This window comes from Aquarana catesbeiana, linkage group LG04, assembly GCF_042186555.1.
Source record: "Aquarana catesbeiana isolate 2022-GZ linkage group LG04, ASM4218655v1, whole genome shotgun sequence".
Taxonomy (NCBI): domain Eukaryota; kingdom Metazoa; phylum Chordata; class Amphibia; order Anura; family Ranidae; genus Aquarana; species Aquarana catesbeiana.
In genome coordinates this window covers 153,656,807-153,728,895 of record NC_133327.1, presented here as the reverse complement: position 1 = coordinate 153,728,895, position 72,089 = coordinate 153,656,807, and positions in this window count along the sequence as shown.

Sequence of the window (72,089 nt, the reverse complement as noted above, 5' to 3'; positions counted from 1 at the left end):
TTTAAAACTTTTGCACAGAGATTATCTCAAACTGATTAGCCAGCCAGAAATCACTAAGTTCAAGACCAGCTTAAATGTACTGATTCATTCTTTTCTATGCTAAACAAATAGCCTGGGGTGTTTAAAATCGGCTCATGTACCTCAGAGCAAAGTATAATTTTATTTTTCTGAGAAAAGTAGTGTGTGCCTATTGTATTGTTGAGCTCTTCTAGATGTGATATCACCATCTGCTACTATAAAATAAAGCCATACAGGAAACAAAATCAGCAAAATATATTTCATAAAGCGGTATCTATAACACAAGAAACAATGCATTTCGCTAATAGATGATCTGCTTTGATTGAAACATAACCACATTAACCATATTAACTACTTTTATTAAGTATTGTAGTTCTACACACATTTTATTTAGGCATGTTCATTATTAAGGGCCAATTCACATTTAGGCATTGCATTTTACTGAGCGTTACTGCAATGCACATTATCGCACAAAATTCACTGTGGTGCATTGCAGTGGCATTCATTTAAAATGGTACCACAAGGCACTATTGTGGTAGTGGGCAATGCAGCTGCACTGTAGTGAACTACATTGCAAGAAAATAGTATATTTTTGCATACATTAAGAATGTTTGATTGCCCATTCAAAATTAATTGGATGCCTTATCGCATCGCATGTCAATGCAGGAAAAAAACACAATGGACTTTAGATATTCAGTCCACCCAAAAGTAATATTTTAGTTGCAAGTGGAGCCTGTCAGTATATACAGTATGTATATATATATATATATATATATATATATATACAGTATATATAGGGCTCAAAATTTCAAGTCCTGAGCTACTAGCCAGGCCTCAAGGGTTACTCACCACCAGTTGCCCCGCCCAACCCCTACCTTGCCATGCCCCTAATTCTGCCCCTAATCACGCCCTCATAAATTATCTCATGAAATGACACTTAAATGTTTTATACAGAATTAGTTGCAAAAATAAATATTTACAACAACTTTATCAGTTCCCCTCAGCACAGCCTCACCAGTGCCCATCAATGCAGCGTGACCTGTGCCCATCATTACAGTGTGACCTGTGCCCATCATTGCAGCCTCACCGTGCCCATCATTGCAGCCTCACCGTACCCCCATTGCAGCCTCACCGTGCCTCCATTGCAGCCTAGCCTTGCCCAACATTGCAGCCTCACCGTGCCCCCATTGCAGCCTCACTGTGCCCCCATTGCAGCCTCACTGTCCCCAACGTTGCAGCCTAATTGTGCCCAACATTGCAGCCTCACCGTGCCCCCATTGCAGCCTCACCGTGCCCCTTGCAGCCTCACTGTGCCAACATTGCAGCCTCACAGTGCGTCCATTGCAGACTCACTGTGCCCCATTGCATTGCAGCTGCACTGTGCCAACATTGCAGCCTCCCTGTGCCCCCATTGCAGACTCACTGTGCCCCCATTGCAGCCTCACCATGCCCCCATTGCAGACTCACTGTGCCCAATATTGCAGCCTCGCCAGGGAGGAGGAAGAGAGAGCGTGGCCGGATCATGACTGGAGGAAGAGGAGAGCCACGGGATCACAGAGCACGAATAGCATGCTGTTACAGCTTATATGAACTTGCTTCCACTCTGCTCGTCGTCACACACAGCCCTGTCTCCTCCTAACCCCACGCCTGTGATAGACAGAACACATCCCAGCATTGGACCGGCATTCTGTCTATCACAGGCGCAGGGTTAGGAGGAGGCGGGGCTGTGTGTGACTGCGAGCAGAGCGGAGGCAATTTCAGTGTAAGCTGTAACAGTGTGCAATACCTCTTGGTGACCCCATGGCTCTCCTCTTCCTCCATGCTCTCCTCTACCGGGGCAATCACTGGGGGAACAGCTCCCAATCAACCCCACCCGCGGTGCTTGCTCCCCCCCCCCCACTCCCAGCTCACAAGATTTCATTTTCCACTCGCAAAATGCGAGTAGGTGAGAGGAAAATTTGAGGGCTATATATATATATATATATATATATATATATATATATATATATATATTACAATATGCCAGAGATGGTTCCTGGATGTAAGGTACGTGACCTCAAAATCCAGTGGATCAGAGAGACCTTGGGTGAAAAAGAGCCTCCAACCCTAACTACAGGAATCTTGGTCCTGTAAAGATAACCTGCCTGCAAGAGAGGGCTGAAAAGGGCAGGAAACAGCCGGCAGGTGTCCATGAGATGTGGTGAGAAGCAGGACACAATAGTAAGAGGGCTGTGGGCTGTTTATCTTCTGAGACACTGCCTGGGCTCCTGTGACATACTCCTGAACTTCCAAAGCAGTGGGGAACTTTAAACCTGGTGGCAGGACAGGCTTATGCTGGTGGTGAGCTGAAACTTTGTGCTGTACCAAACGTTTTTGTTTGGTCTCTGCTGAAAAAATGCAAATTTTTGTTTGCCTGTTTTGAAGAGATAGAAATGGTTTACTTTTACAAAGACAACTGTGTGTATATATATATATATATATATATATATATTTATATATATATATATATTGAAGTGGAGTGGGAGAACCTCACAATGGGAACAAGAATTTGTTTTGACAGGCATGTGGGCAGAGCTGGTGCAAGGATTTTTGGCACCCTAGGCGAAACCTCATTTTGCCACCCCCATTGGCTCCACCCCCTTTGCCCTGTCCATGTGATAGGAGGTGGCGCTATACAGGAAGCATCAGCTTTGCTTCCTCTAGTGCTGGCTCCAGTGCTGCACTGCGCCTCTAATTACACTACCGGTCAGACGGAGCAGCTGCCCGAGACTGTGTTAGTTACATGCTGCAGCCTGCAGAGCATGCAGGTGCGGAGGGAAACCAGTGGCCAGGCGCCCCTAGGCAGCAGTGCGCCCTAGGCAGTTGCCTAGTTTGCCTAGTGGTAGCAGGTGAGTGGCCCCAAACTCAGTCTGAGATGAGATTATCATTGTCCTGCTTCTTCTTTCACTGTTCAATCATAAGCTGGAGCAGGTTAAAGTGTTATAAAACCCAGGACCCTGCATTCACTATATCTGGTCTCCCACAGTACAGTACACAGAACATGGAAATGCAATTATTTTAGTAAATATAAACTGCTAAATACCTTTTCTCATCAGCAGTTAGAGCAGCCTTGTGATTTCTATCAGCGTCCAGCAGAGAACTGGTTAAAGCTTGTAGGAGGAGTTTTCATTCTCCCCTGATTATCCTATGAGGCTGCAGGACCTCTGACCCTCTGTCTGTGCAGTGTTGATTGGCCCTGTGCCGATCACATGCACTCTCCCAAGAAAAAAAAAACTCTATAGCAATACACTCCAAACTGAGCATGTGCAGAGTGCCCCCAAGGCTCTGTTCTATCAGAAGATGGGTTGGGGACAGTGGAAGAAGGGGAGGATCAGAGAAGACAGGATTAAACAGCCTCTTTACACAATGCAGAGGATTGACCCCTTAGCTTCCACAGTAAGTATAACAAGCATGCTTTACTGCATATACAGACTGATTTTACTGTTGTGGGTTTAGTAACACTTTAAGAATGATCTGAGGTCAAAGGAAGTGGATTGAATGATGTTGGCCTTCAGACTGAGGACACCTATTGGCAGAAAAAAGTACTGGGGGGGGGGCATCTTTTGATTAAGGCTGAATATTGCAGCAAAAGCAGTTTTTTTTTTTTCTTTTAATAGGCTATCCCTTCTTTTGGTATTTTTTGCTGAAGTTCTGCTGTTACTACAAATCTGACTAAGTCTGAGCCAGAGTCTTACCAAAGTTACCACGAGATAGAAGATATTGACAAGTGAGTTAACTTTCTAGCATCTACTGTACTAAAATGGAAATATCCTTTTTAGGTAAACTGAGCCTTTAATGTCACTAAATGAAACCTAAAGCACAGTGAAAATGCTGAAATATCATGTAATGTTCACGGTAACATGCTATCTTATAGCCTATACAGAGCAGAAAGTTAGGTATCACATTTATATCTGTAGCATTTTTCATAAACTCTAATTGTATATCTGGGAGTTTTCACTGTGAAGCTGAAATCTACAGCCAGCTGCTCTCTCCTTGTAGCCTTCCCAAAACATGAAAAAACAAGGATTTACATTTTCCTGTTGGGGCTCCCTGGGTTTACCTGGCTGCATGTTCACAGACTGCAATATAAATAACAAGCTCTCTGCTTCCTTACAGCCCTCTTGCCTTTAGTTGCCCTTTTTGACAATAAAGTGACTATGTTCTGAAAATTAAAACAAAATTGCACCAGCAGTTTTTGCTGAAATGAGGAAATAATTGATCCCCTGCTGGCTCTTCATTGCTTTCTGAGTAAGGTGCTGTTACATTTCAGTCCAGAACTTGTAGCTTTCAATGCTGATCTATGGAAAGTATACTGCAGCACCAGTTTAATTCATTGTTATGAATGCAGCACCCCTCCTGCATTGGGTAGAGGAGCAGAATCACCTCCAGCAGGGAGAAGGCTAGCATTTATCTCACGTGGATCCATGGCTGAAATGGAGAGTGTAACATGACAAGGAAGGGTGACAGTCACTTTAGTCTTTAGTCTTTTTTAAGTTTTATTGCTCCAGCTTCACAGGGAAAGTGAGTTAGGGTTAGGACTTCATTAGCAACAAGGGTTTCCAAGCTCAATCAGTACAGAGGAGTGCCAGGATCCACTGCGAGTTGACACCGATCCCCATCCAGAAGACATCCATCAAGCTTTTCCACCTTGGAAAGCATACCCTCCTCAACCAGGCAGGGCAGCTTAAAGAATCCTGTGCGAGGTCCCATAGGACTCAGGTCTGCACAGCACAAACACTTTGCACACATCCTCCCCAGACCAACGCCTGGGGAAAAAGAACTCAGTAGGCCACTCCCCAAGCTTTTATAGCCTCCCCCAGCATGCATCACTGCAGGAAACTATGAGTGGTAGTCAGAAGGGACATAAAGACTTAATAGCACAAAATGTGCTACCATCCCAGAACTATGGTCCTAATTCCTAATACCTGGGGCAGCAATAGGGTGCTGCAGCAGTTCTAGAACATAGAGGAGAAGCCAAATGACAGGCTACAAATTGTCCCAGGCAAACTACTACCTAGGGAAAGGTTAATTTACCAGACACCCCCCAAATTCAGGGTAGCTACATGAATTAGGTTAGGGGGTTAGGGAAGGCCAGCTATAGGGTCAAGGGTTAATTTGTTAATGCAGATCTATACTTAAGATGTAAACTTTGGCTGACTTATGGGGATTTGTTAAAACAGTTTAATGTGATGAAACAATCAATAAAAAATCGACCTTTAACATTTAATTTTCAATTATGAGCAACAGAGAGCATCCTTACTTAAGAGAGTGCCTAGACACACTTCTTTCTTCAAGTCTGCCAGTACTTTGATATCAGCAGAGCTATATCAAGCCCACCCAGGGTCTAGAAACAAGGCAGGGTCTAGAAACAGTAAGAACTGCCTAATGATAACTTGAACTTCCACTAGTATGGCAGCTGTCTTGCAGCCACACAGCCCTGAAGAATGGATGAAGACATGGTCCTAGGCAGTACAGCACTTGAAAATTACCTCCTATAGTTTTTATATAATTCCTAACTGACTTACCTCCACTGTTTGACACATAAGATTACCAAGGCAAGATCCACTCTAGCCCTTTGCCATTGGCGGGAGTTGGTCCTTTAGGTGGGCCCTAATGCTGGAGGCCAGTAGGAGGGGCTCTGACTCATTCAATTACTGTGATTGACTGCACAGTAATGATGTAATTGGTAACCTGTCCTTCCAGCTATTAATCATTTGTAGTTGACTGTGAACTATTGGTGACAGCTTGGTCATAGTTGTGGGAGTGTCAATTGGGCGTGCCCCAAAACAACACAGAAAGGCATATATGCACAGGGGTTAGGTATATCTGGGTATATGGCATTTTTAGGAGGAAGTCAGCAGTTACAGCCACAGTTTTCTCTCATGGCGGTTTATTCTAAGCATTAGTGTTAAATTAACTTTTATTAACTTAGTGACTTTTTTCTTTCCATATTTTTTTTATTCACTTGCAATTTCACTTTGAACCTGCTAGGAATTTCAACCACTCCAAGAGGAATTGATTGTCAGCACGGCCACAGTTCCCCTTCCCTCCTGCCATGTCATGGCCCTCTCCTCTTCTGGGAATGTTTAATTATTTTGTGCTGGCCCAGCTCCTCTTTCCCTCCCCTCATCTACCTACCTAATCTTTCATAGAGCTGCCATGGGAGGAGCAAAGAGGCTACTCTGAGTGAAAGATCTGGAGACTTTTGGATGTCTACACATGGAAATTTTTAGCAGGCAAATAACATACATAAAATATATTAAATGCACATATAATCTTATGTGAAGATTATTGTTGAAATAAATGGTCTGGTGACGGGGTTTCTTTGAGGTTAAATGTTAAAAAAAAAGATGAAATTCATTTTGTACTAGTAAACCTGTTTATAGTGTATCTGATTCCCAGGAACACCCCTGCTAAAGGTGGACTAATTAGCAGCCATTCAGTGTGACAGACACAGGCTGCAATATGATTATGCTTCTACAGGCTTGCTGCACAGCAGGTACAAAGTTATAAAACAGGCCTTTTAATCTCAGCAGTCTGGCATATTTCTCCCTTCTAGCTAAAAGCAGAAAAAAATATGTTTTCAGTAGTGTACTGTAACACATGAGTAAATCAGCTTTATAAGCCACTTTAATTGTCAAAATGAAAGGTTATATTGTGGACTTTTGGTGTTCAGAAAAGAGTAGAGTGAAATTTATTAAACAGAAGCTGTGGATTTTAAGAAAACCCATACTGAGAAAGCACACAGTCCTTTACAAATGTTAGTTGCCTGACTACCATGCTGATCAAAAGCCTTCAATCATTTTTGCATCACTAAAATAAAAATAAATATGTGATTAGGTGAGTGAGTAAGTGAGTTCTGACTTTGCTCCGACTTCCTCTTTTGCATGCTTGTTTGGAGGCAGTGACTCAAAGCACTGTAGCCAAAAAATCTCAGGCAACTAGCATTTTTATAACAGGTCTGCAATAGAATCCTACATTTTCAAAACAGGTGTACTTTAAAGCAGAACTAAACTTGTTGATTTAACTGTTTCCCAAAACAAGTTCAATGAGAGCATGCCTGGTCACAGTTGCCAGTGTGGTTGTCAACTCTTAAACCAGAACTCTAGGAATTCAACTACTTTGTAAAAAGTACAGGCTTACTGTAAGTTCGGTCCAAGAAGGTGCATGTCACCTCCTGAACCTATTTCTTCATCTAACAGTTTTATATTGCTCCCGGAAAACAGCTATCACTATAGTTCCGGGAGCTTTAGTCCTGGACCTTCTGGTCTTAACTCCCTCAGCAACAGAGTCCATACAGCTGCTACGTACCCCTTCTCCCCCTTCACCCTCCTCCTGCCCAGTCACAGAAGCCTTTGTACTATGTGAAAATTATTCACAAAGGCTTCTGTGAATGGGCAAAAGTGGGGAGGAGCAGGCATAGCTGCTGTGTGTGTGCTTCTTTCCTCTCAGAGCCCTGAGTGTCTCTTCCAGGAGCCATACACATTTGAGATGTAAATAATAGAAATAAGTCCAGGAGGTGGCATGCACCTTGTTGGACTTTACTCATAGTATTCCTGCACATATATCAAATCGGCTGAATTTCCGCAATTCATCTTTGGCTTTTAAACCTTTAATTAGCCATGACATTGCAGCACCATGGCAACCTCAGATCTAATGTAAGGCCAAGATGGCACCATCCTCATTTGTAAAGGATAGGATGGTTTAGTTCCCCTTTAAAGTAAACATAAATCATAAATCTAGTTATGTTCCTACCTGGGGACCATGCCAGTAGCAGCACTTCCTGTTGCAGGCTGGCAATTGTAAGACACTACCTTGCAATTCACAATCTGCTATTAAAGCTCCATCAGTTGGCCACTGGGCTGCCTTTAAACCTAATAGGTAGCCTAATGGCCAACTGGAGCAGCTCACGTGGGTGGAAGTCTGACAACTCTTGTTAATTGCAAAATATAGGATTAGAGTTGTCAGCCTGAAACACAAATTGCTGTTACTGACACAATCCCCAGATAAGAAACGTTGTAGTAGAAGAAAAGCACAGCAAAGCCTAATGCCGAACATACCTAAATATAGATTTAGGGGTTACATAATACATTAAAGTGCCAGTCCAGGTCTTTTCTACAATAACATGTTCTTACCTGCCTGCTGACATTCTTCTTTAGAATGTACATTGAACTGCAAATGCACATCTCTGGGTACATTCCTAGCAAGGTGTCAATGTGTAGTAGTTGAGTCATCACAGGCTAGCCAAATAAAATGGAACCCAGAAGAAACCAGGGAGAAGATTCCAGCAAGGCACCCTTGCAGATGTTGGGCCATGGCTGGAGAGGTGGCCATTTGCAGACTTCAGGTCGACTTTAAAGACTACCTGAAACTCCAAGCAGGGTCTGAATATTTTGTTATGATCCCCTCTCCTTTTGCTAAAATGCAGCTCTAAAAGGGGAAAAACACCCCTTGGGATTAAAAGTGACTTAATTTACTTATGTTTTCCCTGACTTCTGTACTACAGAGAATGGCACCACTATACATCTAACAAGATCTCAGGGAATATCAAGTAGCAAGATGATGCTCCAGAACAGTGCAGGGCCACAAGATTTGGGTTTTTCAGCATTCCCTGGGATCTCCCCACATGGGTGGTGACGTCGCTGTAAATTAGGTGCTGTGGGGGAAAGGAATATAAATTGACTTTTTTTTTCCCCACAGTTTTTTTCCATTTAGAGCATCATTTTAGCAAGGGTAAGAGCCGGTTCACATGGGGGCGACTTGTCAGGCGACCTAGCCTCCTGACAAGTCGCCTCCCGTTCTGTACAATGGAACCGTTCTAATCGGAGCGACGCAAGTCGCTCCGACTTAGAAGAAAGGTTCCTGTACTACTTTGGGGGCGACTTGCATAGACTTCTATACAGAAGTCGTCTTGCAAGTCGCCGCGGCAGTCGTGTGCAGGTCGCCTCGGTGAGGCGACCTGCAAGTCGTGCCGCTTCTAATGTGAACCGGCGCTAAGGGGTCCCCACTAAATAAGCTGGCCTTGCCATTTAAGAGCAAGGCCTACTTTAAGAACACCCACTGATAGCAAATAACCACAAGCTCTGCATGGTAATGTAAGCACCTCCCAGTAATTTATAGATTCAGATTCGTGTCCATTCAGATTATAAGGGTACAGGCAACTACAACTGCTTTTCTGGAGCCTACTTTTTCCTTCGGGGTTGATAACTTGGATAAGTTGGTATGCCCAACTTGAAAAATGTCCAGAACTATAAACAAAGGGATACTTCCTCCCTATTTACAAAAAGTCCTCTTCTTCCCTCCTCCTGCACAAACTTGGTTTTCACAGCACAGCACCTGCTGCTCACTCCTGTGGGAACTAGCAGGATGTTATTAGAAAAAGGCCCATTATAGGCAGGAACTCTCAGTCCCTTGACAAAGTAGTTGTCACGTACCTTACAGCGGAGTCCGAAATGACCAAGGTGGCCTCTTTCACGGTCCCGGTCCTAGCACCCCTGGAGGTTGAGACAGGGCTGCTAGGGCGGCGGAAGGGTGCAGGTGCCTGCAGGATCAGGAACATCGGAGCCTTCGTGGAGGAGGTGGGATGCTGATCACTGGATTGGTTCAGGAAAAGTCCAGCAGGAATACTTGCAGGATCAAGGACAGGCAAGAGTTGGCAACGTGCTGGCAGTGAGGTACACAATCGGCAGGCAGGTTCGTATTTAGGGCGGAGGTTGGCAACAAGCTGGCAGGGTAGTACAGGATCAGGAGACAAAGCCGTAGTCAGAAGTTCAAGCCGGGTTCGGTACAGGAAGCAGAGGTAGGCAGAGATGCAGGGGTAATCCGAGAGAGTAGTCGAGGAAGCCAGATGTTCAGGGTCAAGGTTAAATCAAATAAGACAGCAGCAAGGATACAGGAACGAGCTGAGACAATCCAGCACTGACACTAGTATGCTGATCATTTAAATAGGGTGCCTCGCGCCATGATTCGTTGGCGCGCGAACGTGCCCGCGCTGACGTGCACTCGTTCGTATAGGTGCGTTAACATGCGTGCCTGGTCCGGGGCTCGCTCGTTCTTGCCGTACGTCTGGCTGGTGCACGGGAACGAGCATTTGTGATGGTTCTCTGACACTGCCCCCTCCTTATAGGCAGCCTCCGGCTGCCCATCTGGGCCCTCCTTTCCGGATGAGAGCGATGAAAGGCTTGTATAAGTCTTGGGGCATGGTGGTTTGCCTCTGGTTCCCAGGAATTTTCTTCTGGACCAAAACCTTTCCACTTAATTAGATATTGATTCTGCCCCTGCCTTCTCCTGCAATCTACAATGATCTCGATTTCAAACTCCTCTTCTCCATCCACCATTATAGCCTCTGGGGGCCCCACTTCATGACCTGGAAAGGGATTAACCACATCAGGTTTCAACAAGGAGGTATGAAACACAGGGTGGATCTTAAATGAGTCGGGAAGTTCAAGCTCATAAGCCACTGGATTAATTTTTGTCTTGACCGGAAAAGGTCCCAGATATTTAGGTCCCAATTTCCTGGACGAACAGGCCAATTTCATATTTATTGTTTAAAGCCACACACGGTCACCAACTTTCAAATCCAGTTCTCCTCTCCTCTTCCTGTCGAAGAACCTTTTATTAACTTCTTGTGTCCTGGCAATGGTCTCTCTCAGCACCTGGTTATTGGTAGCAAGGAAATTTAATCTGTCCTGAACAGCTAGCAAAGGAGAATCCGGAATCAACGTTGGCAAGAAAGAGGGATGAAACCCATAGTTTGAGAAGAAGGGAGATTGGTTGGTAGCTGCATGGGCAGAGTTATTAAATGCAAATTCCGCCAAGGGCAGTAGTGAGGCCCAATCTTCTTGGGTAAAGGAGGTGAAGCAGCGCAGGTATTGCTCTAGCATTTGATTGGTACGCTCAGTCTGCCCGTTGGACTGGGGATGGTAAGCCGAAAAGTGAAATTGAGTTTGATGCCCAGCGCTTCGCACAATGCTTTCCAAAATCTTGAAGTGAACTGAGACAATGTCACTAGGGATTCCATGCAGTCTAACAACCTCTTTAATGAAAACTTTAGCACTTTCTGTTGCTGATGGGGTCCCTTTCATAGGGATAAAATGTGACATTCTGGAGAGGCGATCCACCACTACAAAGATGGATGAAAACCCTTCCGATGGAGGGAGCTCTACAATAAAATCCATCACGATTTTATCCCAGGGTCTTTCAGGAATGGGTAGTGGTCTTAATAATCCCAATGCTTTGCTTTTGCTGTTCTTGTTTCTGAGACAGATTGAGCAAGAACCAACATATTTCCTGCAATCCCTTGCTAAGCTAGGCCACCAAAAATGTCTCTGGATCAAATCCATGGTCTTGTATCCCCCCCCGAAATGGCCGGCCAACGGGTAGTCATGACACACTTGTAGGATGGAAGTACTCAGATTCTGTGGTATGAAAACTTTATTACCCTGCCAATAGAGCCCATAATTTTCCTGAAGATCCATATCTGGGGGCAGAGATGTTCCCCTGGATGCTTGACAAATCTGTGACATTAGGTCGGCTTGCGTAAGCAGAAAATTTCCAGCCTATAAGATGGTATTTGTTTGGGGTGGAACTTCAACTTCCGTTAACATACGTGATAGCGCGTCAGGTTTCACATTCTTGGATCCGGGCCGGTAGGTTATGTGGAAACTGAAGCGTGAAAAAAAAAGAGCCCATCTTGCTTGTCTGGGTCTGAGGCATTTGGCGGTCCTGAGATACTCTAAATTTTTGTGATCCGTGAAGATCAGTATTGGGTGTGTTGCTTCCTCCAAGATGTACCGCCACTCTTCCAGAGTCGATTTAATTGCCAACAGTTCTTGGTCCCCCACATCATAGTTCTTTTCTGAAGGCCCTAACTTCTTCGAGAAAAAGGCAACAGGGTGCATTAGAGCCTTAGGTCCTTGGCGCTGGGACAAGATAGCCCCTACAGTGCTCCCTGAGGCATCAACTTCCAGGATGTATGGAAGAGCGGGGTCAGGGTGCTTCAGTACCGGGGCCGAGGTAAAAAGTCCCTTTAATTTGTCAAAAGCAGCTTGAGCTGCCTCTGTCCATTGAAAACGGTTCTGTTTCTTGGTGAGTTGAGTGATGGGCATGATGATACCAGAGAAGTTTTTAACCACTTCAGCCCCGGAAGGATTTACCCCCTTCCTGACCAGAGCACTTTTTACAATTTGGCACTGCATCGCTTTAACTGCTAATTGCGCGGTCATGCAATGCTGTACCCAAACAAAATTTGTGTCCTTTTCTTTCCACAAATAGAGCTTTCTTTTGATGGTATTTGATCACCTCTGCCGTTTTTATTTTTTGCGCTATAAATGGAAAAAGACCGAAAATTTTGAAAAAAATGATATTTTCTACTTTTTGTTATAAAAAAAATCCAATAAACTCAACTTAATCATACATTTAGGCCAAAATGTATTCGGCCACATGTCTTTGGTAAAAAAAATGTCAATAAGTGTATATTTATTGGTTTGCGCAAAAGTTATAGCGTCTACAAGCTAGGGTACATTTTCTGGAATTTACACAGCTTTTAGTTTATGACTGCCTATGTCATTTCTTGAGGTGCTAAAATGGCAGGGCAGTACAACCCCCCCCCCCCCCAAATGACCCCATTTTGGAAAGTAGACACCCCAAGGAAATTGCTGAGAGGCATGTTGAGCTCATTGAATATTAATTTTTTTTGTCCCAAGTGATTGAATAATGACAAAAAAAAAATTACAAAAAGTTGTCACTAAATGATATATTGCTCACACAGGCCATGGGCATATGTGGAATTGCACCCCAAAATACATTCAGCTGCTTCTCCTGAGTACGGGGATACCACATGTGTGGGACTATTTGGGAGCCTAGCCGCGTACGGGGCCCCGAAAACCAATCACCGCCTTCAGGATTTCTAAGGGCATACATTTTTGATTTCACTCCTCACTACCTATCACAGTTTTGAAGGCCATAAAATGCCCAGGTGGCACAACCCCCCCACAAATGACCCCATTTTGGAAAGTAGACACCCCAAGCTATTTGCTGAGAGGCATGGTGAGTATTTTGCAGCTCTCATTTGTTTTTGAAAATGAAGAAAGACAAGAAAATAAATTTTTTTTTTTTTTTTCAATTTTCAAAACTTTGTGACAAAAAGTGAGGTTTGCAAAATACTCACCATACCTCTCAGCAAATAGCTTGGGGTGTCTAGTTTCCAAAATAGGGTCATTTGGGGGGGGGTTTGTGCCACCTGGGCATTCCATTGCCTCCGAAACTGTGATAGGCAGTGAAGAGTGAAATCAAAAATTTATGCCCTTAGAAAGCCTGAAGGAGGTGCTTGGTTTTCGGGGTCCCGTACGCGGCTAGGCTCCCAAAAAGTCTCACACATGTGGTATCCCCGTACTCAGGAGAAGCTACAGAATGTATTTTGGGGTGTAATTTCACATATTCCCATGGCATGTTTGAGCAATATATCATTTAGTGACAACTTTGTGCAAAAAAAAAAAAAAAAATTTGTCTCTTTCCCGCAACTTGTGTCACAATATAAAATATTCCATGGACTCGACATGTGTCTCAGCAAATAGCTTGGGGTGTCTACTTTCCAAAATGGGGTCATTTGGGGGGGTTTTGAACTGCCCTGGCATTTTATGCACAACATTTAGAAGCTTATGTCACACATCACCCACTCTTCTAACCACTTGAAGGCAAAGCCCTTTCTGACACTTTTTGTTTACATGAAAAAATTTTTTTTTTTTGCAAGAAAATTACTTTGAACCCCCAAACATTATATATTTTTCTAAAGCAAATGCCCTACAGATGAAAATGGTGAGTGTTTCATTATTTTTTTTCACACAGTATTTGCGCAGCGATTTTTCAAATGCATTTTTTGGGGAAAAAACACACTTTTTTAAATTTTAATGCACTAAAACACACTATATTGCCCAAATGTTTGATGAAATAAAAAATATGATCTTAGGCCGAGTACATGGATACCAAACATGACATGCTTTAAAATTGCGCACAAACGTGCAGTGGCAACAAAATAAATACATTTTTAAAAGCCTTTAAAAGCCTTTACAGGTTACCACTTTAGATTTACAGAGGAGGTCTACTGCTAAAATTACTGCCCTCGATCTGACCTTCGTGGTGATACCTCACATGCATGGTGCAATTGCTGTTTACATTTGATGCCAAACCAACGCTTGCGTTCGCCTTAGCGCAAGAGCAGGGGGGGACAGGGGTGCTTTTTTTTTTTTTTTTTTTTCTTTATTATTTTTTTGCTTTTTTATCTTATTTTTAAACTGTTCCTTTCATTTTTTTTTTTTTTATAATTTTTTTTGTTATCTCAGGGAATGTAAATATCCCCTATGATAGCAATAGGTAGTGACAGGTACTCTTTTTTGAAAAAATTGGGGTCTATTAGACCTTAGATCTCTCCTCTGCCCTCAAAGCATCTGACCACACCAAGATCGGTCTGCTAAAATGCTTTCCCAATTTCCCAATGGCGCTGTTTACATCCGGCGAAATCTAAGTCATGAAATGCTCGTAGCTTCCGGTTTCTTAGGCCATAGAGATGTTTGGAGCCACTCTGGTCTCTGATCAGCTCTATGGTCAGCTGGCGGAATCACCGGCTGCATTCTCAGGTTCCCTGTTGAGACAGGAGAGCCAGAGAAAAACACGGAAGACGGTGGGGGGGGCATTCCCTCCCACTGCTTGTAAAAGCAGTCTAGAGGCTAATTAGCCACTAGGATTGCTTTTACATGAAAGCCGACCGCTGGCTGAAAAGAATGATACCAAGATGATACCTAAACTTGCAGGCATCATTCTGGTATAACCACTCAAAGTCGTGAATTGCTTACCTGAAGACATAAAAATGGTTAACAATAAAACACAGTAAACGGTAAAGTATAAAAAATTGCATACCTGAAAAGCAAACATGATAAAACATAATAACAATAAAACATTGCAGAATAGAATACAGTAAAAAAAGAGCAGAACAATAGAGAGAGAATAGAGAGAGAGAGAACAATAAAACGACAACTATTTTTTTTTATTTTATATATATATATTTTTTTTACACTTTTTTTTGTAACTAACTTTTATAACTGTAACCGGTTCCAGGTTCGGGTCTCTCAAAATGCGATGGCATCTTGGGAGACCCTGTGAAAGTGTGCCTAGTCTGTGCAATGCTGTACCCTACGCTAATACTCAACTAGTGCATGGTAGCGTTCAAAACATTCACCAATGCAAAGACCAGGATTGTCAGGACAGGAGGGACAATAATAGCGGGTGTCACGCCTATATCCGCGCTTGCTGCAGACACAACATCTTTTTTGGGGGAGTTAGTTGGGTTGGGGTACTCGGGAGGACATAAAGAAAGTGCCTCTCATGCAGCCGACTGCATTTGGTTGGGGATGTGAATGGGGGAAGTACGGGCGCTGCAGAAGTGCTGGGTTCACAATTAGGATTGGCGAATGCTGCAGGAAGGGCACTATGGGCACGACGGGCCTGTGTTTGTCTTCTTCTTGGTGGCAGCGGAACACTACTTGTGCTTGCCACCTCACCAGCTTGAACTGCACTTATGGGACTCGCCACGTCACCAAGTGTTACTGCAGTGCTGGTTTGACTACGACCGGGGTGTACTAGGCCGCTGGTGCTTGCCAATTCACCAAAATGCTACCAAAAAAACTGTTAGCGATCGCAGGGATCAGGCCTGACTCTGCGAACGCTGCAGTTATGTATTTAGTGTTTTGTAAGTGACAGTGATCGATTGATACTGCACTTGGGTGGGCTGGGCTGGGCCAGGCGGAGGGGCAAAACGCAGGTGCTAGCAGGTATCTAGGCTGATCCCGCTAACACTGCATTTTTGGGAACCCTAAACTGCTGGGGACGCTAGTATAGATCTGATCGGATCAGATATTGATCCGTTCAGATACTATACCACTAAGGGAGGCGTATGCTGCATGCGTGGGAGTTAGCGGTACTTGCGCTAACCTGACGCTGCCTGGGGCTGGTGCTTGCCAGTGCACCAAAACGCTACCAAAAAAACTCGCAGGGATCAGGCCTGACTCTGTGAACGCTGCAGTTATGCATTTAGTGTTTTGTAAGTGACAGTGATCGATCGATACTGCACTTGGGTGGGCTGGGCCGGGCGGAGGGGCAAAACGCAGGTGCTAGCAGGTATCTGGGCTGATCCCGCTAACAATGCGTTTTTGGGAACCCTAAACTGCTGGGGACGCTAGTACAGATCTGATCGAATCAGATATTGATCCGATCAGATACTATACCACTAAGGGAGGTGTATGCTGCGTGCGTGGGTGTTAGCGGTACTGGCGCTAATCTGACGCTGCCTGGGGCGACGCATATCACCGCCAGGTGATCAGGGGGCTAAACCTTTATTAGGTAATAAACGGCGGGTGCCCTGACACTATAAAAAAATAAACAAACTAACCAGCGTCACCCGTAACAGTTATACGGTGATCAGTGGTGAAAGGGTTAACTAGGGGGCAATCAAGGGGTTAAAACATTTATTAGGTAGTATATGGGGGTCCCTGACGCTATAAAACGCTGACAGCGAACCTAAATATTTACCTCCCTAACTAGCGTCACCAGCGACACTAATACAGCAATCAGAAAAATGATCGCTTAGCGACACTGGCGACGGGGGGTGATCAAGGGGTTAAAACTTTATTAGGGGGGGTTAGGGGGGTACCCTAGACCTAAAGGGGGCTAACAATAACTGCCCTACCACACTAACTGTCACAAACTGACACCATGCAGTAATCAGAAAAAAAAAACTGCTTGGTGTCAGTGTGACAGGGGGGAAGGGGTGATCGGGGGGGGATCGGGGGGGTAATCGGGGGGGGTCGGGGGTGTAATGTATGCCTGGCATGTTCTACTGTGTGTGTGTTGTGCACTCACATTACAGTCTTCTCTCGGCGCCGGCACGGAAAATGCCGAGCCGAGGAGAGATGACATCATTTCCTCTGCCTCTGTGTACAATACAGAGGCAGGGAAATTATTTGATTGGCCAGGAGCGATCGCGAGGGGGGGGCCACGAATGGATGTCCTCCCCCTCACCACTGATCGCCGGGGAGGATTTGCTGACCGCCGCAGGCACCGGGGGGGGTGCCGACGTACATCGTCGGAAACTGGTTAATAAACTTCCTGTAGAAATTGGAGAAACCGATGAACCGCTGTACCCCTTTCTTATCAATGGGAGGTGGCCAGGACGTTATAGCTGCGACCTTTTGGGGATCCATTGCCATACCTCCTGTAGAGATTACCAGTCCGAGAAAGTGAATGGTCTGCCGTTCAAATTCACATTTCTCGGCCTTGACATCCATTTTGTCTTAATTTAAGAAGGACTTGTTTCAAATGGACACAATGTAATTCTAGAGAGACCGAGAAAATTAGAATGTCGTCTAGGTAAACGATCATGAATAGGTCTAGGAAGTCTCTGAAGATATTATTTACCAAATGCTAGAAGGTTGCCGGAGCGTTGCATAACCCGAAGGGCATAACGAGGTACTCAAAGTGGCCAAAACGAGTCCGGAAGGCCGTTTTCCACTCATCTCCCTTTCTGATTCTGATCAAGTTGTAAGCACCTTGTAAATCCAACTTGGTGAATATCCTTGCAGAGTGGAGTCTCTGGAGCAGTTCTGGAATCAGAGGCAGGGGGTAGTGATTTTTAATGGTAATCCGGTTTAATTCTCTGTAATCCACACATGGACGGAGTGAGTGGTCCTTTTTTTCGACAAAAAATATTCCTGCCCCGGCTGGAGAAGTAGAGTGTCGGATGAACCCCTTCTTGAGGTTCTCATTGACATAATCTTTCAAGACCAAGAGTTCAGGTTCTGAAAGGGGAAAAATCCTCCCAAATGGAATCTCTGCCCCTGGTAAAAGTTCAATCGGGCAATCGTAGGCCCGGTGGGGAGGAATAGTGTCTGCTTTCTGCTCATCGAAGACATCCAGGAAATCATGGTACACGGATGGGACAAGGTCTTGGGATTCGGATACTGGTTTTAGACAGCCAACAACTGGGGCTGTCTGGTGGAGGATCTGGAGACAGTTGTGGAGGCAGTAGGAGGACTGGAAAACTGCCTTGCCGGTTGTCCAATCTATCTGTGGGTTGTGTGCTTGCAACCTTGGCATTCCCAGAATGATCGGAAAAAGTGGTGAAAATATAACGTCCAGGCACAACAGTTCTTGGTGGTTAGGTGAAATGTCAGCGGGCAAGGGTTGAGTTTCTTGGACGATGGGCCCAGATTTGATGTTGGACCCATCAGCTAATCGTATGGACAGCTTATGTTGCTTAGATCGTAGAGGAATATTGTGTTTCAGGACGAAGGCACGGTCGATGAAGCAGCTACAGGCACCTGAATTAATTATGGCCTGGACCTGAAGTACCCCTTCTGGAAGCTGTAGGGAGACAGGAAAAGCAATGTGAGTCGATCTTGCTAGAGTCAATGCACAATGATCAAGAGGAGGAGAGTCACACTTACGAGTCTTGTTGGGACACATGTTGGCGTAATGACCGGCTCCTCCGCAGTAGAGGCAGAGATTATTCATGCGACGGCACTGCTTTTCTTCTGGTGTCAATGGTGCATGAAGCAGGCCTAATTGCATTGGCTCTGGAGCTTCAGTGATGAGAGCAGGTAGTGGGGGTGCAGAGGTAGGTAGGTGGCTAGGTACCCTGAGTAGCATCCACATGGGCCGGTACTGGCTGGTCCTTTCAGATCTTCGCTCCCTCAGCCAGCGATCGATCTGAATAGACAGCTGCAGTGGCGTCACTAGGGTTGGTGTCACCCGGTGCCGAAAAAATTGGTGTCACCCCCTCCTCCACCAACTACCTCAGTACAGACCCCCCCCACTAACTACAGACCCCACTCCATCAATATAGCCCCCCTCCCTTAGTACAGACCCACTTCCATCAATATAGCCTCCCGCTCAGTGCAGACCACCTTTCCTCAGTATAGACCCCCACTAAGTACTGACGCCCTCCCTCAGTACAGACTCCCCTCCCTTATTGCAGACCCCCCCATCAGTACAGACACCCTCCCTCAGTGCAGAGTCTGCAGACCCCGCTCCATCAGTATCAACCTCCCACCTCAGTGCAGACCCCACCATCAGTACATACACCCCCCTCAGTGCTGACCCCCATCAGTATGGAATCCCCCTCTCAGTGCAGAGCCCCCATTAGTATAGAATCCCCCCTCAGTGCAGAGCCCCCATTAGTATAGAATCCCCCTCAGTGCAGACCCCCCATTAGTATAGAATCCCCCCTCAGGGCAGAGCCCCCCATTAGTATAGACACCCCCCTCAGGGCAGAGCCCCCATTAGCATAGACACCCCCCTCAGTGCAGAGCCCCCCATTAGTATAGACACCCCCCTCAGTGCAGAGCCCCCATTAGTATAGACACCCCCCTCAGTGCAGAGCCCCCATTAGTATAGACACCCCTCCTCAGTGCAGAGCCCCCATTAGTATAGACACCCCCTCAGTGCAGAGCCCCCCATTAGTATAGACATCCCCCCTCAGTGCAGAGCCCCCATTAGTATAGACACCCCCCCTCAGTGCAGAGCTCCCATTAGTATAGACACCCCCCTCAGTGTAGAGCCCCCATTAGTATAGACACCCCCCCTCAGTGCAGAGCCCCCATTAGTATAGACACCCCCCTCAGTGCAGAGCCCCCATTAGTATAGACACCCCCTCAGTGCAGAGCCCCCCATTAGTATAGACATCCCCCCTCAGTGCAGAGCCCCCATTAGTATAGACACCCCCCCTCAGTGCAGAGCCCCCATTAGTATAGACACCCCCCCTCAGTGCAGAGCCCCCATTAGTATACACACCCCCCTCAGTGCAGAGCCCCCATTAGTATAGACACCCCCCCTCAGTGCAGAGCCCCCATTAGTATAGACACCCCCCTCAGTGCAGAGCCCCCATTAGTATAGACACCCCCCCTTCAGTGCAGAGCCCCCATTAGTATAGACATCCCCCCTCAGTGCAGAGCCCCCATTAGTATAGACACCCCCTCAGTGCAGAGCCCCCATTAGTATAGACACCCCCCCTCAGTGTAGATCCCCCCATTAGTATAGACACCCCCCTCAGTGCAGAGCCCCCATTAGTATAGACACCCCCCCTCAGTGCAGAGCCCCCCATTAGTATAGACACCCCCTGCACCCACATACACATAGAGTTTACAGACCTCAGAACAGCGCGGATGATACACACAGCCGTGTGTGTCCCTCGGGCTCCTCCTCCTCCTGTGTGGATGTAAACAGGGAGGAGGGGGAGGCGGCTTCAGTCAGCTGTGCTGAGGGACACAGCGCAAGTCCGGTGGAGCAGATCAGGGCAGCGGGCAGTGTTAGCGGTGCGTGCCGGTACCTACGGGTGTCACCCCTCTGGCAGGTGTCACCCCTCTGGCGGGTGTCACCCGGGTGCGGTCCACACCCCCCGCACCCACCTAACAACGCCACTGGACAGCTGGATCAGCTCTTCCAGGGAATGGGGGACCCCCACACGAGCTAGTTCATCTTTAAGTGTTTCTGAAAGTCCTAAGCGGAACTGAAAATGGAGAGTGGCATCGTTCCATTGTGTGTCGGAACTCCACCGTTTAAAGTCTGTAACATAGTCCTCCATGGGCCTATGACCCTTCTGGAGGGTGTGGAGGCTGGCCTCGGCTGTGGTGATATGTTGAGGATCGTCATAAAGTTTAGCCATTTCATCCAAAAAAAGAGTCCATAGTATTCAGCAAGGGACTGGCTTGCTCCAATAGGTGATGATCCCAGATCTGGGGTTCTCCCTGCAGTAATGAAATGATGATGACCTTGGTACTTTCTAAAGAGAAGGTGCGCGGCTGTAGCAAGAAATACAAATGGCAGGCATTTCTGAAAGCACAGAATTTGTTGCGATCTCCCATAAATCTCTCTGGAGTAGGGACTCGTGGCTCTGGGGGTGGCACCACTACTGTGGGTGCAGAAGCTGAAACCGATAAAGCAGGTGCTGCGGCTGTCCAGTGTGCTGAGGTGCTTGGAGAGAGAGACTCCACTCGTTGTTCGAGCCGCTGGTAGCCATCTTGCAGGCCCTGGACTGCTTGAGTGAGGTTTGCAATCTGTTGACACAGAGCATCCATAGCTGAGGCCCCCCTTTCAGACTCCATGTGGCTGGATTGTACTGTCACATACCTTACAGTAGAGTACGAAATGAGGAGGGTGGCCTCTTGCACGGTCCCGGTCCTAGCACCCCTGGAGGTTGAGACAGGGCTGCTAGGGCAGCGGAAGGGTGCAGGTGCCTGCTGGCAGGATCAGGAACACCGGAGCCTTCGTGGAGGAGGTGGGATGCTGATCACTGGATTGGTTCAGGAAAAGTCCAGCAGGAATACTGCAGGGTCAAGGACAGGCAAGAGTTGGCAACGTGCTGGCAGTGAGGTACACAATCGGCAGGCAGGTTCGTAGTCAGGGACTGGCGGAGGTTGGCAACAAGCTGACAGGGTAGTACAGGATCAGGAGACAGAGCCGTAGTCAGAAGTTCAAGCCGGGTTTGGTACAGGAAGCAGAGGCAGGCAGAGATGCAGGGGTAATCCGAGAGAGTAGTCGAGGAAGCCAGATGTTCAGGGTCAAGGTTAAATCAAACAAGACAGCAGCAAGGATACAGGAACGAGCTGAGACAATCCAGCACTGACACTAGTACGCTGATCATTTAAATAGGGCGCCTCGCGCCGTGATTCTTTGGCATGCGAACGTGCCCGCGCTGACGTGCACTCGTTCGTATAGGTGCGTTAACGTGCGTGCCTGGTCTGGGGCTCGCTCGTTCTTGCCGTACGTCTGGCTGGCGCACGGGAACGAGCATTTGTGATGGTTCTCTGACAGTAGTGCAATGTGAGTGAACATCATGACATTCCTCCTTCTACTTCCCTGTGGCCACTGATCCCAACTCCACTTACTTGCAGAAAATGCTAGCCCACCTGGCTGCCACCAGCCACGCCTGGTTGTTTTTCCTCCCAGTTCTCCTCACTGACTTTCTGCTCCTGTCCTGCCTGACTGACACACACACATAGAGACTTCCCAGAGCAAGGTTAAAAGACCTGGCACTCTGCGGTCTTCAAGAGAGGCCTGCTGCAGATGGCAGCTCTACCTTGCACTGTGCTGATCTACTCACTGTCTCTCCTTGCTCCTTCCCCGTTGCCTCTCTGGCATGAATCCTTCTACTGCCTCCTGTGTTTAGGATCCTCCCAGTCCAGCTTTCCTGAGCACCTGGCCAGAGGTAGAACACCCCCCCCCCCCCCGTTAAGGGGTCCCTGAAAGGCCACCAAAAGCCTCTTCTCAGCACTGCTTCTCCATTTTCCAGCTTCAGCCGACTCACCTGTTGGAATGGCCCATGCCTATTTATGGGGTTGCCTCAGCCCCCTGCCAGACCACATCTGGGGATTGGCATAAATATTCATGGCAACTCCTCCTAACCCCCACCTTCTAGTTCTAGAAAATTCTCCAGACACCGGGGGGGGGGCACCAGAGAGCTACCAGGATGAGTCATACAGCCCTGGCCTCTAGTAATCTTGAACCAATTCAATGACTCAGGTTACTCCTGGCCAGAATATACTTTTACCTACTCTCAACACTAGTAGCACACACTAGAGGATGCTACATATGGTTACACCAGATGATATGGCATAAATGAAGTAAGGCAGTGAGCACATTACAGGAGTGATGTGCCTAGCACTGCCAAGCAAATGAATGCAAGCATACAATACATATTGATAGGAGCTTTTCTTGCTGCATATTGATTTGCCAAGCAATTGAACTATATTTTGTGGAGCAAGATCAGATACTTGTCTAACTATTCCATATTCATAATTGCATTATTGCTGCAAACACAGGACCATATAGTCACATTTTGTACTGAATTTATTGCAGGCACATTGGGTACACATGCAGGTCAGATTTTGCCATATGGAAATGTTTGACAATTCTGCAGCGTGTCCATGGGAAAAACTTGGAGAGCATATAAAGGATTGCTGTTGATATGAACTTGAAATGTCATTATTCATCTCAAACAGTTCCAAGTTTATTAGCAGTGGGGTATGCACGAGATTCTACACTAATATCATGGAGAATAGACATTTAAAGTTTTCTGCTCATTTCTTGATGCTTCTTGTTCTTCAAGTTTTATATGAATAATCTAAAAAAATGTAACAGAGTTTAGTTTGACCAGTAAAGCAATAGTAGTAAAAGTCAGATAATCAACATAACAGCCAGGCATCTAAAATTTTCAGAAGGTGGTCAGCTGTGGCTCATTCATATAGCTCTTTCATGAAAGGTTTACTTTAAATCTATATCCACAACAGGGAACAGTTACCCCAAAGTAACATATACTATTAAAATCAGTGGGAACAAAAGGCTGTTGATGTTAGAAAAAATGCATATACAATTATGTATGATCATTTAGTTGTAGATAATTTTAAAGCTGAACTCCAAGCAAGCAGTTATATACAGTGCATTGAAAAAGTATTCATACCCCTTGAAATTTTCCACATTTTGTCACGTTACAACCAAAAAACGTAAATGTATTTTATTGGGATTTCATGTGATATACCAAAACAAAGTGGCACATAATTGTGAAGTGGAATGAAAATGATAAATGGTTTTCAACATTTTTTACAAAAAAGCTCAGAAAAGTGTGTCATGCATTTATATTCAGCCCCCTTTACTGTGATAACCCTAACTAAAATCTAGTAAAATCAATTGCGTTTAGAAGTCACCTAATTAGTAAATATAGTCCACCTGAGTGTAATTTAATCTGAGTGTAAATACATCTGTTCCGTGAAGGCCTCAGAGGTTTGTTAGAGAATCACAATCGGTAAGGAGCCTCTGATGCAGCCGGCAGGGATGGGCGAAAACTGGTCAGGCTAACAGGGCCCATCTCTGGATGACATACATTGACATCGCATTTCCATCATATTTGGCATGGTTGGCATTTCCAATGAAATGGGAGGAATACACTCTGAGACATTTTATCCATGGATTTACAGGAACTGATAAATATATTGATCATTACTTTGAATGGATAAGCCCTTGATTACCACTTCAGTTGTTTTACCTTATCGGCCATGCGGAGCTGGAGCAAGTCTACATAGGGGCTTTCCAGATACAGTGTGAGGGAGGTTATGGAGGATTATGTAATCATACCATGATTCAAGTGACTAATTCACCACCACATTGCTTTCACACAGTAACATAGTCCCCCCATCTGCCCACCTCCTGTGGACCACTGTTACCCACCCCCACCCAGCTACTTCCTCTAATTGTTTCATCTACTATTAACAGTGATGTTTCACCTACAATCTTTTAGCATGGACTGAGAGAGTTCATGATCTTATATATCTTTGTTTCCACATCATGGAGTGACTCATCCCTTATCCAATTCCCATTCTCTAATCAACAGTCCAATCTAACATTTACAAGGTCATCTACATCTTCAAAAGGCCATTTAAGTCTGGAGATACTTAATTGCAATTTTCATAGTATTCCTTCATTATTATCGCTATTTGGTGGTCATATACCACTCTTCCAGTGATGGACTATATCATTTTATAGCTCTCATGCTATATACAGTATCTCACAAAAGTGAGTACACCCCTCACATTTTTTTAAATATTTTATTTTATCTTTTCACGTGACAACACTGAAGAAATGCCACTTTGCTACAATGTAAAGTAGTGAGTGTACAGCTTGTATAACAGTGAAAATTTGCGGTCTCCTGAAAATAACTCAACACACAGCCATTAATGTCTAAACCCCTGGCAACAAAAGTCAGTATACCCTAAGTGAGAATGGGAAGATGGATGGAGCCATATAAAGGGCAATCTTAGAAGAAAACCTGTAATGTTGTGTACACACAAGAGGACTTTCGATGGACTGAACTCCGAAGGACTTTTCTACGGACTTTTGGCGGAGTTCCGACGAAACGGACTTGCCTACACACGATCACACCAAAGTCCGATGGATTAGAACGTGATGACGTACGATCGGACTAGAATAAGCAGGTTCAAAACCAGTAGCCAATAGCTGCCCTTGTGTCCCTTTTTGTCCGTCGAACTAGTATACAAACGAACAGATTTTTCGACCAGACTCGAGTCCGTCGGAAAGATTTGAAACATGTTCTATTTCTAAAGTACGTCTGATTTTTTGACAGCAAAGGTCCGATGAAGCCCACACACAATCGAATTGTCTGGTGGATTCGTTCCGTCGGACCTTTGCTGTCGAAAAGTCCACTCGTGTGTACACGGCATTAGAATCTGCATAGGACTTAAGACTTGGGCGAAGGTTCACCTTACAGCAGGACAAGGACCCTAAACATACAGCCAGAGCTACAATGGAATGGTTTAGATCAAAGCATATTCATGTGTTAGAATGGCCCAGTCAAAGTCCAGACCTAAATCCAATTGAGAATCTTTAGCAAGACTTGAAAATTGCTATTCACAGAAGCTCTCCATTCAATCTGACAGAGCTTGAGCTATTTTGCAAAGAGGAATGGGCAAAAATGTCACTCTCTAGATGTGCAAAGCTAGCAGAGACATCTACAAAGTATTTACAAAGTATGTTCCTTGCAACTCACAATTATGTGCCACTTTGTGTGGTCTATCACATAAAATCCCAATAAAATACATTTACATTTCTGGTTGTAACATGACAAAATGTAGAAAATTTCAAGGGTTATGAATACTTTTTCAAGGCACTGTACATAGATGAAATACATATATGTAATCTTTGTTTGTCTGCCAAAGGATTTTTGTTTCTATCTAGTCCTCAGATTTGCAGAGCTCTTCTCTGCAGTATAGCAATGTCTAGCAGAGGTGGGACTTTGACCTTTTACTGCTGCAATTTCACTTTCACTTCCAAGTCTCCTCTCTGTCCCCACTCTGTGATTGGACAGCAAACTGATGAGTTAATTTCTCTATCACTCTGCTCCCTTCTTCGTTCGGCATGCTCCTTCACTGCAGCACACCTGATTGTCACCTTGTACTGCTTCGCCCTCCCCTTCCCTGGGCTCTGTTGTGGAGAATGTACTGTAGAATGCTAAAAGCTGATACCAAATCACCTTAAGGCACTTACACTGCTTTTAAAATAAATACATTGAATGATGTAATTAATATTACAGAAATGTATTAATTTATATGTAAATAATCATAATAATAATAATAATCATAAATTATAATTATAATAAAGCACATGTTTTTTCTTATTTTATTTGTTCAACACATTAGTAAGCCAAACTTAAAGCAAAACTGGGCAGGAAAGCACAATGATACTCATTGCCAATGCTTCTCCCTGCAGTTGTGGAATGTGAATATGGTTGCAGACTGCTGCAAGCTATTTGGAAGAGGTAGAAGGAAGCTGCTTTGAAATATCTTAAAGAGCAAATGTGTTGCCATATACTAGCGAGCGAGGCAACAATGACATTGCCCTAATTTACCAAGCAAAAACTTCAACTCAAAAGCAGCAAATATTACAATTCGTTTTTACATTATTGATTTTCCAGAAACCTGGGTAATAGATGATACTGGTGAAAAGTATTGCCAACATTTGAAGACCATGCTAAGATTGTAAGCACCACTAAAAAAAAGAAAAAAAAACTGTACACCCAGAACTGAGTTTTCAGTAGATTTTTGTTTTTTTGTTAGATACCGGGGGGGGGGGGGTTAAATTACTCACTGAAATCTTTACAATCCCAGAAACTCCATAGGTAAGATCTCTACACTTCTCAACAACAATTACTAAGGAATTTCAATCTTACTGTTGGAATGTACTTCTGTATATTTTTTAAAGACATTAGCAGTGAGACTAGAGCAACAGAGGAAGTGCTACAACCCCGAAATCCCATAAGCATAGACAGGATGAGATCAAGACATCTGTGCCTGGACGCATATAGTAATAAAGCTAGACATTTTTTTTTGGTAGGAGGAGATTCCAAGATGGGAAGGCATTTGAGGGAACTATAGTAATGAAATCACCAGAGTTGTTGCCAACATCTAACTAAAAAGTGAAAAATCCTTTTTTTTTTTTGTGAACAGATCCTTTAAGTACTATAGCACTTAGTAGTGTCCAGTTCTGGGTTGAACTGACTCCTTGAAAAATGAGCAAGTGTTGGCCAATGAATGCACCTTTCCATCCATTAGTGCCTCATTCAAAGAAAAAACAGCTATAGATGGTTCGAGTATTGGCAGGTTCAGCAGGGATCAGCTGAGATTCAAACCATCTATGGGCAGGCTAAATGTACCCAAGTCGATCCATCAACCAGCATGTTGGATTTTTGACATCCACGCCCCCCCCCCCCCCCCCCCCCCCGGGAGAACACAGTAGCCAATAGCTCTGAAGGAGGGATTCCCCCATCAACACTTACTATGTTGATGGGGGATTGCACAATTTTCTTTCCTGGAACCCGTGGTTTATGGCCTACCTATTATACTGGTTAATGTGTTTCGAGGTTAAACCACATCATCATAAAGAGATTTATCCTGGCATGTCACCAGTATAGTAGAGTTTGTTCTTTGAATGGAGAAATAATGGACTGACAAGTGCATTCTTTGGTCGATGAGATGTTCCTTATGGAAATTGGATGAGAAGAATGCCTCAGTAGTACTGTTGTGAGTACAATACTTTTATTTCAACCAATAAAATATTTTTTGACGATCTTGCCAGTGCATTCTCTGTTTTATTTACACTCATGCCAGTGTGCCCAGTCAGTATTAATGCTACACTGTCAATTTATTCAAACAGGCTATTTATTCCTGTATGTCTCGTGATGTAACATCAAAAGAGTAAAATAGCTCTTCTAAATTAAAACACAAACTTTGACTGTAGGCTTTACCAATTACTCGTGTTCAATAAAGATCACACTCATGTGACATCTTTGTAGTCATAAGACTTTATGGTTTATATTCAGTAAAAATCTGAAGCTGTACTAATTACTTAAAAGCAGCACTGGAAGAAATTACTGGAAAATATGAATTACTTCCAAATTAAATCATAAGAAATAAGAAAATATATATCTAAATTTGTGATCAAATTAAAGTCCTATCTGTCCTGAAAAAAATATAATGGGTTAGGATAGACTACAATAATAAATGTTAAAAAGTGCAAATGTAACACATTTCCAAAATGAAAAACTATTTCTGGGACTCAAAGAGGTGAAGGCTTTGGGACTGAAGAGGGAGGCCCGGAGTAAAAGAAAGAAAAGACATGGATGGAGGGCCGGCATGACAGGGGTTAAAGGGGTTTGGGTAAAGCAGGGGTTTCAGTCTAGCTGACAGGAAAACATAAGTGGTGTGACTCACTTGATTGGTGTCTAGGACAGGAACAGGAGGAGCTACAGTGAGTAGCTAAGCTAGGGCTCCTAGGAGGGCTTCAGTTGGAGGGAAGCCACGTTGGTGAAAATTTCCCCTCTTTCCCCCTTTTTTCATTTATGGTTTTGGTTTTGGGCCCCCCCTTCTGAGGGAGTTTTTATTATTTTATTTGTCACGGCAGCAAGCGGGGTACAAGGTACTGGTAGGTTAATATGGGGAAAACATATACTTGGTGGGAACTCACCTGCAGTGCGGCTCCTGGTATTTGTTATGTTGGTATCTGCGACCGGTTGTCTTTGAGCCGGTGCTGTAGTGGCTGGAGGTCTAATTTAGCTGGACGCTGGTATTTTCTTACTTGCTGCCTACCAGGAGTGGCGGGAATCCCAGTTCTGGTAGGTTAGTATGCTTGATAGGGACCTGTCTGAGGTGCGGCTCCCAGTATTTGGTATGTTGGTATCTGCAACTGGTTGTCTCTGATTCGGTGTTGTGGCGGCTGGAGACCTTCATTTAGTTGGATGCAGGTTTTTTCTTTAGTGATGCCTACTATGGGTGGCAGGGTATAAGGTCCTGGTAGGTTGTATGGGGCAAACATATACTTGGTGCGAACCCGTCTGAGGTACGGCTCCCAGTATTTGGTATGTTGGTATCTGCGACTGCTTGTCTCCTAGTCGGTGCTGTGGCGGCTGGAGGCCTAATTAAGTTGGACGCAGGTACTTTCTCCTTTGCTGCCTACCAGGACCTTGAGGCTCCAGTAAAACTGGGTTTAATGTGTTATTTACCTGTTATGTATACAGTTTGTTAATAAAAGGCTGCTATGGCCATTTAACTCTAGATTGTGATCATGTGGTTATTTATAAGGGTTTAAGGGAGTTATGGTCTGAGCAGAATTGAGACAAATCATCTTTAATACCCTAGTCATGTTTAAAAAGCAATACAATCTCAAGCATCCTTTATCTCTAGTTTAAACTGTACAAACTTCAATATTTCCTACAAATTCTAGCACAAACCAAAATTACTTGCTCACCTCTATCTAGCAATAATGGACATTTATGAAAGCTAAAGGTTGTGCTATGACAGCTGGGGCTTTGTTTAATTTTCTGTACCAGGAAACACACATTGAAAACCCTGTCTGGTTAGAGCACAATTTCTAAGACTTACCTGTGTGTCTCTGTTATCATAAATGTCCCCTACAGAGCATCTTAAAAATTAAATACTTCCAAGTCTGCACATATGATTGTGAAAATCACAGCCATAAATTATCAGGTAACAGATTATATACCATGGTTATTATTCAATTCATCTCAGGGGTATTTCTGACCGATATAAATTCCTTACTGAAGATGTTTCACTTTAATTATAGTCATTTATTATTGTTTGCTTAACCACTCAGATGAAAAGCTGATTCAGACTTCTAAACTAGTTCATAATGCGTAGACCATAAATCTTCAAATCTTTAGAACATATTTAGCAGTGGGTTTTAATTTACATTTTAGTACCTGTGTAATATTTACTAACCTGCACAAATAAGGATAATGCTGTAACATAAGGTATATCATATATTATTTGGCCAGTTGCCAGGTGCTGGCTTTTCAATTAAGCAGCTGATGCTTCTGAAGGGGAATCATACTGAGCTGAGGTATTTTTTTTACTAGTTCAGTTTATTGATAAACAATTTTTTGAATTTATACTTTTAAAAAATGAATAAAAGAAAACAAGAAATAGTTAACTGTAAATAATATTGACTTTGAAATTCCCTGCCTCTTTAAATATAATTTTTTTAATTCACGTTGCCTGACTTTACTTAAAGATCACTTCGATGTGATGTACAGTATTTAAACTTGCATTGCTAATAAATTGCCCCAAAATCCAGAATATTATTATTATTATTATTATTATTATACAGGATTTATATAGAGCCAACAGTTTACACAGCACTTTACAATATAAAAGGAGACAATACAGTTACAATACATTAAAATACAAGAGGATTAAGAGGGCCCTACTCAGAAGAGCTTACAATCTAATAGGGTGGGGCAGGTGGTACAAAAGACTGTAACTGTGGGGAATGAGCTGATGGAAGTGGTAGGAGATTCGTTGGAGACGTGATAGGCTTTCCTGAAGAGATGAGCTTTCAGGGATTGCCTGAAGATAGCAAGAGTAGGGGATAGCTGGACCAGTAGAGGTAGCGAGTTCCAGAGGATGGGAGAGGCTCTGGAGAAATCCTGGAGATGAGCAGGGGAGGAGGAGACGAGAGAGCTTGAGAGTAGAAGGTCTTGAGAAAAGTGGTGAGGACGATTTGGGTGATATTTGGAGACAAGATTGGTGATGTAAATCGGGGCAGAGTTGTGAATGGCTTTGTATGTTGTGGTTAGTATTTTGAATTTAATTCGCTGGGTGACTGGAAGCCAGTGTAGGGATTGAAGGAGAGGGTTAGCAGACACTGAGTGGTTGGTAAGGTGGATAAGTCTGGCAGCAGCATTCATGACAGACTGAAGAGGGGATAGCCTATGGAGAGGCAGGCCAATGAGAAGGGAGTTGCAATAGTCAAGGCAAGAGATAACAAGGAAGTGAATGAGGAGCTTGGTGGTAATAAACTATTAGAATTGAATTGAAGTTAAAATTTGGTGAAATTAACAAAACTGCACTAAATATGCAGTTACAAACTAATGGCAACAGATATCTAATATGCTTTATTCGGGTGCTGACAATTGAAAAAAATGCAAAAGCAAATTAGTGTTTGGGGATGCATTAAGTCCAAGCCCCACCTGAAAGACAGTGCCAGTGATGTCACCCTCGTGAAGGGGAATCCAACAATTCTTTATTGACCTTGCCCAAAGGACATGGGTCAGTAGGAGGGTGGACATCCCTAGTGGGGACACAGACCACAATAAACATCTGTGCAGATAAAAGGTCAGCACACCAGCAGTTCAATACAAAAATTCAACTAAAGATCACATATCCAGAGAAAAAACACTAACATTTCAGAGATACTCAGGCCCCCTTTTGTCAGGAACCATGAATCAGACGGAGACAGAAAATGCACAGATAAGTGAACGTGGATAAAACATAGCCAGGGTTCGGTTGCCAAAGCACACAGTCAGAACAAGCCAGTAAATCAGGAAGCCAGAGATCAGCATAGTCCGAGGCAGCAGAAAGGATCAGGAACCAGAAGGGAGGCCAGCCGGGCAAGTCCTTAACAGGAACACAGCAGAGAATCTTCAGATAGGTTTGACCAAGGCGAAGGCACAGAAGAAATGAACCAGGCAGTTTAAATAGCCAGAAGAGGCTGGCTGACGAGAAGAAAATGATCACCAAGTGAGTGAATCACTGTGGAATGATGAGTACTGGCAATTAACCGACAGCTAAGCAACCTGTGCTCTGAGAAGTGAGGGCTGAGCCCAGCCCTGGCACCTTTCTTGTGGTATTATATGTTACTATAGGTCAATCACTGATATATTTGTTCTGGGAGGCATGTGTGTGTGTGGGGGGGATCTACTGCCCCCTACTGTCTGTAATTGGCTGTTCTGTTTAATGTTCAGACAGATTATTTATGTACACTGTGACAGACCTAGCCAGAACAGAGGCTGTTGGAGAGGACTGTATGCAAGCCTGTTGCCTTTTGATTATGGGCCCTGGATTTTCAATGGAACAATACTCTTTGTGAGGTGAATGAGAAATCCAGGCTGAACTGTACTAATCGGACTCAGTCGTGTATATATGTATATATTGTATGGGGACTCCTTACTGTAGATTTGTGTCCCTGAAGAGGGAGGGGGGATTCCTCCAGCAGCCCCCTGCTGATAAGACTGATTCATTCTGTTGGGACACATCCTGTGAGGAGATGCTGGTGTCATCAATTCCAACTACCTGTGTTTATGTTAATTGAATGAGCTAATGACATTGTCCTCTATACAATGTAGGAGACGGGACGACTGCTATTGTGTTGATATAACTGTGTGAAGCTCGGTGACCACAAGTCTGAGCGAAAGGTCATGTCTCAGTCACCTAGGCTGTATAAAGGATTAGATAATTAGCTCATGTTAATTAAGTTACAGTTGTATTGTTAGAGGAGATTCCAACGGCATATAAAGTCTTGTAATTTTGATTCTAAATAAAGTGAGTTCTTGGTAGCAACAAGCAAGTGTCCCCTTGTTTGTGCTCAGAGAGGTTGGGATATCTGTATACAGACTGGGAGGAAGTGGTATATGACAGAAGCACTCAAGCGGAGTATGGGACGTTCCGTGACATACACCACTTCCTGTCTCTGTGGGTCTGGGTCAGAAACCCTAGAAGGTGGGAGATGAGAGAGAGAGACAGAGAACTGAACCACATGACCTTATACACACAGGGGCTGCTACTGCTGCTGTATTTTCACCCAGACCAGAAGCAGAGACTATTGGGTAAGTGCTTCTGTGCTCTAATACTTTAACTGCAGCTGCCCACAAATTCTTGAATGTGTGTCTAAACCTTGTGACAGACTTACCTCTATCGTTTTTTGATTATCCAACATGCACAGTGCCAGATAGCTAGGGCTGTGCTACTGTATGTGTATAGTGGTCACCTTCCAGTATATTAGTTGGATGAACCTGCTTATTGCAATAGAGTTTATTAGGGACGAAGACATAGAGTAGACAGGCTGAATCACAGTTTCTGCTGGGAAAACCTGCGTTCCAGGCTGCTTGGACAATGGCTGGAGGGTCTCCCCATCACTGCAGATCTGGTCTTCAAGTCTTTGACACTAAGATGAATGCCACATTGTGGATCTTTACTTTGGACACCCTTCAGCCTAAAGGTCTGAACATTGACATAGATTTAAACTGCTTCCTCACCAACTTCTTATCTCCTTTTGTCAAAGTTTTTATTATAAAGGGTTCCCTTATCAATTATGGTCTTCGTCATATGTTTTTGAAGCATTTCTGTATGCATGTGATACATCTGACATACATTTCTCAGCAATTTTAGCTATTTGCGGCTTTATGTGATTTGCAGTGTTTTTTGCAAGTTTTGACTTTTTTGCACTTTCGCCGCAATTACACCCCCTTCTTTTTTCCTATTTCTCATGACCTATTGATGTTAATACACTATATATCACTTTCACCTTTAATCTAAGATGCCACTAGTAAAACACCATTACACTATTTTGAATGATAAAGGCATTTTTGTATGTATAAATGCACTTTACATACTTTTTTAGCAATTTTTAGCAACTTTTTTGCAATGTGCGACTTTATGTGACTTGCTGTGATTTTCTGCCTTTTTTGCATTTATGAATGATTAAGGAATGTATTAATGCACTTTACATGCTTTTTTAGCAATTTCTAGCAATTTTTTTGCAACTTGCGACTTAATGTGACTTGCTGTGATTTTTTGCCACTTTTTTCTTTTTTATCAGAATAATACCCTCTTTTCTCTTATTTCTACCTTCTTACCTTTTTTACCTCTAGTCCAGCAGAATACCATAATGCAATTATATTTCTTACCCATTTGTTAACTTAAATTAAATTTTGTAATATTGTGTATTATGATATGTATCTTGGTATTATGCGTTACAACTTGGAGTTAAGTAGTCTTTTTAAAATTTCCCTCATCATGTTGCGGAGTAGTGTTTTCTATTGGCATTTTAAATCACACTACTAGCAATAGCATCTGCCATGCCGAAGCCTGGACTAACCAAAAATGGCCACGGTCACATGGCCATCAATTTAGGACACACCTCATACCATATAAAAACTGGATGGTGTAGCAGGATAGCACCGCTCCAGATGACGTCCCATTGATGAAACGCGTAGGGAAGGACTATACAGCGTCATTGCATCACTTCCGGTTTTGAGCCATGGTGCGTAGATCGCTCCGGTTTCCTGTTTTTAAACACTGTTTTCGCTTTTAATGATTTTTATTAAATGTGAGTACCCATCAGTATTATTAATACATTTTTGGATATTTGTACGGTATCACACTATGGAGTCTCTTTCCTCTCTACATGTGGGCAACATCTAAGAGGTTAACAGTGAGGAGACCACTTACATCGCAGACAAGGAGGCACTTGGAGAACACAGGACAGGATGTTTCCTCCCACTCCACAGGCTACACAGTGGCTCATACTGTGAAGGTGAAATACCTCCTTGTGGGGTGAATAATAGTGGTGAGTGCATTTCTTATGGGACACTGTTTTCCAAGAAGCACAGAACAATTTGAAGGAGCACATTGTCACTTTATTGGACTTTTTTTATACACCAGGGTTTAACCGGTTCAATACAGGGAATTTTCACCCCCTTCCTTCCCAGATCAATTTTTAGTTTTCAGCGCTGTCGCAATTTAAATGACAATTGCGCGGGCGTGCTTCGCTGTACCCAAACAAACTTGATGTCTTTTTTTTCCCCACAAATAGAGCTTTCTTTTGGTGGTATTTGATCACGTCTGCGGTTTTTATTTTTTGTGCTATAAACAAAAGAAGAGCGACAATTTTGAAAAAACACAATATTTTTTACTTTTTGCTATAATAAATATCCCAATTTAAAAAAAAAAAAAAAAATTTTTTCCTCAGTTTAGGCCGAAACGTAGTCTTCTACATATTTTTGGTAAAAAAATCGCAATAAGCGTATATTGATTGGTTTGCACAAAAGTTATAGCGTCTACAAAATACGGGATAGAATTATGGCATTTTTTAAAAAATTTTATTTATTTATTTTTTTACTAGTAATAGCAGCGATCTGTGATTTTTTTTTTTCATGACTGCGACATTATGGTGGACACATCGGACACTTTTGGCATATTTTTGGGACCATTCACATTTATACAGCGAACAATGCTATAAAATTGCATTGATTACTGTATAAATGTGACAGGCAGGGAAGGGGTTAACCACTAGGGGGAGATGAGGGGTTAAATGTGTTTCCTAGGGGAGTGATTTTAACTGTAGGGGGAGGGGACTCACAAGGGGAGGAGACCAATCAGTGTTCCTCTGTACTGGAAACACAGATCGGTCTCCTCTCACCTGACAGGACGTGGATCTGTGTGTTTACACACACAGATCCACGGTCCTGCTCGGTTAACGGGCAATCGCGGGTGCCCGGCAGACATCGCGGCCGCCGGGCACGCGCACCGGGTCCCGAGCAACGCGGCGGGCGCGCGCCCCCCAAGACAGCCTGGAAGCCCAGGACGTCATATGACGGCCACCCAGGATGAGAGATCCCATCTGTGGCCGTCATATTACTATACGCGGGTATTGAAGTGGTTAAGGACGGTATATGCATATTTCTGAACCCAGTTTCACAGCAACAATATAAACCAGTCATATATGTTGGATTTTGTTGCACAGAAATGTCACTTTGAATTGCAGGTTTTGCACAGGATTGTGTTTATTTTATTTTCGTTTGAACATAACAATATGTATTATATATAAGCGGTTAGGAAGTTTACACAGTAGGATTTTTTTGTGGATTTTTGTGAATATACAAACATTTATTTTCTGCACTTTTATTGTCACTTTTTGCACCAAATGCACCCGTGACACACACCCCTCAAGCATTTAGAGGTTGTAGGTCACCTCTTAATAAGAGCAGCGCCATACCTATCCCCTCTTTTTCACATGATCATGCTCAGGGGCCCCTGTAACTGAAGTTTTATGCAACATTCATCTGGAGGTATTTTTATTAATATTTTTATATTTATATAAAATAATATTTTATTAACATCTAGATATATCCAGGTACATGTGCAGAATTCCACCAGGATGCTTGTTGAGCCCTTTGCTGATAATGCCAGTTTGTGCTTTGGATGAATGTACTATTATTAATCTTTTCTTATATAAAGCTTGTATTATTTTCATATTGACGTGCACATCTATATTCTTATAGGTAATGTTGTATACTGGTAGCAGTAGTTCCTGCGTTCCCAATTACTTTGAGTATATTACTGGTTAATTTCCCTAGATGAATGCCTGTCAGGTGTCAATAGTTCATTAGTTGTATTAACTCTCCCTGCCACGGAAGGTTAAGGCATGAATGGAGAGACAATGGACTAATTCTACTGACTTTAAGTTATGTCCCTCATGCTAAATCTTCTGGGGGGGTAGCTGCATTTAGGTTTACCAATGAAACCACCAGCACTAGAAATATTTACCAGAACTAGACACCTGTGAGCTACTAGCCAATAGACATGTGCGATTAGTTTCGTACGAATCGAAAATTTGTACCAATTTCCGTAAATTCGTACATTCGGGAGGATCCGAAATACGAATTGCTATGCTTCCAAATTTTGTACAAAATACAAAATTTAGTTTACGAATTTCGGGTCCAAATTCCGTTACAACAGAAATGTGACTGGTGTTTTGTTGACCAATCAGAGGTTTTCTTCTGCTGCTGAGTGAGGGCTGGGAAAATTACCTTTTTAATATGGGAGTGGGAGACTGGTACTGGTAGTCGTTGGGAGATTCAGAATCGGACAAAATAAGAATGTTCGTTAATTATGATTATTTGTTATGATGAAGTTAAAAACCCAGGAAGTCAGCACAGCACAGGGATGGTGGGAGCCCCTCAAAATGAGCACATCACAGGGATGGTGGGAGCCCTTCATAATGATAAATTCATCATAAAGAACGTTCGTAATTGTTATGAAAAGTTAACGAACCTAACGAAAATTTGTATTAATCCAAATTGAATTTCGGACACGAATTACGAAATACGAATGAACGGCTAATACAAAACGGAACGTAACGACACAAAACAAATTTATTGACGGAGCACATGTCTACTAGCCAACAGCTAGCAGTAAAATCCAACAATGTGTTTGATTTCATTCGCGGACCCACCCCCAGAGAAAACAATGCATGAATGGAGAGAATTTAAGCTCTTTAGACCCCTTTCACACTGGGGCGGTTTGCAGGCAGTATTGCGCTAAAAATACCGCCTGCAAACCGCCCCTAAACAGCCTCCGCTGTTTGTTCAGTGTGAAAGCCCGAGGGCTTTCACACTGAAGCGGTGCGCAGGCAGGGCGGTGAAAAAAGTCCTGCAAACTGCTTTTTTGGAGCGGTGAAGGAGCGGTGTATTCACCGCTCCTTCACCGCTCCTGCCCATTGAAATCAATGGGACAGCGCGGCTATACCGCGGCAATACCGCGGCTATAGCCGCGCTGTACGAGGGATTTTAACCCTTTTTCGGCCGCCAGCGGGGGTTAAAACCGCACCGCTAGCGGCCGAATACAGCTACAAGAATGACGGTACAGCAGCGCTAAAAATAGCGCTGTTGTACCGCCGACGCCCCCACCGCCCCAGTGTGAAAGGGGCCTTAGTTTTGCCACTTTACCAAAATTCATTTTTTTACTATGGTCACCAGGGCTTTCAGGGTACAGTAATGTAGAAAACTACAAGCTCCATAGAAAAACTGATATACTGGCTCTATTTGGAAAGGGAGTTTAAACCCTGGAGATCAAACAGACCAGTAGGGACACCTTAGATGAGTGAAATTAATCACAAACCATCTACAAGTGGGGGTGGATACTTACTATAAAGTGATGAATCCAGGGTTACGTAGCCTTCCTGGCGGTATGATTATGTCAGATTTTTGATGCTGAAAGCAGTACATTGTTTTGCATAGAAATTTGGCCTTTTATATTGTAGGCCTGTCATTCTTAGCAATAACACACTTAAATCTGTCCAAACAAGAGTCTAGTAGATATCCCAGGTATGATAACGTTTGAAACACAAAATCATAATTTATAATATAATAAATAACTATAAATAATTATAAAAAATAATAATATAATAATAATAAAATGAATTTCCCCACTAATCACTATCGCTCAATTCTGCAAGTGTTCTAACCTACTATCGCTGTTTTCTAGCTGGCCTAAAACCACTTTTGATGTAAAGGGACACTTTTTGGCTGCCATGGACAATCTCAAGTTTCCAGGCAGAAAGAACAGTATATACTGTATAATATAAAACTGCATGCAGGGCTGGGCTCCGCCCCCATGCGACGCTCGCAGGGAACGGAGCCCGGCACACAGAGAATTGGGCAGATGATCCGGCGGAGGACACAGTGGGGGGACATCGCAGGATCCTGGGACAAGGTAAGTAACCTGCACCAGGATTCTGCAATGCAATCCCGAGTGTGGTTCGGGGTTACTGCTAATGGTACTGAAATTTTACCCCGAATCGGGAATACCGCCAGGAGGGTTAAAGGATAGCGGGAATCACCATAGGGAAAGTTAGGTTAGCAACTCTCTTACATAGTTCACTGTAGGAAAAGTATGCAAGTATGTGGACTGTCCCCTACAATTTCCCACAGTCCCAGTTCCAGAGCCCCTGTCAGAGGCCAATTGCATGTCTAAGGAACTGTAGTCTTTTGTCTTGTTTCATCTTGGCAGGTGTGACCTTCCAATCACTTTGGGTAAATTGAGATTCAACCAAGAAGAACTATATATATTATACGGATTCACATTTGGGTTTGACTAATGTTTTTTTTCAAATCAGCTGTGTGTCATGGCCACAGATGACTGCTTTTACTATTACATTTCTGTTAATTGACTTTTACTGTGCTAAAAGTACCAGTTTGTCCTTATATCTAATTTCCTTATTTCTGTATAATGCCCTAGGTACATGTCACACAGAAAGGAAAGCAGGCATATAAATATAATTACAAATTACTCTTATTTTACCTGAAATGTAAAGTACAAGGTAATAAGACTATGCAAGTCTGCAGAATGAAGCTAGAAAGAGGCACATTTCTCTTTTCCATATTGCCAACAAGGGAAATGCACCTTCCATGTAATTATAGAGGAAAATGTGTTTTACAGGTTGCGCTCTATAGAAAGAGGACATCAGCACTGATCAGCCTTTGTGCCATACCAGAAATATAAATATTCCTGGGTGTGATTTAGATTGTACCCAGTGGCAGCGTTATTCATGTGTTTTATATCTGCTGTCTTTCTAAGTAAGACCTTCACAGATGGCTGTCATTTGCTGAAAAGCATTAAGAAAATGTAACACATTTACCCCACTTCACAGCTGCTGCACTGACCACATTCATAATAAGGACCTCAACATGCCACGCAGACCATTGCTAATCCTATAAAAAAAAGTCCTGTTAAGATGTTGTTTATACAATTTTGCCACAGTTTCTCCATCTTTAAACCACGTGGGGATACAGTCCTTTAGGTTCCTTCCAATAAACTGTGCATATTCAAAGGCTAAAGAACATTTATGGAAATACATCAAGGGCATATAGTTTGTCACTTGTCAGGTATTCTAAACATAAAAAAGCATATCTTATGTCCTGTCACTTACTAAGATTTATAAAATAAAACCTGCTCTACATTAGGGAAATAAAGCAGTCTGTCTTCATACTGTAGATATTCTCACAGTAGAAAAAGATTAACAAATGCTGAGATTTCAAAAAGTGCACAAAGCTATACTGTGTACTAGCCCATGACAACCAATCAAAACACCACTTTCATCATCAAGGACTGAGAATACACACAAAGGTAATTTTTGATTGGTTTTCTTTAGTCTTTGCAAATAATTCTTTATTGTACAGATGTCAATAAGGGTTAAAATCCTGCGCTTATCCTACTCTCCCGGTGAGGGGAAGTGTGACTATTGAAATTGAGAAATCAAACACATAAATAAATAAATGAAAATATATAGGTGAAGAAAAGCTGCAACCCAAAAGGTCCGAACCCCTACTATAAGCATATATAATTAAAAGAAACAGGTGAGCTAATCTATAAGAATATCCACAGTGCATACACATGACAAAAATGTAAGGGCATAAAGTCCACTCCTAAAAAAACAAGTGTATAAAAATAAAAATAAAAATTTTAATGAAATGACTCATAATGTAAAAAAATATATGATTCAGTTCATAAAAGGTGCATTAAAAAATGTGCATACAAAGATGTGCATACAAAATGTCCAACTGGCAAACCCTTATACAAAAGGGAACTAAGTGAACCAAGTATGTGAAAAACTTCAAGGGAATTGTGTGAACCTTATATAAGGCAACTTTAATATCTTTAATATCTTATATATTAGTGAATCTATGTGGTGATGGGTTATTAACTGCTTGCTGCCTGCCGGCGGTCATATGACGGCCAGGCGGCGTGGCTCTCATTCTGGGTGGGCGCCATATGACATCCGTCCATTTAAACAGGGAATGCGCGTGGTCGTGTGCGCGCATCCCTGTACCTTCGGTGGTGGCGTGTCACGGATTCACCGCTCGCCACCAAGGAGGGGGGAAACAGCCATTGGGCATGGCTGTTTAATACGTGATCGACCGTGATGAAGTTACGGCCGATCACAGGTGGTACCGCCCCACTTTGCATGGCTCATGCGCGCAATTGCAAGCGCGCTGCGCATGCACATCGGTGACTGCGTGTTCCCGGGAACACTGCTCGTCACCAACACTGGTAAACAGCCATTGACCGGCGACTGTTTACCACGTGATCGGCTGTGATCCTTTCACAGTCGATCACTAAATGTCAACAAACCGCAGTAACGAGATGTTATCCGGAGATTGCGATAACATCTCATTACCGCTTACAGGGTACACCAATCACACCGATTGCCCCCCCCAATAAAGAGGACCTGTCACCACCCATCAAAGTACCTGTCACAGTTCATCTGAGTACCTGTCGATCCATATGAGTACCTGTCACAGTTCATCTGAGTACCCGAGTACCTGTCACAGTCCATCCGAGTACCCGAGTACCTGTCACAGTCCATATGAGTACCTGAGTACCTGTCACAATCCATAGTACCATATCTGTAGCCCATCAGAGTACCCAAGTACCTGTCACCAGGCCATCAGAGTACCCGAGTACCTGTCACCAGGCCATCAGAGTATCCCAGTACCTGTCACCAGGCCATCAGAGTACCCGAATACCTGTGACCAGCCCATCAGAGTACCCGAGTACCTGTCACCAGCCCATCAGAGTACCCAAGTACCTGTCACCAGCCCATCAGAGTAGTGATGACATCATGGAGCTGGTGGATGTTAGAGACCTTGCGCTCCTCCACCTTCCATTTGAGGATGCCCCACAGATGCTCAATAGGGTTTAAGTCTGGAGACATGCTTGGCCAGTTCATCACCTTTACCCTTAGCTTCTTTAGCAAGGCAGTGGTCTTCTTGGAGGTGTGTTGGGGTCGTTATCATGTTGGAATACTGCCCTGTGGATCAGACTCTGAAGGGGATCATGCTCTGCTTCAGTGCCACAATACATATTGGCATTCATAGTTCCCTCAATGAACTGTGCTCCCCAGTTCCGGCAGCCGGCAGCACTCATGCAGGCCCAGACCATGATACTCCCACCACCCCAAAGCACCCTCCACATGTTGAGGGCATGTGGCCTGGTACGGTTCGGGGGGGGGGGCGCTCTCTCATCCCCCCTCTTTTCCTGCGGCCTGCCAGGTTGCCTGCTCAGGTAAGGGTCTGAGCACTCAACCCAAATATATATATATATATATATATATATATATATATATTTATTTATATATATATACATACAGTGGCTGACGGAAAGTATTCAGACCCCCTTAAATTTTTCACTCTTTGTTTTATTGCAGCCATTTGCTAAAATAATTTAAGTTCATTTTTTTCCTCATTAATATACACACAGCACCCCATATTGACAGAAAAACACAGAATTGTTGACATTTTTGCAGATTTATTAAAAAAGAAAAACTGAAATATCACATGGTCCTAAGTATTCAGACCCTTTGCTCAGTATTTAGTAGAAGCACCCTTTTTATCTAATACAGCCATGAGTCTTTTTGGGAAAGATGCAACGAGTTTTTCACACCTGGATTTGGGGATCCTCTGCCATTCCTACTTGCAGATCCTCTCCAGTTCTGTCAGGTTGGATGGTAAACATTGGTGGACAGCCATTTTTAGGTCTCTCCAAAGATGCTCAATTGGGTTTAAGTCAGGGCTCTGGCTGGGCCATTCAGGAACAGTCACGGAGTTGTCCTGTTGGAAGGTAAACCTTTGGCCCAGTCTGAGGTCCTGAGCACTCTGGAGAAGGTTTTCGTCCAGGATATCCCTGTACTTGGCAGCATTCATCTTTCCCTCGATTCCAACCAGTCGTCCTGTCCCTGCAGCTGAAAAAAAAACACCCCCACAGCATGATGCTGCCACCACCATGCTTCACTGTTGGGACTGTATTGGACAGGTGATGAGCAGTGCCTGGTTTTCTCCACACATACTGCTTAGAATTCAGGCCAAAAAGTTCTATCTTGGTCTCATCAGACCAGAGAATCTTATTTCTCACCTTCAGGTGTTTTTTTAGCAAACTCCATGAGGGCTTTCATGTGTCTTGCACTGAGGAGAGGCTTCCGTTGGGCCACTCTGCCGTAAAGCCCCGACTGGTGGAGGGCTGCAGTGATGGTTGACTTTCTACAACTCTCTCCCATCTCCCGACTGCATCTCTGGAGCTCAGCCACAGTTATCTCTGGGTTCTTCTTTACCTCTCTCACCAAGGCTCTTCTCCCCTGATAGCTCAGTTTGGTCATCCCAAACATCTTCCATTTAAGGATTATGGAGGGCACTGTGCTCTTAGGAACTTTAAGTGCAGCAAAATTTTTTTGTAACCTTGGCCAGATCTGTGCCTTGCCACAATTCTGTCTCCGAGCTCTTCAGGTAGTTCCTTTGACCGCATGATTCTTATTTGCTCTGACATGCACTGTGAGCTGTAAGGTCTTATATAGACAGGTTTTTGGCTTTCCTAATTTAGTCCAATCAGTATAATCAAACACAGCTGGACTCAAATGAAGGTGTAGAACCATCTCAAGGATGATCACAGAAAAGGGTCTGAATACTTAGGACCATGTGATATTTCAGTTTTTCTTTTTTAATAAATCTGCAAAAATGTCAACAATTCTGTGTTTTTCTGTCAATATGGGGTGCTGTGTGTACATTAATGAGGAAGAAAATGAACTTAAAAACTTAAATGATTTTAGCAAATGGCTGCAATATAACAAAGAGTGAAAAATGTAAGGGGGTCTGAATACTTTCTGCCTCCACTGTATGTATATATATATATATATATATATATATAGTTTTCTTCTTCTACCTAAATGTATATATGTATATTTAATCATAATATATATATATATACAGTATCTCACAAAAGTGAGTACACCCCTCACATTTTTGGAAATATTTTATTATACCTTCTTATGTGAGAACACTGAAGAAATGACACTTTGCTACAATGTAAAGTAGTGAGTGTACAGCTTGTATAACAGTGTAAATTTGCCGTGCCCTCAAAATAACGCAACACACAGCCATTAATGTCTAAACTGTTAGCAACAAAAGTGAGTACACCCCTAGGTGAAAATGTCCAAATTGGGCCCAATTAGCCATTTTCCATCCTCGGTGTCATGTGACTTATTAGTGTTACAAGGTCTCAGGTGTGAATGTGGAGCAGGTGTGTTAAATTTAGTGTTTTCGCTCTCACTCTCTCATACTGGTCACTGGAAGTTCAACATGGCACCTCATGGCAAAGAACTCTCTGAGGATCTGAAAAAAAGAATTGTTGCTATAGATAAAGATGGCCTAGGCTATAAGAAGATTGTCAAGACCCTGAAACTGAGCTGCAGCACGGTGGCCAAGACCATACAGTGGTTTAACAGGACAGGTTCCACTCAGAACAGGCCTAGCTATGGTCAACCAAGGAAGTTGAGTGCACATGCTCAGCGTCATATCCAGAGGTTGTTCTTAGGAAATAGATGTATGAGTGCTACCAGCATTGCTGCAGAGGTTGAAGGGGTGGGGGATCAGCCTGTCAGTGCTCAGACCATACACCGCACACTGCATCAAATTGGTCTGCATGGCTGTTGTCCCAGAAGGAAGCCTCTTCTAAGGATGATGACCAAGAAAGCCTGCAAACAGTTTGCTGGAGACAAGCAGACTAAGGACATGGATTACTGGAACCATGTCCTGTGGTCAGATGAGACCAAGATAAACTTATTTGGTTCAGATGGTGTCAAGTGTGTGTGACAACCACTATGCTTGCCTACAGTCAAGCATGGTGGTGGGAGTGTCATGGTCTGGGGCTGCATGAGTGCTGCCGGCACTAGGGAGCTACAGTTCATTGAGGGAACCATGAATGCCAACATGAAACTGTGACATACTGAAGGAGAGCATGATCCACTCCCTTCAGAGACTGGGCCGCAGGGCAGTATTCCAACATGACAAAGACCCCAAACACAACTCCAAGATGACCACTGCCTTGCTTAAAAAGCTGAGGGTAAAGGTGATGGATTGGCCAAGTATGTCTCCAGATCTAAACCCTATTGAGCATCTGTGGGGTATCCTCAAACGGAAGTTGGAGGAGCGCAAGGTCTCTAACATCCACCAGCTCTGTGATGTCGTCATGGAGGAGTGGAAGAGGACTCCAGTGGCAACCTGTGAAGCTCTGGTAAACTCCATGCCCAAGAGGGTTAAGGCAGTGCTGAAAAATAATGGTGGCCACACAAAATATTGACACTTTGGGCCCAATTTGGACATTTTCACTTAGCGGTTTAGACATTAATCGCTGTGTGTTGAGTTATTTTTGGGGGGAACAGCAATTTTACACTGTTATACAATCTGTACACTCACTACTTTACATTGTAGCAAAGTGTAATTTCTTCAGTGTTGTTGCATGAAAAGATTTGATAAAATATTTACAAAAAATGTGAGGGTGTACTCACTTTTGTGAGATACTGTATAGGTCGAACATCTATTCCTAATCAATATAATTTGCTGCATTAGTAATGTAAACCTATCTGACCGCGTTACCAGATCTCCTAACATTACATATTTGAAGTATCACATGGCCACATTTGTAGCATCAAAAGTACACAGTCCTACAACAAGTTATTTAGAAAAAATATATCTCTGGTAGGGATGAGCCGAACACCCCTCAGTTCGGTTCGCACCAGAACATACCAAACAGGCAAAAAATTCGGAAGAACACACGAAACACCATTAAAGTCTATGGGACACGAACGTAAAAAAACAAAAGTGCTCATTTTAAAGGCTTATATGCAAGTTATTGTGATAAAAAATGTTTGGGGACCCGGGTCCTGCCCTAGGGGCGTTAAACTGGCAGTAACGCACACAGAACTATATGGTATTAAACTGGCAGTAACGCACACAGAAGTAAATGGCGTTAAACTGACAGTAACGCACACAGAACTATATGGCGTTAAACTGGCAGTAACGCACACAGAACTATATGGTGTTAAACTGGCAGTAACGCATGCAAAACTATATGGCATTAAACTGGCAGTACCTCTAAAACTTTTACACATAAATTAACATTTTGAGCCCCAAAAATTTTTGGAATGAGTTGTAATTTACTCCAAAACTTTTAAAATAAAAAAGTAACACTGGCAAAAACAATGCCTAAATTAGAGTAAACATTTCCTTCTGTTAATTTGAATTGCTTATACGTTCCACTGGACTCTGCACTGGTGGTGGTGGAAGGTGCATTGCAATCCACGTATGGTTCAGGGAAGTCTGGTCACTGTGGTGGAAACATAAAGATAATTTTGCACATTTGGGGCATGCTGCATCTTTGGACAGAGGTTGGGGGGCCAAGAGTTGAGAAAATTGGGGCAGGGATAGGGAACAAACTAGGACAGTGATGGCGAACCTTGGCACTCCAGATGTTTTGGAACTACATTTCCCATGATGCTCAACTACCCTGCAGAGTGCATGAGCATCATGGGAAATGTAGTTCCAAAACATCTGGGGTGCCAAGGTTCACCATCACTGACCTAGGATTTTGGGGCATGTTGCCATACTCGTCATACTATGGTCGTTGAAAGGGTAGAAAATAAGGCCTATTTGGAGGGGTTGAAAATGGTAAGGATTCTGGGGTATGTATGATTGAGGAGTGGGCACCTGCATATCTTGTGCAGCTGTCTGCAGACCCGAGTTCATAAAGGATTGGGCTACTGTCAATCGTGTGCTATGCATGGGTATTTTATTTTAAGGCTCTATTTTTATGAATAAGCTTAAAAGTAAATCGGCAAATGCCACATCTTCATCTTGCTCTTCATCTATTTTCCGTGTCATTTTCTTGACTGCTTGGAGCAGTTTATCAATTGGCTGCCCATCCCTTCTGTCCCTTCCAGGCCCCCTTGCAGCTCGAATGGTGTTAGGATTGCAACTTGTACTTGGGCCTGGTTCCTCGTTGCATTCGGGCATTGGGCTGATATGTCTTGGTGGTTCTCCTGAATCCTGCCCTTCAAATATATGGTCTTCCACCACCTCCTCCTCAGCCTGCTCCTCCATCACCTCTTCTTCTTGCTCCACGTCTGCCTCCTCTTCCTCATCTTGGATGCTGTCTTCTCAACTAGCTTGCGTTCTGTAATAAATATAATATATAAGTATTCTAGTTAGGGTGATGGTATTAGGGGTAGGTTTAGTGGGTCAATCATAAAGAATTTAGCTTACTCCCTCATCTCCAATATAAGTTGCAAGAAATCGAGTTCCTGGGCGTGAACATAGGGTGGAATTTTCTTTGCCCTGAAGCACTACGCATCTCTCTTTGTTTTCGCAGGTACCAATTGAACCCATCTTTCATACTCTTTCACTAACGTTGTATATCTTTCACTGAAAAACATGAAGATAATATTTTTGTTTTTAATTTCACGTACTTGACGACAGGACATTCTTTTGCAAGTCTACACTACAAATTTATGATTGGGAAATCTACAGCATGTTATATCATTCACGATGCATGCAGAGTTCTATGGAATATCTTACAAAATCTTGTGATGAAGAAGCCGACCAAAGAAGACTGAATTAACATTGCCAATGTTTTCTGGGAGCGATGTACAGTGCCTGGAAAAAGTATTCATATACCCTTTACATTTTCCACATTTTGTCATGTTACAACCAAAAATGTAAATTTATTTTATTGGGATTTTATGTGATAGACCAACACAAAGTGGCACATAATTGTGAAGTGAAAGGAAAATGATAAATGGTTTTCAACATTTTTTACAAATAAATATGTGAAAAGTGTGGGGTACATTTGTATTCAGCCCCCTTTTACTCTGATGCTCTAACTAAAATCTTGTGGAACCAATTGCCTTCAGAAGTCACCTAATACAGGAAGTGCCCAAGTTACAAACACAATAGGGACTGTAGGTTTGTTCATAAGTCGAAGTTGTTCGTAAGTCGCAACACTGCATTTGTAAGTGTAGCTTCCGGTCGGAACACTGCATACGTAAGTTTAACGTCCGCCTGTGCATGGATGTGGGATGTTCCGGGCGCTTGTTATGTTATCTGGAGGTCTTCTGGCCATGCAGTACATGTAGTACTGCAGTATGGGATGTGTCCGGAGGTATCCAGGACCAGCGTGGAGCAAACGCTGGCCGGCATTTGAGGCCGTTCGTAAGCAGGAGTCGTTCGTAACTCGGGTGTTCATAACTCGGGGACTGCCTGTAATTACTAGATTTGAATCTGGTGCAGCTGTGCATAGTAACCAACCAGCTTATCAAAGCAAAGCTTAAGCCCTGGTTCACATTAATGCGACTTCAGGTGTGACATGCGATTTCCAAATTGCACCCAAAGTCGCACCCCATGGATCTCAATGAAAATGTCCTATCTGGAGCGACACAAGACACTGCCAATTTTTAAAAGGTTTTTGTATTGCTTTTTTGCGATTTCAGGTCCATTTGATGATATGATGACGCCAAGGGACCACCAGGAAAAAGCCAGCTGGAGTGGAGAGTGTGGTAAGTAATACAGCCTCCTTGATAACCGTAGAAATAGCACTTGCAGTGCAGAGGGACCTCACTCCAAGGGTCATTTATTTTTATTTATTTTTTACAATCCCAGAGTTCAGCTTTAAGTAGACAAGCAAAAGACTAATGCTATAACCTTCAGAGGATAAGAAACACATCTCTGACAGCTTATAAAGAGTACTGATTTATCAAATAAAAATATGTCTGTGTTAAACACAAGGAAATAGAAACCTGGGTTCATGTTTATTGCATCCATTTAGTTGCAGTCACTTGAAGAAATGAGAACTTAGAAAACAAAGTTACAACCTGCAGTTATTACTCTCTAGAGGACAAGTAATCTAGGTTTCATTGTTAGCCATATAGTTAAGGATGGATAATAAGGGAGGACTGATAAGATAGTAAATGATTGTGTTACTATGGTGAAAGAACACATTCATTCTTTACAGAGCACAAAAGAAGTGAAGTGTGATTACATTTATGTAGGAAAACCAATTACACTGACATTGTGCTAAAGATTTGTTTGGACTGCGGACAGACCCCTGGTAATAAACCTCCCTCCTCTGTGTAAAAAGCATGCTTCTTTACATTTTAGCCTCTAGGGCAGCAAAGTCAATATATGAGTAACATGGATTGGAAGTGACAAAACAGGCACAGAGGTCAGTTTAGCATCCCTATACTCAATGCAGAATTCTCAATGTTTTAACTAGCAAAACTTAAAGCGTATTTCCACTTTTGCAGTCAAATTTGAGAAAAGCCCACTATGTTTTTCCCCTGTTCCCATTCACACACATGTAAGAATGTTTTAACAAGTTAAAAGCATTTATAAAGGCAACTAGCATTTTTTTATTTTTATTTTTTTAGTTATGTTAACCACTTGACCTCTTAATGATTTATTGAAAGAATTTTTGAATAATGGACTTTGTAGGCATAACACAAAAAAGTTTTTTTTTAAAAAGTTACAGTATTTATTACAAAAATAAAACTAGAGAACACATACATAGACTTACATAAATTTACAGATAATACCTATGAGCATGTTAATTACACCATCTACATAATCAATAAATATTGAGAAAATTCGGATAACCGAGCAGTTCACTTTTTCCAATAATATCAAATTTCGAAGAGACAGTGTATCATATATAACTCAGCTCAGCTTGCTCTACATGTTATGCGCTCAGTAACACTTCCTCAGGAGCTTTTGGCATATTCTGTGAACAAAAGAAAAGGCATAAGTTCATTACATTCTACATAAATAACATACATTCATATATAAAATTGTTGCCCCTGTGACATTGGCAATTGGGACCGTATCCCCTGGCCAAAGCCTTACCCCCTACTATCATATATAAACACATAAAGAACCCAGGAAGAGCAGATAAGGGAGAAACAGAAAAAAGAAAGAAAGAGAAAAAGAAGGATATAAGGAAAAAGAAGGAAAAAAATGCCAATGTTTCAATGACCTCAATTATCGGGACGTGGCATGAATTATCAGTGTGCCGTATCCACAGTACCACTCTGTGGTGATACAAATTTTTAAAGAACTTCTATTTAGGGTGGGAGCACCCAAAAAAATCCACTAAGTGGTTTATATAAACCTAGTTAGGTTTGTTAATTTTATATTTTATACATATGATTTACCATCTAGTTTAACCTCCCTGGCGGTATGATTATTTCAGATTTTAGGTGCTTAAAGCGGTACCATTATTTTGCACAGAAATTTGGCGTTTTATATTGTAGGCCTGTAATTCTTAGGAATAGTTCACTTAAATCTGTCCAAACAAGAGTCTAGTAGACATCCCGGGTATGATAAAGTTTGAAAAACGAAATAAAAAATTATAATATAATAAATAACTATAAATAATTATAACAAATAATAATATAATAATAATAAAAATTATATAATAATGTAATCAAATCAAAAACACTGAAATTTGCTCAGTTGCAGAATTGTAGCTTTTGTTACTTTTAGTGTTTGATGACGGATCTCCTCACAAATCACTATCGCTCAATTCTGCAAGTGATTATAATTTATTATCGCTTTTTTCTAGCTGGTCTAAAACCACTTTTGATGTAAAGAGACAGTTTTGGTTGCTATGGACAATCTCCAGTTTCCTGGCAGAAAGAACAGTTTTATATATATAAAACTGCATGCAGGACACTGGGCAGACCACTAGGGACAAAGGGGATGTGTCATTATTTGATACAGTACTGTAATCTGTAAGATTACAGTATACTGTATCTGTACTGTGTGTTTCACTTTTGAATTTACCGCCGAACTCCGTCCCCGTGCGTCGCAACGCTCGCAGGGAACGGAGCTCGGCACTGTGAATCGAGCGAGACACAGCGGCTCGCCGATCACAGAGGAGAGACATCGCAGGAACCAGGGGACAAGGTAAGTAAACTCTTCCTGGATCCTGTGATGCAAGCCCGAGTCTGGCTCGGGGATACCGCTTTTGGTATGAAAAATCCACCCCGAGCCAGACTCGGGAATACCGCCAGGGAGGTTAAGAACTATAATAAAAATACCCCCATTTCTTTCTGTTTCCTTTCCCTTCCCTCAATCAGATCTCCAGTGGTTGGTAATTATGGACTTTGTAGGTACAGCCTGGATGGACTATATGAATGAAATTTAAACTAATGTTAATGCAGATACAGGACCAGAGATTAATATCAATCAATATATGAGTAAAATGAAAAGATTGCTTAAAAAGGAATCAAACCTGCACTGGCATGTTGATTTCTTACAACAATATGTACGGGAAAACATCAGCCCAATTGGGCTGCTAGTTCATTTGTACCCTTATTTTCAGAACTATACCCAGGTTTTTAAAAATCATGGGAAAAGGTCCTGACACACTGCAGCATGGAACTAATGAAATTATTAATCGCGCAATATCAATCAGAATTGAATAGCCTTGATCAAGACATATTAATGTTACAGTCTACTAATGACTCGATCAAAGACCATGCTCAATATACTAAACGTTGGCAAGAGGTCAAGGACTATATTACCAATATAACTAAAGATATTATCTTTAAAAAACAAAATAAAATGTCAAAAGATAGAGTGGCCTTTATGGAGGGTTTTGCATATTGTTGGCAGAACCCCCATCAAGGAAGAGGACCAAAAAAATAATCAGAGGGTTAAATATGTAGGGAACGATTTTGGGCTTACTGAGGATGATACTGAGTCTGACTCATTTACTTCTGTTCTTCCTTCACAGCCATCTACTAGACGAGAAGCACCTGTATCCAATAATACCAACCCAGGATCACGTAAGCGGGGCCATGGTGGTGGGTACTACACACCCTATTCTAAACGTCCCTCTAGTGGTGATATCAGTTCTAGGAACCACACCCAAACATTAGGAAATTCATCCAACAGTGGTGGTGGGACTAGTTCACAGACCAAATATATGGGGGGGGTTTGCCCATCAGGCTGCTCAAATTTTGAATATACAACCTCAGACCCCTAGAATATCCTCAACATTAGACTCCATTCCATCTAATACATTACCACAAATATCTCTATCTAATTCATCATCGTCTTCTATTGCTGTGGCATCTACTTCTCTATCTTTGACCAACCCTGGATCATCTACTCACTCTATTTTATCTACTCCTACACAAATGTTTACCAAACAGAGTACACTGGATTCACATTTGACACAACAGAGTTTGCTACCTCCAAGTATTCAGTTGGTGGGGCCTCGCCCACCTCCAACTTAAAACTTGATATAGTGAACCTCACACCATACTGTTTTTCAGATTGCGAGTTAGAGGTTTTAAAACTTGGGTTAAAGTGGAGGTCCACACAAAAATGGAACTTCTGCTTTTTGGAACCCTCCCCCCCTCCGGTGTCACATTTGGCACCTTTCAGGGGGGAGGGGGTGCAGATACCTGTCTAAGACAGGTATTTGCACCCACTTCCTGGCATAGACTCCCACGGGAGTCTACACCTCTTCCCGTCCCTCTGCGCTGTCTCCTGGGAAACACACAGGTCCCAGGAGATAGCGGGGACCAGTTACGATGCGCAACGTGACTCGCACATGCTCAGTAGGGAACCGGGAAGTGAAGCCGCGACGCTTCACTTCCTGATTCCCTCACCTAGGATGGCGGCGGCAACTGCCGAAAGTTGAGCGAGTTATTGGCATCGGCTGCCGACATCAGCTGCCAACATCGCTGGACCCTGGGACAGGTTAGTGTCCATTTATTAAGTCAGCAGCTGCAGTATTTGTAGCTGCTGGCTTTTAATATTTTTTTTTTAGGTGGACTCCCACTTTAAGTTTTCGTCCATCCACTAACCTAGACAAATATGAATTAATAAAGGACATCTATATGTTTGCACGAGGTCTGACATATAGATATATGTTCAATCAAGACAGTGTCAGAATCAAACAAGAATGGGAATTTTCAGAAAGCATCAAGCACTACACGATGGTGGACTTTCGAGCCCTCCGTGACTTGATGTTGTTACTGGAATAAAATAATGAGACCCTAGATTCTACAGCTACTAGCACACAGGCTATATCACAGGAACCATCCATATCTATAGTACTACCTAAAACATGTACTAACTCTACCACTCCTAAAAAATTCAAGCCTAAGTCACAAAAATTTCCCGATTTATCTACTAATTCCCATATCTGGGCTTTCCTGGTGGGTGTAGTGAGTGACATTAAACGCATGCAGGTTACTCCTTATCACAGTAACCTTACATTTGCTCAGAAACAAGCCATTTCTAAATTGAGCAAACATCCAGATCTGGTGATTAAGGCATCAGATAAAGGGGGCAATGTTGTCCTAATGATAAAAAAAACTATGAAATGATGTGTTTCAACATATTGTCTAATAAGGACTGGTACCAACAAATCTCCCCCTCGCGTATTCCAGAATTTAAAATCCAATACCTAGCCATTATCAATTAGGGCTATCAAAAGGGCCTCATTGATCAGGAAACCTATGACTATCTCAATAATAAACACCCCAAGGAAGCAACGTTCTACTCATTACCCAAGGTGCACAAAAATTGTGCATCTCCCCCAGGTAGACCAGTTATATCAGGAATTGGTTCATTAACCGAAAACACTAGCAGACTAATTGACTCGGTACTGATGTCTCATGTTATAAGCCTATCTTCCTATACCAGGGATACGCTTGATCTGTTAAAAGAGATTGAAGGAATGGTGGTCCCTCCTGATGCCCTGCTTGTGACATTGGATGTCTCTATACTCGAGCATTCCTCATGAGCAGGGTGTCAGAACGGTTCACACCTTCCTTTATGAAGAGCCACACACAAAATGGAAGTATAATGAGTTTATTCTTACCCTCTTACAATTTGTCCTTACTCACAATTGGTTTTGTTTCAAAGGTTCTCACTACCTCCAGGTACAGGGAGTTGCCATGGGCATATGTTACGTACCGCCATATGCAAACCTGTACCTGGGGGGTGGGAGCGACACATTTTTTCTGATGAGGAATTATCTATGTATACTGATCAAGTGATGTGCTGGATGCGCTACATAGATGATGTCTTTTTGATTTGAACAGGTACACATACTATGCTAACAGCCTTTGTTGAAACGTTAAATCAAAATTCCTTCAATTTGAGATTTACCCTAAATTTAAATGCTCAGAGAATTACATCCTTAGATCTCTCAATTTTTAAAGATGAGGATAATTGTTTGGCTACTTGGATAATTGTTTAGCTACCAGTTACCACAGGAAACTGTGGGTAATACTTTGCTGCACGCAGCTAGTGCTCACCCTGCAGCTTTAATGCGCAGTATCCCCTATGCACAGTACATAAAGTTATGTCGTAACTGTACTCAACTGTACTGGATTTCATATCTGAGGCCAAACTACACCGTGCACGTTTATTGGCCAGGGGCTACAGCAAATCACTTTTGCGGAAATCTTACAACATACCTTAAAACAGTCAAGGAATATTCTGCTTTATCCCAAGAAAGACCCTATATCTGAGACTAAGCCCATTTTGAGAATTATCACACGGTTCTCATCCCAACATCAAGAGGTCAGGAACATACTCACCAAACACTGGCATATATTACAACAAGATTCAATTGTGAAAAAACATGCAGGCATCAGACCAGAACTCACCTTTAGACGGGCAAGTTCCCTACGTGATAGACCTGTATCGAGCCACTACTCTTTAGCTCCCCGTTTTGGAGCTAATATTGGTGGCACACACAGATGCGGAAAATGCAAATTTTGTCCTCGGTTATGTCAGGACGCTGCTTTCATACTTCCCAATGGGGAACCCTTCTGTCCCAAATTTAGAGCAGATTGCAATACACAGGGGTGGTATATTTAATGTCCTGTGTATGTGGAGTCTTCTATGTCGGGAAGACAGTCCGATGTTTTTGGCAATGCATCAAAGACCATGTCTACCTTTCAACAAATGGTAAAATGCTGACTCCAGTCAGCAGACACCTTGACCTTAACCATGGATTTGATGAGACACGTGTCTCATTTATTGCCCTAGCGGTAATCCCCAAAGATCCACATGGAGGCAATTGGGACAAAGTGATCCTACAAAAAGAAACATTATGGATTGAACATTTGGACGCCATCCATGCCCCAGGCAATAATGAGACACAGTCATATAGGCCGTATTTGTAGTGACACTTCATATTTTAAGAACACTGCAATACCCCTGTGTGCTAGCCATTTTAAGTTTCCTTACAAAAAAAACCCTTCTCTCTTCTTTTCTTTTTTCCCTTTCCTTCTTGTATTAATTAGTTCTTTAGGATTTTAAACTAGTGCAGGTCTGATATTAATTGTACAGCTATGTATTAATTTATTTTTAGTTATAATTACAATTTTAATAGGAATATGTTCCTAGGAATGTAATCACTATTTATGTTGTTGTGATGTTGCCCTATGTGAGCTGGTTGCTGCAATGCTCCCTCCCACTCTTTTTTCAAAAAAATGTTCCTTTCTTGCTGATCTCTCTTCTCTGTAACTACCCATTTTTGAATCTGACCTCTCTTTCTTTCTCATTAAGTTGGTGTGATGTACTATGTGGCCACAAAGCGCCGTCTGGATACAGCCAATCGGCTGTCAGCAGCACTTTTAGCTCCGGGAGGTAGACAACCCTGTCTCTTCCTGGTGCTATGCTCTGCAGCTACGCTGAACACTAGGACTGCCCCCACTCCCATTGGATACGGGGTGGCGGTTCGGAGGTCGGGTGCATGCGCACTAGAGCCCGGCTGGGTGTGTGAACGTAATTTCCAGTCATACAGATGACGTCACTACCAGGACGGGTCTACAAAGAGACGCTTCGGGCTGGCATCTCTCACAGCTGTTTTTACCTGGTGCGGCGCTGTCATCTGAGCGGGGATCTCTAGAAAACACTAATTTTAAAGGTAAATACTTTATTTTCATATGCCAATTCTGAACCATCATAAGCCGAATAGTCAGAGATATTCTCTGAGTCTATGTATATTGATAAGAGGTTCTCTTTTTTCTCTATATCCCCCTAAATAGATATCCATCAGGGACCATTTAGTATTCTCTGGACTATTGGCTTTCTTATGGTGGGAGATCCAAAACTGATTTAGCCTATACCTGGTTGTTCTGGACGTTACTGTTCATATCATCTATCACTAACTACTCTAGTGTATCTGGTACAATTTGGCACCATTAGGTGAGATGATGAACAGAATATGTATATATATTTTTCTTCTCTATCGTTCTTTCATAATATTTGTTTTAAATCTGAACTGGATTAACTATATGGCACTGAATTTATAATATCCATATATAGATACAGACCATTTCAATAAGCAACTTGAAGATCTGTTTTTTCTGAACGTCCACTAAGGTTGAGGACATTATTCACCGCTCAGTTTATTCTATTTCTTCTTCTTTTTGGAAAATGTAAGTAGATATCTGGTTACAATTATATCTCTATGTTGACTAGTAGGGATGAGCCGAACACCCCCCGGTTCGGTTCGCACCAGAACCCGCGAACGGACCGAAAGTTCGCACGAACGTTAGAACCCCATTGACGTCTATGGGACTCGAACGTTCGAAATCAAAAGTGCTCATTTTAAAGGCTAATTTGCATGGTATTGTCCTAAAAAGGGTTTGGGGACCCGGGTCCTACCCCAGGGGACATGTATCAATGCAAAAAAAACTTTTAAAAACGGCCGTTTTTTCGGGAGCAGTGATTTTAATGATGCTTAAAGTAAAAAAAAAAAAAGTGAAATATTCCTTTAAATATCGTACCTGGGGGGTGTCTATAGTATGCCTGTAAAGTGACGCGTGTTTCCCATGTTTAGAACAGTCCCTGCACCAAATGTCATTTTTAAAGGAAAAAATCTCATTTAAAATTGCTTGCGGGTTTAATGTCATGTCGGGTCATGGCAATATGGATGAAAATCAGTGAGACAAACGGCATGGGTACCCCCCAGTCCATTACCAGGCCCTTTGGGTCTTGTATGGATATTAAGGGGAACCCCGCACCCAAATTAAAATAAGGAAAGGTGTGGGGCCACCAGGCCCTATATACTCTGAACAGCAGTATACAGGCGGTGCAAACAAGACAGGGACTGTAGGTTTGTTGTTAAGTAGAATCTGTTTGTAATTTTGAACATTTTTAACGTGTTTAGCTCCAGCCAAAAAATCTTTTCTAAGCTTTTTGGAAAACATAGGGAAGGGTTATCACCCCTGTGACATTTGTTTTGCTGTCTTTCCTCCTCTTCAGAAGATTTCACCTCACTTTTTTGTCCCAATGAAAAATGTTTTTTGAAAATTTGGGTTTTTTTGTGGAACAAGGATTGGAAAGCATCAGTGGAAAGGAGAAATTGTTTTCCCATATTAACTCTTACAGGAGAGAATTTCCCTTCCTAGGGGTAGATTTCATCTCACTTCCTGTTGTCTCCTTCCGTTTGCAAGTAGGAGTCGTTTGTAAGTTAGATGTTTGAAAGTAGGGTCCTGCCCTATATACTCAGCAGAAATTTGGGCCTTAGGTGTTGCTGTGGCCACAACACTGTAAGCCCTCACAGGGCCCTGCTGTGAAATATTAGATCAAGAATTGTAATTACATGCCCCTGTTGAACAGGAGCTGAAAAATTAGGCCTTAGGCACTGGTGCTGGTGCCACAACACTGCAACCCCTCACAGACACTCTAGTTGGAACGCAGGAACGAGCCCTGCTGCAAAGTATTGCTTCAAAAATTGTAATTACACGCCCCTGTTAGACAGGGGCAGAAAAATTGGGCCTTAGGCACTGGTGCTGGTGCCACAACACTGCAACCCCTCACAGACACTCTAGTTGGAACGCAGGAACGAGCCCTGCTGCAAAGTATTGCATCAAAAATTGTAATTACACGCCCCTGTTAGACAGGGGCAGAAAAATTGGGCCTTAGGCACTGGTGCTGGTGCCACAACACTGCAACCCCTCACAGACACTCTAGTTGGAACGCAGGAACGAGCCCTGCTGCAAAGTATTGCATCAAAAATTGTAATTACACGCCCCTGTTAGACAGGGGCAGAAAAATTGGGCCTTAGGCACTGGTACTGGTGCCACAACACTGCAACCCCTCACAGACACTCTAGTTGGAATGCAGGAACGAGCCCTGCTGCAAAGTATTACATCAAAAATTGTAATTACACGCCCCTGTTAAACAGGGGCTGAAAAATTGTGCCTTAGGCACTGGTGGTGGCGCCCAGAACCAAAAATGTTCTTACAAGCTATCAGCGTGATGATTGAGGAGGAAGAGGATAATTACTCAGGGATAGTCACTCAGCATCAGCATAGGCAGTCTTTGAAGGGATCTGAGATTTCAAAAAAAATTATTCGGTTACATCAGCATCAGGTGCTTGGTAGCTGGTGGTGATCCAAGACTCATTCATTTTTATGAAGGTCAGCCGATCGACCGAGTCGGTGGACAGACGCACCCTGTGATCGGTTACCACGCCTCCAGCAGCACTGAATGTGCGTTCCGAAAGAACGCTGGATGCAGGACAGGCCAGTAGCTCAATTGCATACTGTGCAAGCTCTGGCCAGTGATCCATCCTCAAGACCCAGTAACCCAGAGGATTTTCGGTGGGAAAGGTGTCCAAGTCTGATCTTGCCCCTAGGTATTCCTGCACCATGTAAAACAGACGCTGGCGATGGTTGCTGGAACCGATCATACCTTGGGGCTGCGGACCAAAAAATTGTCTGAACGCATCGGTCAGACGGCCACCTTCTCCACCGCTCCTTCTTTGACTGACCGAAGCCTCAGCAACACGTTGTCCAGAAACAGGAGTTTGTAACCTCCCAGTCTCTGGGAACGCGTTGCACAGACCTTTCTGCAAGGCCTCCCGAAGATGTTTCATCCTCTGCTCCCTCTGCGATGGCAAGATAAGGTCCGCAACCTTACCCTTGTAACGTGGATCAAGGAGGGTTGCCAGCCAGTATTGGTCCTTCTCCTTGATACCACGAATACGAGGATCCTTACGCAGGCTTTGCAGGATCAGGGAGGCCATGCAGCGTAGGTTTGCTGAGGCATTCGGTCCGGAGTCCTCTGGGTCACTAAGAACGACATGGTCCGCAGCCACCTCCTCCCAGCCACGTACAAGTCCATGTGTTTCTTGGGACTGATCCCTTAAAGACTGCTGCTGATGCTGAGTGCCAGGCTCCACCTCCATACTGACACAATCTTCCTCCTCCTCCTCTTCCTCCTCGTCCTCTTCCTGTGTGATCGGCGGGCACGCAGGAACACTGTCTGGATAAAGGGGGCCTTGAGAGCTAAGGAAGTCCTCCTCTTCCTGCCTCTGTTCTGCCTCAAGTGCCCTGTCCATTATTCCACGCAGCGTGTGCTCCAACAGGTGGACAAGGGGGACAGTGTCACTGATGCATGCACTGTCACTGCTCACCATCCTCGTGGCCTCCTCGAATGGTGACAGGACAGTGCATGCATCCCTGATCATGGCCCACTGGCGTGGGGAAAAAAAACCAAGCTCCCCTGACCCTGTCCTGGTGCCATAGTCGCACAGGTACTCATTGATGGCCCTCTGCTGCGTGTGCAGCCGCTGCAGCATGGCCAACGTTGAGTTCCACCTGGTGGGCATGTCACAGATTAGGCGGTTCTTGGGCAGGTTAAACTCCTTTTGGAGGTCCGTCAGCCGAGCACTGGCATTATATGACCGGCGGAAATGCACACAGACTTTCCTGGCCTGCCTCAGGACATCCTGTAAGCCCGGGTACCTGCCCAAGAACCGCTGCACCACCAAGTTAAGGACGTGAGCCAAACAGGGCACATGGGTCATTTGTCCCTGTCGGAGGGCAGAGAGGAGGTTGGTGCCATTGTCGCAAACCACCATTCCTGCCTTAAGTTGGCGTGGCGTCAACCACCTCTGAACCTGCCCCTGCAGAGCTGACAGAACCTCTGCCCCAGTGTGGCTCCTGTCCCCCAAGCACACCAGCTCAAGCACCGCATGGCATCTTTTGGCCTGCGTACTTGCGTAGCCCCTTGAACGCCTACGGAGCACCGCTGGTTCCGAGGAAGAGGCCATGGAGGAAGAAGAAGAGGAGGGGGTGGAGGAGAGAGGTGTGTCACAATCAGCATTTTGGAGGCGTGGTGGCGGAACAACCTCCAACACTACTGCACCTTGTCCTGCATCCTTCCCAGCTGCCAGCAGAGTCACCCAATGCGCCGTGAAACTTAGGTAACGTCCCTGTCCATGCCTGCTGGACCATGAGTCAGCGGTAATATGCACCTTACCGCTGACCGCCCTGTCCAGCGAGGCATGGACATTGCCTTCCACATGCCGGTAGAGAGCCGGAATCGCCTTCCGTGAGAAAAAGTGGCGCTTGGGTACCTGCCACTGAGGAACCGCACATTCCACAAACTCACGGAAGGGGGCAGAGTCTACCAACTGAAAAGGCAGCAGTTGAAGTGCTAGCAATTTTGCCAAGCTAGCATTCAACCGCTGGGCATGTGGATGGCTGGGAGCAAACTTCTTTCGGCGGTGCAGCAGCTGGGGCAGGGAAATTTGCCTGGTACAATCTGACGTCGGTGTACCAAAAGCAGATTGCCCACAAGTACTTGGCTGTGACACACCTAATTCTACACCTTCATTCCTCTCACTGCAGGTCTCAGAGAGGACTGAAGGTCTAGTGGGGTTGGAAATCTCAGCTGATGAGGAGCAAGAAGAGATCCTCTTTGTTCTTTGGTGTGGGTCTTTTAGATACGCTTGCCAACGAACTGCATGGCAGGTCAACATATGTCTGGTCAAGCATGTGGTACCCAAGCGGGAGATGTTTTGGCCACGCGAGATACGCTTGAGACATATGTTGCAAATAGCAGCGGTGCGATCTGATGCACTCGTCTCAAAAAAGGCCCACACCAAAGAACTTTTTGAATAACGCGCAGAGACTGCAGCGCCCTGCACATGTGGAGCTTTGGGGTGTGATGCAGTCAATGTGCTGCCCTTAGGCTGGCCCCTGGAGGGCATCCTGCCTCGTTGGTGATGTGCCGCCGCCTCCTCCTCCTCCTCCTCCTCCTCCTCCTCCTCCTCTCTCCTATCAGGCACCCACGTTGAGTCAGTGACCTCATCATCCCCTCCCTCCTCATCACTGGAGCAAACCTGGCAGTATGCTGCAGCAGGGGGAGCATGACTGCCAGATTGCTGTCCTTCTTGGGCACCCCCTCTGTCCGTGCTCATGTTACTGCCTTCATCGAGCTCAGTATCGTCATCAGAGCCTTCCAAACGCTGGGCATCCTCCTGGAGCATGTACCCAACACTGTGGTCAAACAGTTCGAGGGAATCCTCATGAGGACATGGTGGAGCTAGGGAGGGAGTCACTGATGACATTGAGCTGAGGGAAGAGGCCGCTGCTTTGCCAGACAAAGCACCCTGGGCATGGGTGAGAGAGGATGAGGAGGATGAGGACGGCTTGGTCATCCACTCGACCAAGTCTTCCGCATGTTGCGGCTCAACACGGCCAGCTGCCGAAAAAAAGGCCAAGCGTGTCCCATGGCCACGTGCTGATGAGGATGCACCGTCTCCACGACCAGCACTAGACACAGAGCCTGCTTGCCCTCTCTTATTGGCTTGTGACTGTCTGCCTCTCCTTCTTGGCCTTCCAGACATACTAATGGCCTGTAGCTGCACTAAGCTGGGATAGAACACCTGTAATTTTCTTCAAGTAGCTTTATATACTGTAACCAGACAAGCCTGCCTGTCAGTAGGAAGATAACAGGAACGGATCTAGCTGAACACTGTGAGCAGGACGCACTGTACTAAATGTAAATAGTCTAGCTGCCTGACCGTGGTACTAATAGGATCAAATAGAACACCTGTAATTTTCTTCAGGTAGCTTTATATACTGTAACCAGACAAGCCTGCCTGTCAGTAGGAAGATAACAGGAACGGATCTAGCTGTACACTGTGAGCAGGACGCACTGTACTAAATGTAAATAGTCTAGCTGCCTGACCGTGGTACTAATAGGATCAAATAGAACACCTGTAATTTTCTTCAGGTAGCTTTATATACTGTAACCAGACAAGCCTGCCTGTCAGTAGGAAGATAACAGGAACGGATCTAGCTGAACACTGTGAGCAGGACGCACTGTACTAAATGTAAATAGTCTAGCTGCCTGACCGTGGTACTAATAGGATCAAATAGAACACCTGTAATTTTCTTCAGGTAGCTTTATATACTGTAACCAGACAAGCCTGCCTGTCAGTAGGAATTTAACAGGAACGGATCTAGCTGAACACTGTGAGCAGGACGCACTGCACTAAATGTAAATAGTCTAGAAGATAACAGGAACGGATCTAGCTGAACACTGTGAGCAGGACGCACTGCACTAAATGTAAATAGTCTAGAAGATAACAGGAACGGATCTAGCTGAACACTGTGAGCAGGACGCACTGCACTAAATGTAAATAGCAGGAACGGATCTAGCTGAACACTGTGAGCAGGACGCACTGCACTAAATGTAAATAGTCTAGAAGATAACAGGAACGGATCTAGCTGAACACTGTGAGCAGGACGCACTGCACTAAATGTAAATAGCAGGAACGGCTCTAGCTGAACACTGTGAGCAGGACGCACTGCACTAAATGTAAATAGCAGGAACGGATCTAGCTGAACACTGTGAGCAGGACGCACTGCACTAAATGTAAATAGTCTAGAAGATAACAGGAACGGATCTAGCTGAACACTGTGAGCAGGACGCACTGCACTAAATGTAAATAGCAGGAACGGATCTAGCTGAACACTGTGAGCAGGACGCACTGCACTAAATGTAAATAGCAGGAACGGATCTAGCTGAACACTGTGAGCAGGACGCACTGCACTAAATGTAAATAGCAGGAACGGATCTAGCTGAACACTGTGAGCAGGACGCACTGCACTAAATGTAAATAACAGGAACGGATCTAGCTGAACACTGTGAGCAGGACGCACTGCACTAAATGTAAATAGCAGGAACGGATCTAGCTGAACACTGTGAGCAGGACGCACTGCACTAAATGTAAATAGCAGGAACGGATCTAGCTGAACACTGTGAGCAGGACGCACTGCACTAAATGTAAATTGCAGGAACGGATCTAGCTGAACACTGTGAGCAGGACGCACTGCACTAAATGTAAATAGTCTAGAAGATAACAGGAACGGATCTAGCTGAACACTGTGAGCAGGACGCACTGCACTAAATGTAAATAGCAGGAACGGATCTAGCTGAACACTGTGAGCAGGACGCACTGCATTAAATGTAAATAGTCTAGATAACAGGAACGGATCTAGCTAAACTGAATACAGTGTATATATATATATGCAACACCTGGGATGCATATATATATACACAATACACTGTAAGTGCAGCTAACTGACTGACTGTTCTGCCTAATCTATTTAACTCAAATCAAATGACACTGTCTCTCTCTCTCTCTATCTCTCAGCACACCGGAACACACACTACACAGGGCCGCCGTGCAGGAGGCCTTATATAGTGTGGGGTGTGTACTAAATCCCCTGAGCCATAATTGGCCAAAGCCACCCTGGCTTTGGCCAATTACAGCTCTCTCTACTGACGGCGCTGTGATTGGCCAAGCATGCGGGTCATAGTGCATGCTTGGCCAATCATCAGCCAGCAATGCACTGCGATGCCGCAGTGAATTATGGGCCGTGACGCGCCACACGAATTTAGCGCGAACGGCCCATAACGTTCGCAATTCGGCGAACGATCGAACAGCCGATGTTCGAGTCGAACATGGGTTCGACTCGAACACGAAGCTCATCCCTATTGACTAGCTCACTTTCTATTGCCCATTTATTAAACAATTTGAATGTTACACCTGTCCCCATAGTCCCCATATTACATGCCAATGTTTTTCTTCCTTTTCCTTTTATCCTTCTTTTTCTCTTTCTTTCTTTTTTCTGTTTCTCCCTTATCTGCCCTTCCTGGGTTCTTTATGTGTTTATATATGGTAGTAGGGGGTAAGGCTTTGGCCAGGGGATACGGTCCCAACTGCCAATGTCACAGGGGCAACAATTTTATATATGAATGTATGTTATTTATGTAAAATGTAATGAACTTATACTTATTCTTTTGTTCATAGAATATGCCAAAAGCTCCTGAGGAAGCGTTACTGAATGCGTAACATGTAGAGCAAGCTGAGCTGAGTTATATATGATACACTGTCTCTTCGATATGTGATATTATTGGAAAAAGTGAACTGCTCGGTTATCCAAATTTTCTCAATATTTATTGATTATGTAGATGGTGTAATTAATATGCTCATAGGTATTATCTGTGAATTTATGTAAGTCTATGTATGTGTTCTCTAGTTTTATTTTTGTAATAAATACTGAAACTTTAAAAAAACAAACTTTTTTGTGTTATGCCTACAAAGTCCATTATTCAAAAATTATTTCAATGACCTCAATTACCGGGACGTGGCATTAATTATCAGCGTGTCATATCCACAGTACTACTCTGTGGTGATATGAATTTTGAAAGAACTCTAAACGATTTACCTCCCTATAAGACCAGGCCATTTTTTTGCTAAACGGCACTGCGTTACTTTAACTGACAATTGATGTCCTTTTTTTCCCCACAGATAGAGCATTCTTTTGGTGGTACAGTATTTGATCACCAATGTGTTTTTTATTTTTTGCACTATAAACAAAATAAGACCGACAATTTTGCTATTAAACATTTCCAATAAAAAAATATTTAAAAAATCGAATTTCTTCATAAATTTAGGTCAATGTGTATTTTGCTAGATATTTTTGGTAAAAAAAATCCCAAAAAGCTTATATTGATTGGTTTGATTGATTGATAATTGATTGATTGCTGCAGACTAATTGACACTTTTGACACTTTTTGGGAACCAGTGACACCAATACAGTGATCAGTGCTAAAAATATGTGCTGTCCCTGCACTAATGGCACTGGCTGGGAGGGGGGTTAAACATCTAGGGCAATCAAAGGGTTAAATGTGTGCCTAGCCAGTGTTTTGGTGTACTGTGGAAGGCGCTTTTATTAGGGGAAGTAATCGACTTTATTCCCTGCTGCGCTTTGCAGGAAAGAAAATCTATTACTTCCCCGCTTTGTTTACATAGGCAGAGCCCTGTCCTGTGTAAATTCATGACAATCGCCAGGTGCCGGTGGTAAACCATTAGCAGTGATTGAGGTATAGGGGATGGCGCTGTGTAGAACAAAGGATGTGAAAGTGAGTATTTTTAAAGTGACAAGTGCTATGGTGCGTGATACAATCCTGTATAAATTATAAAATTAATTTATAAATGAAAAAATAATAAATAATAATAAAGGAAGTGAACGGACCAGAAACTACTATATATTATAAAGTGATAAATACTTATTGAAATGTAGATAATTATATTCCTAATACATTAATATGTATATTGAACAACCTCAATCCTTATTGTATCTAAGTTAAAACATGTGTTAATGAAACTACAAATTGACAGGTGTAAAAACTGCAAAAAATTGGTTGTCAGACCCCAGTGCAACACACACACTACAATTGTGCGAAAAAACGTTAAAAATTAAAAATTAAAAATTAAAACCAGTCCATAAACCAAGTGTATCAAAAAATGTGTATCAAAGATATATCAAAAATATATATACTTAGGTCTGGTATGAACTGTGTTTTATGAACCAAACACAGTTCATATCTGCAATACATGCACATTTCCCCAGGTTTTTCCTTGACCCTTCAAGTACAGAAAAATACATGTTGCTCTGCGAGAAAAGTACTTAGCTCATAAGCCCTTCTCTGAGCTAAAAACACACAGATTTTACTTTTTCTTCTTTTTTTGGAGGATTTTTTTTACCAAAAATATGTAGCTGAATATATATTGGTCTGTATTTATTAAGAAATTTGATTTTTTAAATGTTTTTATTGGATATGTTTTATAGCAAAAATATTTTCAAAATTGTTGTTCTTTTGTGTTTATAGAGCAAAAAATAAAAGAACACAGAGGTGATCAAATACCACCAAAAGAAAGCTTTGTGGGGAAAAAATTACATAAACTTTACTTGGGTACAGCATTGCATGGCCGCGCAATTGTAAGGCCTGGTTCACACCTATGCAGGTTGCAGTTTGCATATTGTAGGTGCATTTTGCGTTTTTCAATACATGTTTTTGATCCATTAAAGTCTATGGAACCAAAAACCAGAAAAAAGTCTGTGGCCCTTTCCATAAAATCCATAGGAAACCATGTTAAATGGACTGCAGTGTGTTCCTGCAAAACTGAAAACAAACTAAAAAATGAATAGGTCTGAACCAGGCCTAAGTTAAAGTAAAGCAATTCCATATCGCAAAAAAATGGCCTGATCATGAAGGGGGGAAAATCTTCCGGAGTGCAAGTGGTTAAATTGCTGGCAGAATGACACCTCACAGCCACTTCATATTCTGTTTGTAAACAAGGTGGATTCCATTTATCTATAGCAGACCCTATCCTAGATGAGGGTCTGGTATAGGTCATAATAGGGTACTTCCACAAAAAAACATGGCATGGGGTTCCCCCCTAATTCCTACTTTGCCATATAGGTCTGGTATGTCTTATCTAAGCATGCAGTCTGGCAAGGAAGGAAAGGGAGGACATGCAAGTAATACCACTATTATACATGACGTTTGGACCCCGAAGAATGGGTAAACGTTTGGGCGTTCGCCTGAAAGCCTTAACAGCCAACATTCCATCTGATAAAAGGTTAAATTCCTCCCTAATTGAAAAACACAAACCTCTGGTAGTCAGGATGATCAGTGTTCCTGGTTTACCATTGCTGCTCCTTGGGTTAGTTTTACTGCTTTCATAGTTAGCTCTCTGCTCACTGATCAGAGGTGAGAATACTGACTTATTGCCCAGCGACATTGAGAGATGAAATTGGAAGCAGAATTGCTTAACCAGTAAATACTTGTATCACCCATATGGCTGGCCAGAATTACAGTAATTTTTGCAAATAAATCAATAAATATATACATGTACACTATATTGTCAAAAGTACTTTACACGCACATGAACTTTAAAGGGTAAGTTCACCTTTACAGAAAAATCTGTAAGGTGAACCTACACAGGTCCCCCTCCCCGCCCCCCCCTCCCCAGTCCCGCTGTCCTGGACCGCAGCAATCGGTCTAACCCCAATATATCCGCGGCAGGAGCCCGGGGCTTAGAAATCCCCTAAGCTAAATGTCCAAAACGTTCCTTGTCAGAAGGGATGTTTTCGTTTTGGAGCATTCTAATTGGTCAGCGTCATCACATGGGCGGCACCAACAAATCAGCAGCCGCATAGCCCGTCGTGTCAGCTATGCAAAAAACATTTTGATGCAGAGAGGATTTCTAAGCCCCACGCTCCTGGTAAGGATATACAGGTGCATAGGACCGGAGATTGCCACGGTCCAGGTCAGCGGGACCGGGGGGGGGGGGGGGGGCGAGTAGGGGGACCTGTGTAAGTTCACCTTACAGATTTTTCTATAAAGGTGAACTTACACTTTAATGGCATCCCAGTCTTAGTCTGTAGGGTCCCAATTTGATTTGGCCCACCCTTTGCAGCTATAACAGCTTCAACTCTTCTGGGAAGGCTGTCCACAAAGTTTAGGAGCGTGTCTATGGGAATGTTTGACCATTATTCCAGAAAGGACATATGTCAGGTCAGGTACTGATGTTGGACAAGAAGGCCTCTAATTCATCCCAAAGGTTTTCTATCGGGTTGAGGTCAGGACTCTGTGCAGGCCAGTCACGTTCCTCCACCCCAAACTCTCTCAACTCTGTCTTTATGGACCTTGCTTTGTGCACTGGTCCTCATCATTTGGTGGAGGGGGCATGATGGTGTGGGGTTGTTTTTCAGGGGCTGAGCTTGGCCCCTTAGTTCCAGTGAAGGGAACTCTTAAGGCATCAGCATACCAAGACATTTTGGACAATTTCATGCTCCCCACTTTGCGGGAACAGTTTGGGGATGGCCCCTTCCTGTTCCAACATGACTGCACACCAGTGCACAAAGCAAGGTCTATAAAGACATGGATGAGGGAGTTTGGGGTGGAGGAACATGATTTATGCACTGTGAACATGTTTAATGTTTGCTCATGTGTAGTGAAACACATTCTGAAATGAAAGTACAGTATATATATATATATATATATATATATATATATATATATATATATATATATATATATATATATATATATACTTTGTTTATTTTTGGTTAGTTTTGTGCACAAGTGCGCAGTTTTTATAAAGTGAGTACACCCCCTCACATTTTTGTAAAGTTTTTACTACATCTTTTCATGTGACAACACTGAAGAAATGACACTTTGCTACAATGTAAAGTGAGTGTACAGCTTGTATAACGGTGTAAATTTGCTGTCCCCTCAAAATAACTCAACACACAGCCATTAATATCTAAACCACTGGCGACAAAAGTGAGTATGTCCAAATTGGGCCCAAAGTGTCAATATTTTGTGGCCACCATTATTTTTCAGCAATGCCTTAACCCTCTTGGGCATGGAGTTCACAGGTCATCATTGGAGTCCTCTTCCACTCCTCCATGATGACATCATGGAGCTGGTGGATGTTAAAGACCTTGTGCTTCTCCACCTTCCATTTGAGGATGCCCCACAGATGCTCAATAGGGTTTAGGTCTGGAGACATGCTTTGCCAGTCCATCACCTTTACCCTCAGCTTCTTTAGCAAGGCAGTGGTCGTCTTGGCGGTGTGTTTGGAGTCGTTATCATGTTGGAATACTGCCCTGCAGCCCAGTCTCCGAAGGTAGGGGATAATGCTCGGCTTCAGTATGTCACAGTACATGTTGGCATTCATGGTTCCCTCAATGAACTGTAGCTCCCCAGTGCCAGAAGTACTCATGCAGCCCCAGACCATGACACTCCCACTACACACTTGTCTTTGTCCTCCTCACCTGGTTGCCGCCCCACACGCTTTACATCATCTGAACCAAACAAATAGATTTATCTTGGTCTCATCAGACCAGAGGACATGGTTCCAGTAATCCATGTCCTTAGTCTGCTTGTCTTCAGCAAACTGTTTGCAGGCTTTCTTGTGCATCATCTTTAGAAGAGGCTTCCTTCTGAGACGACAGCCATGCAGACGAATTTGATGCAGTGTGCAGCATATGGTCTGAGCACTGACAGGCTGACCCCCCAGCTCTTCAACCTCTGCAGCAATGCTGGCTTTACTCATACATCAATTTCCCAAAGACAACCTCTGGATATGTGGCTGAGCACGTGCACTCAACTTCTTTGGTTGACCATGGCAAGGCCTGTTCTGAGTGGAACCTGTCCTGTTAAAACGCTCTATGGTCTTGGCCACCATGCCGCAGCTCAGTTTCAGGGTCTTGGCAATCTTCTAATAGCCTAGGCCGTCTTTATGTAGAACAAAAAATTTTTTTTTTCAGATCCTCAGAGGGTTCTTTGCAATGAAGTGCCATTTTGTACTTCCAGCGACCAGTATGAGAGAGTGAGAGCAATAACACCAAATTTAACACACTTGCTCCCCATTCACACCTGAGATCCTGTAACACTGATGAGTCACATGACACCGGGGAGGGAATGGCTAATTGGGCCCAGTTTGGGCATTTTCACTTAGGGGTGCACTCACTTTTGTTGCCAGCGGTTTAGACATTAATGGCTGCGTGTTGAGTTATTTTGAGGGGACAGCAAATTTACACTGTTATACAAGCTGTACAGTCACGACTTTACATTGTAGCAAAGTGTCATATTTTCACTGTTGTCACATGAAAAGATATAATAAAATATTTACAAAAATGTTAGGGGTGTACTCACTTTTGTGAGATACTGTATATGTTACCTTTCACAATATTTTAGTGCTAGCTGCGACAAGAATTCAGTGTAATCCTGTAGCTGAATTTACAGGTGGATGCGGGTGGTTGTGGCTACTCAGCCTATACAAAAAGTGGTTGTACATGTTCAGATGTGATTGCACAAGGAGCGATTACTTGAGGGACAGACGGTTGCTCTTGACAATCGTATAATAAGCTACTACAAAGAGTCTCTTGTCCAGTGCAGTATATGATGTTGCAATTTATGCAAGTAGGTAAAAAAAAGTACATAAAAAAAACGCATACATGTAAAACTCAAAATAGCGTTGCACAACACAGGATGTGGGGCATTGTGTTTTACAAAGCTCAATCCAAACATAACCAGTAACTGGAGGTAAAGAAACAGTATGTACTTATGTACTTCAGAAAACTAAATAATGATACACAAAGAAATAGGGCACAATTAATTTTCAGACATTTTTCCTGATTATCTGCAGATTTAGAAGCTGTTACAACTGATCATGCTGTGTACAACAATTAAGCAGCTATTCAAGGCAATTGTATGATCCGTGCTTCATTAAGAACATGACCTGCATTAATCTGAAAAACCTTTAGTACAAAAATATCCTTCTGCCTGCAAAGGAAACTATAGTTGATGACATGTTAATTCAAACTTTAATTATTTTCTTCATAGGTAAAGTAGTGTTGGTAGACATAATTGATCTAAAGGTCTGTGTACAACTGCAGACCACCTACAAACAAGGCAGATCTTCTCTGAAAATAGTCATTGTGTGCAGGATGCCACTTACTTTACTGACTGATTGTAATTTATTCTGATATAGTTTGTGTGTAATGAAAGATGATTTTAGGGCTGTGCAGGTGCATTTTTGTGACTGTCTGTTAATTTGGTTGGTTGATTCTTCTTTGGATTGACGATATTTATCAGATCTTGAGATCCACAGGACGCTATTGGTGCAGCACATAGAGAAAGCTGTCACTGCACAAAGCTTTGTACATCCTAAAATATAGAGCTGTTGGAAGAAGTCATTAGTCATCAGTTTAACATGGCGTATGGAACATACTAGTGTATTTAAAGCAGACCTTCAGTCATTTTTTTAACTGTACATTTATTAAGTCTTCTGCCCTTGTTGTTTTAACTTTGGATAGTAATACATTTGTTTTCTGCCAGTAAATACCTTATACAGCCCTCTTCCTGTTTCTTGTCTGGAAAAAAACCTAGGCTTATGACATCATGCACAGCGCTCTCCCTCTTATGCCGCGTACACGTGATCGGAATTTCCGTCAGAAAAAAATTGGATGGTTTTTCCGACGGAATTCCGCTCAAGCTTGCCTTGCATACACACGGTCACACAAAAGTTCCCTGAACTTTCGACCGTCAAGAACGCGGTGACGTACAACACTACGACGAGCCGAGAAAATTAAGTTCAATGCTTCCGAGCACGCTTCAAATTGTTTCTGAGCATGCATGATTTTTTGCGCATCTGAATTGCATATAGACAAACGCATTTTCGGATAGGAACTTTTCCTGACTGAAAAATAGAGAACATGCTCCCAATCTTTTGCTGGCTGGAATTCTGCCAGCAAAAGACCGATGGAGCATACACACGGTCGCATTTTCCGAGAAAAAAATCTCTCATCGGAGTTTTTCTGGCGGCATTTCCGATCGTGTGTACGCGGCATAACTCTCGTGAGAGTTTGCCCGGAAGGGGGGGGGGTGAGACATAAGAAGGCCAATGAGAGCTGCAGGGCTGCAGAGCTGGAGGTGTGCCTTTGTGTGTCTGTGTAAATCCAGGAAGTGAACAGGCAACATCTTCAGCTGCCCATAGTTAAAATGGATGCAGCCAGACTTAGTGGAGGGAGATTTCTGCAGCATATTTGGCAAGTACAGAATCACAGTATACAGTGTATATAAATAGTCTACACACCCCTGTTTAAATGTCAGGTTTCTGTGATGTAAAAAATGAGACAAAGATAAATCATTTCAGATTTTTTTCCACCTTTAATGTGACCTATAAACTGTACAACTCAGTTGAACAACAAACTGAAATATTTTAGGTGAAGGGAAATAAAAATAAAAAACTAAAATAATATGGTTGCATAAGTGTGCACACCCCTACACTAATGCCGCGTACACACGAGCGGACTTTCTATCCTACTTGGTCCGGCACACTTTCCGACGGACTTTGTCCGCCAGGTGCGCCGGACTTTAAAACGAACGGACTTGCCCACACACGCCGGGATTTTCCGGCGGGCTAAGTCCGCCCGTCTTTCCGACGGACTTTCGCCAGAGTTCCGGCGGACTTTCAGAATGAACGGACTTGCCCACACACGGACAAGTCCGTTCATTTTGAACGTGACTCAGGTGCGACGGGACTAGAAAAGGATGTCAATCTTGCCGCTTTTATCGGCTAGATTGACACCTTGCGAGCCCCGTCGCGGGGCATACCAGGCCCTTAGGTCTGGTATGGATTATAAAGGGGAACCCCGCTACGCCGAAAAAACGGCGTGGGGTCCCCCCTAAAATCCATACCAGACCCCGATCCGAGCACGCAGCCTGGCCGGTCAGGAAAGGGGGTGGGGACGAGCGAGCGCCCCCCCCCCTCCTGAACCGTACCAGGCCGCATGCCCTCAACATGGGGGGTGGGTGCTTT